The sequence below is a fragment of the Chiloscyllium plagiosum genome, unplaced genomic scaffold, assembly GCF_037043375.1.
Source record: "Chiloscyllium plagiosum isolate Xiang-an unplaced genomic scaffold, Cpla_swu_hap1 HiC_scaffold_14, whole genome shotgun sequence".
NCBI classification, from domain to species: Eukaryota; Metazoa; Chordata; class Chondrichthyes; order Orectolobiformes; family Hemiscylliidae; genus Chiloscyllium; species Chiloscyllium plagiosum.
Genome location: NW_028270152.1, coordinates 54,368,752 through 54,440,840, shown reverse-complemented (window position 1 = coordinate 54,440,840; position 72,089 = coordinate 54,368,752). Strand labels below are relative to the sequence as shown.

Genomic DNA, 72,089 nt, shown 5'->3' with positions numbered 1-72,089 from the left:
CTGGCAGTCCTCGAAATGCCAGCGACCTGGTGGGTTTCTTTCTCCGTCATCTGCAGAGATGTGGCAGTGATGTGCTCCTGACTCTGGTGTAGCTAAAATACCCCATGAGATACAGCACCTGAATAGCTGGAGGGTGCAGGAAGAGGCTTTGCTGGTGCTGCCTCTGAGGTTTCCACACCATGTTACCTGCAAGACACAGAGAGCGCATTGTGACCAAGGGTTATAAGTTGTGGCAGATAAAAACTGCATTGCCAGTGGGTGCACTGCCAGGAAGATGGTTTGTACTTGCTTGGCGATATGTGGATGTTTCTGCATCTCCTCCAGAAGTGGTCTTAGTCCTTCCAGTCATTGCCAGACTCCCATACTCAGAGGAAGTGAGGAATCGAAGGTTCAGATTGGCAGGGTCTAGTGTCATGGTCTCCTTTGGCAGACTTGGGGGAAGAAGATGCTGCACCTCTGAAATGCCCTGTCGACCAGGACATTGAGGTCTCTGTTGACAAATCACTGTGCCAATTTCCCCTTATCTGCCGTGCCCTCTGAGAATCTGTGCTGGGCAGCTTTGGAATGCCAACAGTTCTCTGGGTGTGCAAGGATGCCAGCACTGAGGATGCTGGTCTATCCCTTGATATCTGACAAGATCTTTCGTTACGGCTAGTGTTAGCATCGACGGAGAGGGGTGCCATACAAGTATAGTACTTAATCAAGTGAGTTTGAAATGATAGCACTTGGAAACTCACTAGCCTTTTCAGAGAAAAACAATCCATGAAACTCAAAGAAATGACTCTTAGCCAAAAAAAAATCGCAAGGTTCAGCCCAAGGTTACTCACTAATTTCGGTCATTAGAAAGGATTACTAGAAATGAAAATACTTTGCATTTAAAAAGTTATACAAAAGACTTTCCACATTGAAATACATTTTTCCACTTGCAAAGCAGCTAACAATGGCATCAAAATCAATTTACAGCAAAGTCTAAAATTTGGACGCCTTATTACTTAGAACGAATAGGAGATAGATTAGATTACTTACAGTGTAGAAACAGGCCCTTCGGCCCAACAAGTCCACACCGACCCTCCACTACACCTCCAATTTTGGTGTCATCTGCAAACTTACTAACTGTACCTCATATGCTTGCATCCAAATCATTTATGCAAATGACAAAAAGTAGAGGACCCAGCACCAATCCTTGTGGCACTCCACTGGTCACAGGCCTCCCGTCTGAAAAACAACCCTCCAACCCTCTGTCTTCTACCTTTGAGCCAGTTCTGTATCCAAATGGCTAGTTCTCCCTTTATTCCATGAAATCTAACCTTGCTAATCAGTCTCCCACGGGGAACCTTGTCGAACGCCTTACTGAAGTCCATACAGATCACATCTACTGCTCTGTCCTCATCAATCCTCTTTGTTACTTCTTCAAAAAACTCAATCAAATTTGTGAGACATGATTTCCCACGCACAAAGCCATGTTGATGATCCCGAATCAGTCCTTGCCCTTCCAAATACATGTACATCCTGTCCCTCAGGATTCCCTCCAACAACTTGTCCACCACTGGGGTCAGGCTCACCGGTCTATAGTTCCCTGGCTTGTCTTTACCGCCCTTCTTAAACAGTGGCACCACGTTTGCCAACCTCCAATCTTCCGGCACCTCACCTGTGACTATCGATGATACAAATATCTCTGCAAGAGTCCCAGCAATCACTTCTCTAGCTTCCCACAGATTCTAGGGTACACCTGATCAGGTCCTGGGGATTTATCCAGCTTTAACCGTTTCAAGACATCCAGTACTTCCTCCTCTGTAATCTGGACATTTTGCAAGATGTCACCATCTATTTCCCTACAGTCTATATCTTACATATCCTTTTCCACAGTACATACTGATGCAAAATATTCTTTTAGTATCTCCCTCATTTTCTGTGGCTCCACACAAAGGCTCCCTTGCTGATCTTTGAGGGGCCCTATTCTCTCCCTCGTTACCCTTTTGTCCTTAATATATTTGTAAAAACCCTTTGGATTTTCCTTAATTCTATTTGCCAAAGCTATCTCATGTCCCCGTTTTGCCCTTCTGATTTCCCTCTTAAGTATACTCCTACTTCCTTTATACTCTAAGGATTCACTCGATCTATCCTGTCTATACCTGACATATGCTTCCTTCTTTTTCTTAACCAAACCCTCAATTTCTTTAGTCATCCAGCATTCCCTATACCTACCACCCTTCCCTTTCACCCTGACAGGAATATACTTTCTCTGGATTCTTGTTATCTCATTTCTGAAGGCTTCCCATTTTCCAGCCGTCCCTTTACCTGCGAACATCTGCCTCCAATTAGCTTTCGAAAGTTCTTGCCTAATACCGTCAAAATTGGCCTTTCTCCAATTTAGAACTTCAACTTTTAGATCTGGTCTAACCTTTTCCATCATGATTTTAAAATGAATACAATTATGGTTGCTGGCCCCAAAGTGCTCTGCCACTGACACCTCAGTCACCTGCCCTGCCTTATTTCCCAAGAGTAGGTCAAGTTTTGCACCTTCTGTCGTAGGTACATTCACCTACTGAATCAGAAAATTGTCTTGTACACAATTCAGAAATTCCTCTTCATCTAAACCTTTAACACTATGGCAGTCCCAGTCGATGTTTGGAAAGAAGCTCAGCTTCTCATTTGATTTTTAACAAAACAGGAATAACCACTTTCATAGTTTCACAACCTAACTTACTATATTGTGGTTTTAAAATCAGGACAGTTTAGATTTAGAGCACACTTTTCTTGTCTTGAGACGACAAGGTCGTTCAACTTAAATTGTGTTCTGTGAAATAAGAGTCAAATATGTGAGCTATGCACACACATGCCAATCATGTGTACTTGACGTGAACAGTCAGAGTTTTGGAACCATGTTTGTACTGATGTTTATCTTCAAATGCAGTCATATGAATTTCTCATGAGACCAGGAATTCCTGTCTGCATAGCGCAGCAGCTGGAATCAATTACAACTGCAGCCAGACTTGGACGGCAGCAACACCAGGGAGAGAGAAGAATTGTTGTCCTTTAGGAGGGAAGGAGAGAAGCCAGAAGAGTATTTTGATGGGGATGTGTGGGTGTGGTGCTTGAGAGATAAAAAAGAAATAAACCAGCATTTATAATTTGGGGATAAGTGGGAATTAGTGGAAAATAGAGACCAGAATAAAAGTGCCAGCTTGAATTAAGTTGGAGGCATAGTGCCAATTTGAACAGAGGATGGAGAGAAAAGCTTTGTTATCGTTCAACTCTAGGGCAACAGCGTCACTGAAAACAGAAGGCTGTACAGCCAGAGGTGTTGTCTTTTGGGTGAATTTGTTAAATCAAGACAATTTCTGCCCTCTCAGGTAGACACAAAAGACCATATGCCACTATTTCAAAGGGTAAAGAGAAGTTCAGGAGATTTCCCCAGTGAACAGAACTTATTTAATTCCTTAATCAATGATGTGTAATAAAAATGATCTGGGCATCATCACGAGCCTGCTGTGCACAAATGACTGTTGAGCCTTCCATGTTTTAACAGTGACTACAATTCAAAATATTACATTGACAGTGAAGTCTTTTAAAAAATTCTGTAGTTGTGAAAAGTTGTATAAAAAATCATATTGTCCTTTAGCGATTTTAATAGTTTGATGTGAGGGTGGATGGGTGGGGGGATCGGGGGAGGGGGGGAGGGGTATGGGGGGTGCGCGTGGGGAGTGGGATGGGGGAGAGGGGAACGGGGAGGTGAAACAAATAGTGTACTTATGAGTTTAGACAGTTAAAGGAGTACCCAGAGTTTGAGTTAATTATATGGAGGCTTGGAAAAGATAAAGTTGTTTAGTAAATTGAAACTGAACAAGATTTTTCAAGTGAATGGCTGCCACTGACTGCACACTGACAGTGAAGGGTCTCTGAAATGCTTACTTAGGGAATTTTTCCAAACACACCCTTTTTCATCAAAGTAGTAAATTGTATTTCAAATCTAGTTAGTACCATTTCTAACACCCTCTGCACCTGCACTGCATGCATACTCATACAGTCATCTGAATGAGACTAGGCCATTCAGTGCTTCAACTGGGCAGAAGTGGGTACTGTAGATGCTGGAGATTAGAGTGGTGCTGGAAAAGCACAGCAGGTCGGGCAGCATCCAAGGAGCAGGGAAATCAGGAATGAGAACGGCTTCAAGCCCTTCAGTGCTTCACGCCTGCTCCACCATTCAGTATCCTATAGGGTTGTGGCTGAACTGATTTTAACCTCAACTCTACATTCCTGCATACCCCCAATAATTTTTAATCCTTTTTGGTAATATAGATTCTGTGCCTTCAAAATATCTTAAAATCCTGAGGAAGGGAATTCCAAAGACTCACAACTCACTGAAATAAACTTTCTTTTTTTCCCTCATCTGTCTTAAATAGGTGACCCCTTGTTTTTAAACAATGACCCCTAGTTTAGATTCCCCCACAACAGGAAACATCTTTTTCACATCTACCCAGTACAGTTCCCTCAGGCTCTTATATCTTTCAATTAAATCATCTCTGACTCTTCTAGACTCCAGAGGATTCAGATGTGGCCTGTCTAGTCTTTCCTCATAACGCGTTCCACTCTGTCCAGATCTTAATCGAGTAAACCTTCTCTGAACTGTTTCCAACATGTTCCCATCCTTCTGTGAAGATGATGACCAGGACTGGACACAGCTTGGTTTGCATCTCACAGCTCTCCAATCTCTCATCATTTTGAAAATAAGTTTGTTTGTTTTTTTCGATAATATAGACTATATCATATTTTCCCACATTATACTTCATTTGCCAGATCTTTGCCGACTTTATTAACCTATCTATATCCTTTTGTAGCTTCCTTATGTCTTATTCACAACTTACTTTTCCAACTATCGTTGTGCCATCAACAAATTTAGCTACTATACCTTCATCCAAATCACTTATTTAATTGTAAAGCGTTCGTGAGTTTTGAGAAGATTTGTAGCTCTGGTTGAAGTTCTGGATGTAGGTTTGCTCGCTGAGCTGGAAGGTTCATTTCCAGACATTTCATCACCATTCTAGGTAACATCTTCAGTGGGCCTCTGGGCAAAGCACTGTTGATAATTCCTGTTTTCCATTTATATGTTTAGGTTGTTTTGGGTTAGTGATGTCATTTATTGCTGTGACATCATTTCCTGTGGTGATGTCATGTCCTGTATTTTTCTCAGGGGAACTCTATCAACAAGCACATCAGGTTAGACCCCAACTACCACCCCTGAGAAAAAGAACATAAAATGACAACACCACAAGAAATGACATCACCAACCCAAAGAATCCCAAACATATAAATAGAAAGCAGGAATTATCAACAGTGCTTCACCTGGAGGCCCACTGCGGATGTTACTTAGTAGGGTGACGAAATGTCTGGAAATGAACTTTCCAGCTCAGCGAGTAAATCTACATCCAGAATTGTAAAGATTTGATGCCCCAGCACCATCCCCATTGGCACACTGCTTCTGACATCTAGCCAACTTGAAAAAGGATCCATTTATTCCTACTCTCTGCTTCCTGTTAGGAACCAATCTTCTATTCATGCCAATATGTTACCCCCATTGCTTTTAATACTCTCAATTTTAATTTCCACCAACAGCCTTTGATGTAGTACCTAATCAAATGCATTCTGGAAATCACATCCTGACTATCTTGAACTTATCCAAGTACCCTTTTATAATGTCTTTAATAATAGTTTCCAACATTTTTCCTGTAATAAATGTTATACTAACTGGCCTGTAGTTTTCTGCTTTCTCCCTCCTTCCCTTTCTAATAAAGAGTTACAATAGCTATTTCCCAATCTAAAGGAACCTTCCCAGAATCTAGTGAGTTTTGGTTAATTAAACCAATGCATCTACTGTCTTATTTGTTACTCCTATTAAGACCCCAGGAAAGAATCTATCAGGACTTGGGGACTTGTCAAATTGCAAATTCAATATTTACTCAAGACCACATTCCTTTGACCCACCAAAACGTGGGAAATACCTGACCTTCAACCTAAACCTATTTACCAACACTTGCCCCACAGCCTTGAATGTTATGGTGTGCCAAGTGCTTCTTCCGGTCCTTTTTAAAGGGTGTGAGGCAACTCACCTCTACCACCCTGCCAGGCAATGCATTCCAAACCATCGCCATTCTCTGGGTTTAAAAAAAACTTCCTCCTAAACCTCCTGCCCCTCAGTTTATACCCATGTTCCCTTATAATCTTGCACAGCAAAATCAGATCATTCATTCATCTTCTCTATTCCTAGGCTAAGATTTTCTGCAGGACAAACATTTCACCTGTGAAATCTCCTCTTTTTAAAAAAAATCTGAAGAAACTTTTCCTATCTGTTTTAAATTTTTGGCTAACTTTCGATTGTAATTTAACTTTTCCCTCCTTATCAATCTTTTAGTAGTTGTTTACTTTTTAAATATTATTTTCTATCTTCTGACCTGCCTCCTATCCTTGTACAATTATGACTTTTCTTTTAAATTTGATACTATCTTTGACTTGTTTAGTGAACTCCAGATGGAGGTCCATCCCTTTAGAATTTTATCTGATTTGTTGGAATGCATTTACTCTGTCCCTTCTGGAATATCACCTGTTATGTTTAGCACTACATCACTATTGAGTTCCATCAGTTGGCATATGACTATGGCAAACAAACCAGTACACTAAGTACAATTGCTTAACTGTAAACACAAGTAGAGGGCTTCAATAAAATGGAGCTCAGAAGTGTTTGCCATTGGGAGAATAGGCGCTGTGTTTTCATCACTTCATCACTTTGTTTCCTACAATCCTTTATAGCTTAGGACAGTCTAATTTATGAAATATAGAAAATGTTTAACAGTCACAAAATATCTCACTAAAATAAAAAAATTTTAGGGAGCATTTTCCACAACCTTTAAGGGAAGATTACCAATTCAAATGATAATTGTAGTGGGTTAGGAAAGGGATTACCATCTGGAAGGAATATAGACCAACTTAAATTTTCTGCTGCAGTCCTCACTGGGTGATCTATGTCAATTATATTGCACCAAGTCCCTTATTTCTTATTGGGAGATTGAAGTAAGTGCCTTCGTATTTCCCTAGGAAGGTACTAGGAGAGAGAAATGTTAAAATAAGAAGAAATATAAATTCCTTCCCACATAGTAGATCTGGAGCAACTTTTAATAGTATTGATCAACTATCAATCTTATAGTGAGAAAGATGCAATAATTATCGCTTATGTAGATTTCACAATTCTGAAAACTGAATAAGTAATTTATCAAAAATCAATTGTTTGAGGAGGGACGTTGCCTTCAATTGCTTCCAGTAAATAAAAATTTCGCCTTCAACTTGTCTATCATCTTTCAGACTTTGATATAACAACCAATTGTATTTGTTTGAACAAGATTAAAGGGATAGGTCCAGCTTCCATCACAGTGCACACAGTGTAGTTGTTTGTTTTAGCATTTTGTAGGTCTAGAGGAATGTTTTAGAGGCAGGAGAAGACTTTTTGAAGCTCTTTGCTTAGGTTTTGTTAGCTTTTATAATTTGGCCTGTATGTATTTTCATCACATAAATATATCACCATCTTTAAGTTTACCTTTTCTTACATGTGCGTAAGAAATCTGATGACATGCAAACTAAAACTATCAGAGGAGATTGTTATGCTTCTTAAGTACAAACATGTGAGGGAGAATTGTCAATTGGTATTTCTAAATATATTAACTGTTATGGTATTAATTTGTAAATCTCTAGGGTGGGAGACGTGACCAGGAATGCTTTGTATTTCAAGTGAGAACATGATATTTATTGTTTGGAAACTGAAGAATTGCAGGATAATTAAGTATGAATTTATGGTTGACCAGGAAGCCTGTATAGTCACCCTAGGTGTGACCCTCATTTCTATTCTTTAGGAAACAACAAAATGAATCACAATCATATTCCTTTACATACATCTGAAAGGAAATAAGTCCAACAACTCTGAAGTTGACACCAGTTTCAGCAGAACTCTTGTCAAGTTGTCTTGTCTCAACGATGCCTTTAAGCAACACAAACCCTTGGTTGCAACGTATAAATTGGGAGGAAGTTAATGATGAAGCAGGCTCAATTGCTCTTTGGTGTTCAAAAGATTATGTCTTTGAGATGAAAAGAGCAACACCTGGTTCTCATGCACTTTGAATGTATTGTGTGATGACTTTGTATCATTTTTGGATTTGATTTCTGTATAAATCCAAATTCCCCATGGCAGGTCTCAGATTGATAGAAAGTGGAATCCTTGATCCTCAGAAAGCTATTTCTCGATTGTGCGGAATTAACTTTTCTCAACTGGATTTGATTACATGATACAACATTGGCTTCAGTAGCCTTAAACTGTGAAAGGATAAGTCACCTGGAGTTTCCTCTCCTCAGTTTTGCCCAATTATCCCTGGTAACAAATATATACATGTGAACATCAGCTAAGGATAGCTATTTTGTTCATACTTTGTGCTTATTTGGATGTATCCTCATTTCTTCCTTGGAATCCATCTTATGAATATATAAATTAAGAGTAGAAGTAGACCATTTAAGAAGTAGCTTGCTCTGCCATTTGATAATGGCTAAATTAGATTGTGACCTCTACTTTCTTGTCTATTCCTTTACTCTTTGATTCTCTTGTCAATAGAGAATCTAACTCAACCTTAAAATATTCAGTGACCCAGTCTCCACTGCTCTATGGCAAAGAGAATTCCACAGGCTAGCAACCTTCTGAGTGGAAAGAATTCTCCTAACCTCTGTCTCAAATGAGAGAGCTTTTATTTTAAATTGTGTCCTCTAATTCTAGTTTCTCCCGCAAAATTAAATTTCCTTTCAGCTGTAAGGTGGGGCAAAAGTCCCCATCAGATACCCTGGACTAAAACCCTCTGAACTTGGGACATGATTTTGTGTGATTTACATTTGAACTAAAAGTCACTGGGCTCTCTGGCTGAGACAGACTTGGCATTATGCAAGTTTGGGAGCAGCTGTCTGGAACAGGGGCTTAGTTTGGAAAGCTGAAGTGAGATCCCCACAAACACCTCAGTTAAAGACAATGAACACCAGCCTGCAGAGTAAACAACAAAAATACAAAACCATTCAACTTTTAATCAGTTTGCTCAGACGCAGAGATACTAAACATTCTACACCACTGCACTAAATGCAAAGCTGGTTGCCTTTGAATGTGAAGGCCTTCACACTACCAGTAAAATTTCAATCTACATTCACCCAGGACAACTACTGGCCATTCAAAACTATCGGAAACCCATTCACTTTCATCAGAGAACCACTCGCACCTCATCCAGTAATCAAGAGGCTCATTCAGCCCTGAGAGGAGAAGCAACAGCTCAGTAATCAAATCCAAATTTGGCGGATGATGAGGGGAACTGACAGTCGATATAACTGGGGAGCCCCAATCTCTAAGGGAGGGGGTTCAATTCAACGAGAGGTTTGGCCAGAGTGGAGAGAATCAGCCACTGCCAGTCGCAGTGAGTCACAGTCTGGAACCATCACAGACTCAGGAAAAGAAATAGAGCAAACGATCTTCTCATCTACGCACCTCCATGTACCGACGAGAAGTGACCGAAGAGCCGAGATACCGACCAGGACAGTGCCAACGACATCCACCACAATCCAAGCCTACAGAGCAATCTACACTCGCGGTCTGCAGCAGAGCCTGGCTATGGCAAGAGACAATGGAGGAGCGCAAATCAATTGAATTGAATTGAATTTATTGTCACGTGTACCAAGGCATAGAGAAAAGCTTTAGTCTTGCAAGCAATACAGGCAGATCACAGAGATAAGTAGCATAGATAAGTAAATAATAGGTATACAGCGGCAAAAACAAAAACACAGTTGCAGGCGAATGTTAAGAGTTTGTGAGTCCATTCAGTATTCTGAATCCAAACCGTGTTTCTACTTCAGGTGTGAGCATAAGGTATTCAAGATCCTCTATCCCAGCTCAGTTAGATAGGACAGGGAGGGTGGGCTTCGGGGCTGAAGGTGCTAGGCACCTCCAGGGAAGGAAAGCAGGATTGGAGCCCAATTTCAGCGTTTTGTCTCTCTTTCTATCTTTCTCCCCTTTCCCCTGTCACCCTCTCTGTAATGTTAAATCCACAGTATCAAGTCTGGCTGCAAGGGTTCACTGGGATGCTAGTTAACTGTCAGATAAGCCTCACTTCACTTGGTCCATAACATTGGGGTTTTGAAATATTCATTTTCTTTTTTAACTATTGCACATATTTTCAGTTTTGCTTGTTTTAATAAAATCAGAGTTTTCTTTGCCTCTGCAACTTTTTCCTCCTGTGTCTTTCACCATACCAGATCTCACGACATATTCCCAGTGTCAGGAACAGGGAGCTGGTGCACAGCAAACCAACCATCATCCCCCATATAGCATGCAGCCTATTAAGTTCCCTCATGTACCTATATCTTTCAATACAATCACTTTTCATTCTTCGAAATTCCAATTGATGCAGACGCAACTTGTCCAGCCCTTCCTCATAAACCGCTTCATTGCAGGAATCAGTTGAGTAAATCTTCTGTGTATTGTTTTCAACATAGTTACATCTTTTCTTTAATAAGGAGGTCAAAACTTGATATTCCATTCCTCTTGCAACAAATACCAACATTCAACATGCTTTCCTCAACACTTGTTGAGCCTGTATACTAAGGGATTGTGATCCATGGAACAGAACGTCCAGATCTAATTTTATCGCTGAGTTCTGCAATCTCTCTCTATTTAAACAATAACCCATTCTATTAATAATAATAAATTTAAATTTTTATTCTTTCTACAAAAGTGCACAAGTTCACAATTTGCCACACTATGCACCATCTGCTACATTTTTGCTCACTGACAACTTTCCTACATCCCTTTCAGTATCCTAATGTCCTCTTTATATCTTACTGTCCTACCTATCTTTATTTCATTGACAAATTTAGCAACCATTCATGTGGTTCCTTCATCAAGTTATTTCAAACTGTTGAAGGCCATAGCACTGAGCAATGTGACAGTCCAGTCAGAAGCTCTTATCAACTTGATGTTGACCCTGTTCATCTTCATTTCTTGCCAGCCAATCCACATCTATCTATTCTACTACATTACTTGTTTCAATATGGCTCTTATTTTGTGAAGTACCATTTTGATGTGCCATTTTGTCAAATGCCTTTTTGAAATCCAGGAAGATCCCATCTGTCAGATTCACTTGCTTATTACTTCTTCAAAGATTTTAACAGGCTGGTCAAATTCAATCTCCATTTCACAAACCATATTGATTCTGCCTGATTGTATTAAGAAGCACGCTGCTATAACGTCCTTAATAATGGATTCTAAAATTTTGCCAAAGACAAACATTAAGGTAACTAGCCTATAGTTTCCTACTAATTGCCTCCGTCTGTTCCTGAACAAAGGAATATCATTCATTATTTTTCAATCTGATGCGACCTTGCCAGAATCTAAGGAATTTTGAAAAATTAAAAGGTTAATGTCACAATAACCCTTTCTTAAAGGCGCTAGGTGATTATAAATATTTTAAATCTGTCCCTCCATTTTAACTCTTGATACTTATTTCTGGGCTGTCTCTTCTGCAGTGAAGGTAGAGACAAAGGGTGGACTTTGCCCTTTCCTGCTGAGATGTGAGTATTGATGAGAAAAATGAGAACTTAGGGAGAGAATGGAAAAAGTCTAATACTCAACATTGAGAAAGTATTTCCTGATTTCACCCTCAAGCCTTAAATAGTGATTTCAAGATCTTACCATTAAATGGCAATTACCCTATTTCTATCTATTTGCATATCATTAATCCGACAACTGTTCTTATTTCTATACCACTTTCAGTTCTCTTCTCCTCCACTGAGAAACTAGATGACACTATTATGAATCCTGGTGTAGTACATCATAAATAAAACCCTGCTATTCACAGAGTCATACCAAATTTTTTTTATAGCACATACTGTACCCCAATTAACCTGATATTTAGACTGAGAGCAATAAAAAGTGCAAATCAGTACTCGGTACTAACCAAGAGTTATTATTTTGCAAATAATTAGATTATACCTACGAGTAGAAAATCAGAAATTGTTGGAGAAACTCAACAGATCAAGCAGCATCTGTGAGGAGAATGCAAAGTTAACATTTCGAGTCAGGTGGAGATGGAGCCCAAAGAGAGTGTGTGTGTGTGAGAGAGAGATAGAGAGATGAAAGGGTTGAGCAGACAGAGGGATCATTGATTGAATGCCAGGACAGAAGAGAAGCTGAATAAGTGATGATGAGGGCAAAGGATACAAGAGAATGGGTAGGCTGTGCTAAAAGCAACCCATGTCATGACAGTACCAGGGTGTGGGTAAAAAGTATGGAAGGACAAAATCCTAGAGGCTGCAGGGTCCTCAAGTGAAAGGTGAGATACTGTTCTTTAGAGATCACCTTCCAAACTTAGGATACATAACATCTCAAACCATGGCTTCCAACACCTGAATTGCAATTGTCTTGTATGACAGTGCATTCCCTTAGCATGCACATCAACCACCACGCTGCCGCAAAGACATCTGTTTTCAGAAGCTAGAGAAAAGTGTATGCTCTTAACAAGCTTTCCTAGTTTGTGGTATCATAGTTTGATTGATCTAGATGGACTATCATTGCAGGATAAGCTCAGTATTATTGTGGCAATGCAAACAAGTGAATATTAAGTAAACCAGGAACCGAAGTGTGAAGATACTTTATGGTATGAGAAATACAGGCTATTCAGCCCATCATGTCTGTACAGGGTCTCTGCAAAGAGCAGCTCAGCTCAACCTTTTCCTCTATTTGCTGTACAACTGCAGTTTTCATTCTTCAGCTGATTGTCTTGTATAGACCAACCAGATAAAGGAATATTATGGAGAATGCTGCCACGGCCCATATCCAACAGTCGAGCAACGCAAGCTGAGGATCATCAGCTCTGGAAACTAATTACAGGCACACAAGTGATCTCCTTACTTCACACTGGAAAGCAGCTTGCAACATTCCGCTGTTGCAGAAATGTAGATTCCGAGGCCTACCTACAGCATGGCCAGCGGAAGATAAACGTCACAAAGTACAAGGTGACACAATAATGATGAGCGATGAGCCTGCACCATCTAAAAATAAACCAGAAATGTACAACTTTCACACCGAATGGGAAAATGAATGTCTGTCACAGCTCTAAACGATAAGAGCATTTATATGTCAGCTGAAAATGTGTTGCTGGAAAAGCGCAGCAGGTCAGGCAGCATCCAAGGAGCAGGAGAATCAACGTTTCGGGCATGAGCCCTTCTTCGGGTATGAGCCATTCCTGAAGAAGGGCTCATGCCCGAAACGTCGATTCTCCTGCTCCTTGGATGCTGCCTGACCTGCTGCGCTTTTCCAGCAACACATTTTCAGCTCTGATCTCCAGCATCTGCAGTCCTCACTTTCTCCATTTATATGTCACCAAAGTATGTTGATAAGTAAAAATGGGAAACTGGAATGATGCTATAATAAATGGACAGTAAATCCAAAGTTAGTTTTCTCTTGGACAGCATGCTACTGGCAAAGAACTTTGAGTTGAAGGCCATCTTGAAAGCTCAACAGTAGTTTTTTTTTCCATACCAGAAAGTGAGGACTGCAGATCTGGAAATCAGAGTCAAGAGTGTGGTGCTGGAAAAGCACAGCAGGTCAGGCACCATCCGAGGAGCAGGGGAATCAATGTTTCAGGCATAAGCCCTTCATCAGGGCGTTGATTCTCCTGATTCTAGATGCTGCTTGACCTGCTATACTTTTCTAGCACCACACTCCTGACAGTAAAAGGTAATGCCTGCACTGATGCATCACTTTGCATTTGCCACCTTTTGTCAAAGACAATAAATGATTCACAGAATAGCAAAGCAATTCAAGAAGCAATGATTACTCTTTCTGAAAAGACGTTAAGAGTGAAGAAGAAATAATAACGGCAATCATGAACGTGTCACTTGATGATTCTATAGGAGCAAGACGAGTGCAATCTTTGTCCAAAGAGGTCTTTCCACAACTACAGCAGGACCTGAGGAACAGTGAATGCTTCTGACTGCATTTCAATAAATCCATAGACATGACTGACATAGTCCAGTTAATTGTTTGTGTATGCATGGTTTAAAAAGACATAACAAATAAAGAGGATCTTCTCACCCTTTTGCCCCTTAAAGTCAAAAAAGGGATAAGGATATCTACAACAAAATACATGCTGAAAGAAAACATTCTAATCAATTCACTGGTTTCTATCTCAACTGATGGTGCATCAGCTATGCTTGGCTGATATGGGTTTTGTTGCATTTTGTAAAAACGATCCTGATTTTTTCTTTTGTCAATTACTACTACATAATCTGCCAGCAAGCATTCACAAATAAGGTTATAGACATTTTTCATGTATGAAGGTTGCTATTTAGATTGTAAACTCAGTTTGAGCAAGGGGCTCTTTAGTACCAGTATTTAAAATAAATACTTGATGAATTCAATGCTGCTATTCTCCACACTCATGAGGTGTTTAAGACAAGGGAGATTTTTAGATCTTATTCCTGAAATCATGATTTTTCTTAAATCAAGGAAAGAAGTTTGCAATGAGGAGACAGTGCATATTTGCTCAACTTTTGAGTTACTTACTTGGCCTAGTGGTCTTATTGCTAGACTATTAATCCAGACAGGAGACAGTGAAGTCTGCAGATGCTGGAGATCAGAGTTGAGAGTGTGTTGCTGGAAAAGCACAGCAGGTCAGGCAGCATCCGAGGAGCAGGAAAATCGACGTTTCTGATGAAGGGCTCCAGTCGATTCAATTAATCCAGACACCCAAGTAATGTCCTGGGGACCCAGGTTCGAATCCCACCACAGCAGATGGTGAAATTTGAATTCAACAGAAGTCTCAAATTCAAAGTCTGATGATGACCATGAATCCATTGCTGATTGTCAGGAACAATCCACCTAGTTCACTAGCCTCCTTTAGGGAAAACTATCCTCACCTGGTATGCCTACATGTGACTCCACACTCTCAGCAATGTGATTGACTTTTAAACTGCTCTCTGGGTAATTAGGGATGGGTAATAAATGCTGGCCCAGCCCCCGATGGCCATGTCCTGTGAATGAATAAAAAAAACTACAAAGTATGACAATCAATCATGACCATTACATTGTGCACATTAATTGCCTTCTTGATATATCAGCTAAGCAACTATAATAAAAACAAGGCTCTTAAAAGCAGAACATTAAGTTCACATTTCACAGCCACATTCCTAACCAGCATCAGAAGACAACATTTCACAGCTGCCAGATTCACACATTGAAATGTAAGTGTGCTTTATGATGACGAAGAAAGCCTTTTCTTTGGGAAAGCTACCATATTTAGAGGGAGGGATGTGGGCAGTGCTAGTGGTAGGGATAGGGAGGAATTATCAGGGTGGTTTATTGACAGAACTCTACTCCTAATGTGGTATAAAAACTTTGATTGTGTCTCATAATTGGATACACTCTCTCTCTGTTTATTGAGTGTTAATGATGTTATAAAGCTGCACAGAGAAGGCACAGGAACAGCAAGCAGCTTTGGCAGGAGCACTTGGTAAGCTGGATCAAACAATATGGAGGTATCAATCAAAGCTTTCAATGGTGTGCTGACTCCAGCATATACGTACCTGACTATCTCCAGGGAAAGTTTCACTACTAAATGTCTGATTATCAATATCTGCCTGTTAGGCGTGTGAACCTGCAATCCATCGCTATAACTGTATATGCTCAGTGTTAACAGCAGGGCGAGAAGCAACAAGGATTTTGACCTCCTGCCAGGAACCCCTTTCTCTCAGGGAGTTAGTGTGGCTGAGCAAGTACCTGTCCCTGGTACTCCTCTGAATGTCAGAGATGGGGCATTTCATCCTGGACCAGGTATGGAGGCATGTCAGTGATGTGCTCAGCTAATGATGTTCTTGATTCTAATCTAGAAAAAGTACCCACTGAGGTGAAAATTTCAGAGCCTATGGAAGATACAGGTGAACACTTGTCGGTGTATCCTTTGAGTGTCCATTGGCTTCCTCCTCAGACATGGAGTTGACTGTCTCTTTCAGATGGGTGTCATGTGTGTCTGCCTCAGGGAAAGAGGAGGTTTGTTGGAGAAGGTGTATAAAAGATTGTGCCAATTAAGAATGAGTTAATGTTGCTTATAATGACACATCAGCACAACACAGCTCTAGGAAGCTCTCTGGGTTGGTTACCCACTGAGTTCTTTCAATTTCCAAATGAGTGGTCATGCATTTCTCTGGTCGGATCCACTGTTTCCTCCTTGTAGAGAGTGAAGAGCCAAATCTGGCTGTCAACAGTCAGTTGGGGGCCAATGGATTGAGTATGATATAAGCAGACGAAAGAACAGTCAGTGGTCTTAAAGAAGAAGCACTGGGCAGGTAACACACACATTTGCTTTCTCAGCTGCAAAGAGTCTTGTCTATCCCTTTGAATGTATTGTCTTGCCCTACTGACTGATGACCTGTACCACAGTTGACGCAACCACACTTGCTCTCCAGCATAAAGCTTCAAGAATCTCAAACCTGTTGGAAATTAAAAGGTTTGAGGCTCCTCCATGTCTACTTTCTTGATCTCCATACCTGCCTTACATACATTTACACCAAATCCAAAGACCTTGCCTTTAAGATGTCTGCTTCCTGAAGCAAAAAAGTTGTCTAGGTAAGGTATTGAAGGTCAGATCCCAGTTCATTAACTCTGACCTGAAATTCCATGAACCGTAGGCTTGCATATTTATCATGGATTACGCTGGCAACCAAGAGTTAGAGTCACAGAGTCATAGAGATGTACCGCACTGAAACAGACCCTTCGGTCCAACTTATCCATGCCGACCAGATGTCCCAAGCCGATCTAGTCCCACCTGCCAGCACTCGGCCCATATTCCTCCAAACCCTTCCTATTCATATACCCATCCAGATACTTTTTAAATATTGTAATTGTACCAGCCTCCACCACTTCCTCTGACAGCTCATTCCATACATGCACCACCCTCTGCATGAAAAAGTTGCCCCTTAGGTACCTTTTAAGCTTTTCTTGTCTCACCTTAAACCTATGCCCTCTAGTTCTGGACTCCCCTACCCAAAGGAAAATACTTTGTCTACTTATCCTTTCCATACTCCTCATGATTTTATAAACCTATGTGAGGTCACCCCTCAGCCTCCGGTGCTCCAGGGAAAACAACCCTAGCCTCTCCTTCTAGCTCAAATCCTCCAACCCTGGCAACGCACTTGTAAATCTTTTTTGAACCCTTTCAAGTTTCACAACATCATTCCGATAGTTTTGGTGTTCCCACATAACTCAGCTGAAACACAATCCCTGCTTGTCATCTTTATTTTACCAATACACTTTCTTTTGATTAATGCCTTGGGTCTTGTCTGTAATTGTATTCTTGTTATTTCAGTCAATGTTCCATTTACCCAAATTGAAATTTAGTTTAGATAAGAGAAGAAGAGAGAGAATATTCATAAGCCACTTGGTTACTTGCTTCCCTAAGGTGGCATGGCTTGAAATCTTTTCATTGGCTATGACTGGCTGCTAGGGGAAAGTGAGGACTGCAGATGCTGGAGATCAGAGCTGAAAATGTGTTGCTGGAAAAGCGCAGCAGGTCAGGCAGCATCCAAGGAGCAGGAGAATCGATGTTTCGGGCATGAGCCCTTCTTCAGGATTCCTGAAGAAGGGCTCATGCCCGAAATGTTGATTCTCCCGCTCCTTGGATGCTGCCTGACCTGCTGTGCTTTTCCGGCAACACATTTTCAGCTATGACTGGCTGCAGTGACGTTAGTGAGCCCACTTTCCTCTTCCAGCTTTATCTATCAATTGGTTGGCCAATGTGTGTTCCCTGTAAATTGTAATTTAGGTCGATGTCCCATCATTAGTTCTTTCCCACCTTTTCATAGGCATCAGTGGCACAGACAGTATTTTCTGCCCATTCCTTATTCTCTATGAATTGATTGGCTTAATAAATCGTGTCAGAGGGCAATTGGGGGTGTCAACCACATTGCAATGGGTTGTAAGTTGACATAACCAGACCAGGATGATGAATTTCCTTCCTTAAAAATCATTAGTGCAACGTGCTTTGTTTAAGTGACAATAGATGATAGTTTCATGCTCACCATTTCTGAGAATAACTTTCAATTCCAGGTTTATTAGCTAAGTTAATTTCTGTGAACTGCCATGATGGAATTTGAATCCATGTCTCAGAACCTTAGCCTGAGTGTCTGGTCTAATAGTCTTGGGAGGTTATGACTACAACACCAATGCACTGTTAAAGTTATAAGTTAAGACATTTCCAATAGTTATAATTGTACTTCTTAATAAAGTTATGCTTAGCAGGAGTTCAAAAGGGCAGAATTTGGATGCAAACATAGGAGGTGTAATTTGTAAGTTTGCAGATGACACCAAAATTGGAGGTGTAGTGGACAATGAAGAAGGTTACCTCAGATTACAACAGGATCTTGGTCAGATGGGCCAATGGGCTGAGGAGTGGTAGATGGAGTTTAATTTAGGTAAGTGTGAGGTATTGCATTTTGTAAAAGCAAATCAGAGCAGGACTTGTACAATTAATGGTAAGGTCCTTGGGAATATTGTTGAACAAAAAGACGTTGGAGTGCAGGTTCATAGTTCTTTGAAAGCAGGGTTGCAGAGAGATAGGATAGTGAAGAAGGTGTTTGGTATGCTTTCCTTTATTGGTCAGAACATTTAAGTACAGGAGTTGGTAGTCCATGTTGCAGCTGTGCAGGACATTAGTTAGGCCACTGTTGGAATATTGTGTGCAATTCTGGTTTTCTTCTTATCAGAAGCATGTTGTGAAACTTGAAAAGGTTCAGAAAGATTTGCAAGGATGTTGTCAGGGTTGTAGGTTTTGAGCTATAGGGACAGGTTGAATAGGCTGTTGCTGTTTTCCCTGGAGTGTTGGAGGCTGAGGGGTGATCTTAGAGGTTTATAAAATCATGAGGGGCATGCATAGGGTAAATAGACAAGGTCTTCTGCCTGAGATGGGGGAATCCAGAACTAGAGGGCATAGGTTTAGGATGAGCGGGGAAAGACATAAAAGGGACCTAAGGAACAACATTTTCATGCAGAGTGTGGTGCTGTATGCATGAACTGCCAGAGGAAGTGGTGGAGGCTGGTATAATTACAACATTGTAAAAGGCATTTGGATGGGTATATGAATAGGGAGGATTTAGAGGGATATGGACCAAATGCTGGCAAATGGGACTAGATTAGTTTAGGATATCTGTTTGGCATGGACAAGTTGGACCGAAGATCCTGTTTCCATGTTGTACATCTCTATGACTGTTATGAGCAAGACTAAAGACATAAAGCAATCATTTGCACCATTACAACCTGAAAAAGGTTGTTCTTAATTAGTGAAGCTAATTGCTATGTGTATTTTCAGAAATTGGAGTTAATGTGTGCTTTGTTTATTTATACTTTTCATTCAAATGGAAGGCAGGATTGAGAAGGCAATTTAAGTAAACCTTATTTCAAGCAGGACATATTCAAATTCTTTCATCTCCCTTGTCTCAGGAACAATCCCAACCCTGTATTCCAGCTCAACTCAGGATTCTGGTTCACTAGTAAATTCCAAGTCCTTGTCCATTTGGACATCAAATTATTTAGCAGGAAAGTAATTGCTACTAACCTTACTGTTAAGGTTTATATTTTCTCTGCCCTTCTTTCTTTCAAATATTCCCTTTTGTATTTGTTCTATGGATATTAGGCTACCTCCAGGCACTTTTCAGTTTGAAATACAGTTTCTGTTTTTGAAGATATTTTTGGTTCAATTGCAAAGGTGGCAGTGCTGCAGCTTGACAGGCATGCTGCGGTGGGTTGCTCTGCAGTGAGTAATGAACAGGAGATGCACTGATAATTTACCATAAACTTCTTCACAGAATCCATATTATGTGGAAACAGGTCCTTGGACCCAACAAGTCCATACCGATCTTCCAAAGAGTATCCCACCCAAAACCATTCCCCATTACTCTACATTTACCCCTGACTAATCCACCTAACCTTCACATCCCTGAAATTATGGGCAATTTAGCATGGCTAATTCACCTAACCTGCACATCTTTGGATTATGGGAAGAAACTGGAGCACCCGGAGGAAACCCACGCAGGCACTGGGAGAACTTGCAAACACCACACAGACAGTCGCCCGAGGCTGGAATTGAACTCAGGTCCCTGGCACTGTGAGTGCTAACCACTGAGCTGCCATGCTTATCATTGATGTCAGGCAAAAGTGAGGACTGGAGATTAGAGTAGAGAGTGTGCTGCTGGGAAAGCACAGCAGGGCAGGCAGGATCCGAGGAACAGAAAAATCAATGTTTCGGGCATTAACCCTTCATCAGGAATCCTGATGAAGGATTTATGCCCGAAATGTTGATTCTCCTACGGCTCGGATGCTGTCTGACCAGCTGTACTTTCCCAGCAACACACACTCGACATCATTGATTGCAGCTTGTTTAATCGAACACAGCTCAGTAAGTTTCAGAGTAAGGCTGCACTGCTGCTGGTGAATGATGTACAGCTGCTGATCTGCGTTTGCACACAGTTGCAGTGGACAGTATTGAGTCCTCTTGGACTGAAGTGAACTTTTAATCACCCTAAAATGCTCACTTTTTTTTTAAAACCACCTCTTTATAATTGCGTCTTAGTTAATCCCCACAAAACAAAATGCATTGTCATATAATAGGCTCTGTGAAAAACATGATTGATTTGGTGAATGTTTCTCTGTTGATGGGAGCAATCAGATGCCTTAAGAGTGAGATATTAGTGGCTGTGCTTTGATTCTAGAAAACATAACTAACTGTGTGCTGAATGTTTCACCATAAAAATATTTGGCTTGTTCAAGAGCATTTTCTCAGACCTCTATTTGCTACTCAACTATATCGTGTAGAAAATCCCTTGATAGTGGGATTGCTATTCATGGGTAGGTGTTACAGAGATAATGTTCCTCATTAACATAACCAGCATAAGATTGCAAAACAAAAGCTGTTTCATTGCAACAATTCCACTCTGTGATTCACCAGACACTAAAGACAATTCATGCTCTGCACATCACACTCTGTTATGCTACATTTATACTACACATGTTTGTGGGTGTGAAGAAGTCAAAGCTGCTTCATATCAATGCTAAAAATGAATAAAAATCAGGTGTTGGGGCAAAGATTGCCAACCCTGCTTGACATGTTGTTAGATTTATCATATGAGCATCTCCATTCATTGATCCACCTCACAATCTTGTCATAGTTAGAGTCATAGAAGTGTATAGCATGGAAGTGTATAGCAAGATATCAGAAATTAAACTAGTCACATTTGCCAGCACTTTGCCTAGATCCCTCTAAACGGATGCTATTCATGTACCCAGCCAGATGCCTCTTAAATGTTGTAATTGTACCAGACTCCACCACTTCCTCATTCCATACACTTTTTGTGAAAAAGTTGCCCCTTAGGTCCCTTTTAAATCTTTCCCCTTTCACCCTTTATCTTTACGCTCTAGTTCTGGACTCCCTTACCCTATGCATGGCCTTCATGATTTTATAAACTTCTATAAGGTCACTCCCTCAGCCTCTGACACTCCCGGGAAAACAGTCCCAGTCTATTCAGCCTGTCCCTATAGCTCAAACCCTTCAAACATGGCAACATCCTTTATAATTCTTTTCTGAACCCGTTTAAGTTGACTGAGATGTCTATCTCAATGAGGCTCTGCATAGCTGCATCATTGAATAGACACACGACTTGTCAATTTGATAGTATGTAGATATCAATTATAGAGTCATAGAGATGTATAGCATGGAAACAGTTAACATTTGGAACACCTATTTTATTAGTGCTGTGATTTTCCTCCTGGGATGCTTACAACAATGTAAAATCATAATGACCCTAGGACAATGCCAAAGAGTTTGTAACAAACTTGCGACTGAAGCAAAAGGAAGTGCTGCATTGAATTCAGGGCTGCACTGACAGAATTGCTGCAGTGTGGGTGTGAAGTGAAAGTGTGTTGCACTTATGCCTCAGTTACACTGTATGTGAATTTTAAATGTCACATTCTGAGTATTGAGGGGGAAATGCTTTCTCTCATCGGCATTACTCCAGTACACTAACAAACAACAAGACTATGATTGGGAAGATTATAGTGCACAATCAAACACTCAGTCTCTGGATCTAAAGAGTGCTTTGGTGGGAAGGCCCTTGGATTCAACTCTAAGTAATAGATTTAGACAGACAGCCTATTGATTATCCTGTGCAGCCCTGATATTCAAAGCTCCAGCCTATGATTTGAACAGGCAGCTAAAATCGACAAAGACTGCCCTTTGCTTATACCCCATGATTCACACACGAACAAAAAACTCTCTTCCTCAAAAACACAAAGATATTCAAAGTCTACAAACTTACAGAAAAACTGAGCTACTCAACCTATTTGGGCTGGTCTCTATTGGCATCATTTTCTGCTTCTCTGGCTGAACACACAGGTTGAATCCAGATTTGAGCAATATCACATGGATTCAAAGAGGCAGTCGTGAAATCCAAGTGGCTATCCCAGAGCTTCAAACAGATGGTCAGTGTGTTATACTGCCATCCCTGACATTTGAATAGACTGCAATGGATTTCAAACAGAGATGCCTATTGATCTGAGCAACAGGCGGCTAGTGATTTGAACAGGCAGCCTGAGGTTTAAACAGGGAATTTATGGATTACACTACACAGCCCTGACATTTAAACAGGCAGCCTGGGGATTCAAAGAGATAGCCCTGGGATTCAAAAAGGCTACCAGTGGATCACATTAAGCAGCCTTGAGCAACTCCTGGGATTCAAGCATGCGTTCCTGTCATTTAAACAGACAACTGATGAATTGCATTAGGCAGCTAACACATTTTAATGGGCAGTCCTGAGATTTGAACATGTCATCTCAGAAGTACATTTACACAGCACTGGTAACTGGATAGGTAGGCATCATAATCAAAATGCAGAACACTGATCATAGTACACACCGTTGATATCAAGTAAGTCTCACATGGCTGGTTTAATATTAAAGAGACACTTTCTAGGTTACTGAAGGTTAGACTGAGATTTGGCACTGAGATATCAAGTGTTTTCCATTAAATTTGAAGAGATAACCAATGGATCATATCCTTGAGATTTTGGAAAGAACAGAGAGTGGAGTCAAATGTAAATGGTGCATATGATTTAAAGATCATGAGGGAATTGTTAGGTGTAATATTATTGATAACATAATTTGTCATGGTTTGAAAGAATGAGATGAATTGGAAACAGTTTTTAGATGAAAGAGCTACATTTATTTTATTAAAAACACGTAGATTAAAACAAGTCATATTTTTAAAACAAATGAGTGGCTAAGGGAGACTCGGCAATTGTCCTCTCCTCATGAATGGCTGCTGCTAGGTCTGGAGCAGACAGCAATGTGGATAGACAGCTTGCAGACTATAATATACTACTTAGGGATATGATCACACATCTGTGGGATTCAGCTAGAACAGCCTTAGACTTTGATCAGACAACCTGAGATTTCAATCTGCCTCCCTAGGATTCGAACAGCCTGTGGATTAAACTAATAAGTCTACTAATAAGTCGTCTTTTGAAGAAAGTGATGTTTTTGCTTCTACTAAGTTGGTGATTTTTGCAGGGTTATATTTCCTAGTGAGAAACTCACCCACATGGCTGTTCTTTATACAGGATCAAGATAGTGAGGACATTTGATTATTTCAGGGAATTATGTGAGTCTAATTAACATCCTCACAGGTACTTTCCAACATAGCACTGATCACCAATTAGGAGCTAACTGTAGCAGCTTTAACCAAACTGAAATCTATTAAGTGAGAACAAATCATGATGTAGGATTCTTGTGGCTCTGCAGAATTGTCTCTACCACAGTCCACTTTCAAGTTCCACCTGCCATGGAAATGTGTCATAGGTCACTGTTTAACTGTCCACAAGAACATAAGAACTAGGAGCAGGTGTAGGCCATCATGGCTGATCTTTTCGTGGACTCAGACCCACTTACCCACGCTCTCATTGTATCCCTTAATTCCTTTATTGTTCAAAAAAATCTATCTTAGCTTTAAAAGCTTACTGAAGTAGTGTCAACCACTTAGGCAAGGAATTCCATAGATTTACAACCCTCTGGGTGAAGAAGTTCCTTCTTTATTCAGTCCTAAATCTGCTCCTCCTCATTTTGAGGCAATGCCTTCTTGTCCTCGTCTCACCTGCCAGTGGAAACATCCTCTCTACTTCTATCTTATCTATTCCCTTCATAATTTTTATATCTTTCTATAAGATTCCCCCCTCATTCTTCTGAACTTCAATGAATATAATCCCAGTCTACTCAGTCTTTCCTCATAAGCCAACCCTGTCAACTCCAGAATCAACCTGGTGAACCTCCTCTGCACTCCCTCCAGTGTTGGTACATCCTTTCTCAAGTAAGGAGACCAAAACTACACGCAGTACTCAAGTTATGGTTTCACCAGCTAGCTGTACTGCTGCAACATAACCTCTCTGCTTTTAAACTCAAACCCCCTTAAGAATGAAGGACAATTCCATTAGCCTTCCTAATTACTTGTTGTACCTGCAGACCAACCCTCTGATTCATGCACAAGGACACCCAGGTCCCTCTGCACAGCAGCATGCTGCAACTGTAAGTTTATGTTGAATGGGTGGAGGAAGCAGATTTATCGGTGACTTTTGAGAGGGAATTACAAATCAGATTGACAAGGAAATAACTGTAAAGCAAGGGAATTTAGTTGGATGTCTTGGATGAATTAAATATCTTTCAAAGACAAAGGTACAGAGAGTTGAAAGGCCTTCATCTGTGGTGAATGATCTTACAATTCTAACTTGTAGAAATTAGACCATCCTAATCTGGACCATCCTAACCTTTGGAATTTAAATATAGGGTTTATGATTGCAATACTGTTAAGGTATGAATTAGACACCTTTTTTATGGATGCTTATTACACTTTATCAACTCTGATTTCGCTAGCATCTGCAGTCCTCACTGTCTCATATCTTTTTATGGACTCATAAATCAAATGTGTTATCATTTATATAAAACAAGATAGCCTCTTAAAAAGTTCTCAACAACTGATTCTCTCAACCAGGACAAGACAATTAGTTTTCCCTTTCACAGATATACTGTGCCAGATTTTGAACATGGTGGTGAAGGATTGGTGCTTACCATTTATCTAATTGATGGCTTTGCAATCTTGTTATAAGACATTTCCTTCAATTTAACACATTTTCCATTCCTTGGGGAATTTGTAAAGTCTCTGAATATTGAGGTTATTCAAGAAATTAAATAAGCTCAGAGAGACACACCGTGTCCAAAGTAAGAATTTAAAGCAGGGAATACAAGTAAGTTTTAATTTGAAGATGTACTGAAACTGAAAATAAAATTGAAATATTTAGATAGAACTAAGGGGAAAAAAGATAAAATAAAGTGTACATTTTTTTTTAAAAAGATGTATGTAGTTTTGATCTCAAATTCGTTTTCTTCTAAGGGTATGAAATTTTGAACACGTAAAATTATTTTTCCGGGGCAGAGAGTTTGTTCAGGTAATAATTGTCATGCAAAATTAATTTGAGTATATCTGTCTTAATGGTTACAATTATTTTGTACTTGGCTACAGGTGTGGAGGTATATCAGGTTCATACCAGTGCAGTCATTTCAGTTTTGACACTATCATTGAGAACTACTGAAACAGTACACTTTATGGAGGTGAAGGATATCTGTAGCAGAAACTCCCAGATTTCTGTCTTTAGCTTCCCATTTGTGCACTCTAAAACTGACTGCCAGATGAGGTTTTCCTCTTATAATGGAGAACACTGAGCGTCTTACCATTCTCCTCATCTTATGTAGCATGCTGAATAATAAGTTAAAATGTAGGTGCTGTAATAACCTCCGCTTTGCCAAAAGATCTGCAGGAATCAACATCACAACTATCTAAATTTACCCACTGATTATTATTTATAACACATTAGCAATAGGTATTGCATTTTGCCTGATCTCCTGGCAGTGTACCCAGTAAATTCTGTCAATTGAAATACTTTGATCAACTTGCAGAGTAAGGCAGCCTCATACCATTGTAAAAAGTCAGATACAACATCTTCCATGCAGTAACCAAATAAATATTCCAGTTGATGAACAACATTAAGAGGGTAGCTGTGAAATAATTTGTGTCCAACCCAATTATTTCAGAAGTGACAGAAGAGAGATGAAACAGTGAGAATGAAAGAAGCAGAACTTTTACATTGTCTGTGTAAGTCTATATGGTGAATTGTTAGAAACTAGTCATTAGGGCAGCATTGTGGCTCACGGGTTAGCACAGCTGCCTCACAGCGCCAGGGACCTGGGTTTGATTCTGCCACTGGGTGACTGGCTGCATGAAGTTTGCATGTTCTTTCCATGTCAGTGTGGTTTGGCAGTTTAAAGATGTGCAGTTTAGGTGTATTCCCCATAGTTTCCAGGGATGTGTAGGCTAGATGGAAGCAGGATTACAGGGATGGGGTGGGTCTGTGTGGATGCTCTTTGGAGGGTCTGCTTCCACACTGTAAGGATTCTACATTAGAACGGCACTTATAGTACCACCCAGTTTGTTTCTTATTTAACTGATTGATTTGGTCAGAGATAAAGTTTGTAAAGTCATGTTCAGAGTTTATTCCTGATTCACATACAGGCAGGTAGGAACTTTCTGCACATACAGAAGACTGATTAGTTGTTGTTAAACATTCAAGCATAACAGTTAAACTTGCACACAATTCACTTCATTCTCTCTCTCAAAAATATACAGATATAGGCAACAGTCACTGAGTTAGTTTAATTAGCCTCCTGCTTTTAATTTCAATGGTCCCATCATTTATAATTAGATGCAAGAAGGAAAAGATAATTCAAGTATGATTAATAACTTTTTAAAAAGACCAATACTCATGTCACATCTCAACTAAACTCATTTCTTGATTGGTTCATTATAATACGAGTTGATGTTTAATAATGTTTGACAATTTTTAACCTGTATCAGAGTGAGAATGTTTTGAAGCATCTCAATCCTAAACAGCTAATGCCTTCTTCTGAAACTAGGCTCCTTAATTCTAACTCCCTGAACAAGGAAAGAGCAACAAAATAGATGACAACCATTCTTTGGTTCATTTCTCTGTGTAAAATGGCTTGACCAATCATTGACCAATTGCAAACTAATATGCAAACTCTTTTCAAATGTTTGTAAAAAGTATCTGGAATATTGGTGCTCTCAGCTAATGGAAACTGTTAAATAGCTGTCAAGCAAATGACTGCAGTGGTTTCAGGAGAACTATCAATGTGTCCATGCATTTAGATCTCCTAGTTTTAAAATATTTGAAGAAATCTGTCAGCAGTCCAAAAGGGACTGCTTGTTATTTCACTACTGTTGTTGCCAGAAACTGGAGAGCTATCTGAGGATTAGCACTGCATAACTTCACAACATTCATTATTACTTGTGGATCCACCAGGTCACAGTTGGATTGACAGGTCCAAGTGCTTGTGCACTCTTTAAATACAAGTGCCAATTTTTAGAAGAGGTTAATGGAAGTTAAATGAGGTAGCATGGTGGCTCAGTTGTTAGCATTGCTGCCTCACAGCACTAGAGACATGGGTATGATTCCATCCTTGGGTGGGTGTCTGTATGGAGTTTGCATATTCTCCCTGCATTGGGTTTGTGTGGGATGGTCTTTGGAGGGTTGGTGTGGACTTGATGGGCAGAATAGCCTGTTTTCATGCTGTGGGGATTCCATGATTCTATGAAATATAATGAATGACCTTCTATCAAAGAGGAGTGTTATAACTGGTGAATTCATCTACAAATACTTGAGAGTTTTATTTTCTCTCAGGATGGGTATTCTCAGAATGGTTCTTCCTATTGTGGATATTGGGTGAGTTGGTATTTTAGTTGCAAGGGTGAAGGATGGTAGATGGGAGGGCAAGGGTTGGCATTGCTAGCATAATGATTATAAAGGATTGAGGGGAGGCGTATGTTAAACATAGGTTGGCACAGAAGGTTTGAGGGACCATAAGGGGCAGGTAGATGCAGAGAGTATGAGGGGCTGTGGGATAAGGCAGTAGGTATGAGGTGGCATAAGATGGTGTGGGGAATGAATGGGGTATGAGGTGACATGCATGTGGCATGGCAATTGTATAGGGGGTGCTGAGGGAGTGTGAAGGATGAAATGCAGCTGGAGTGCTGTATTTTGTATGTTTTTGTATCTTTGACAAAGTGATGGTGCATTTCTTAACCCACCTCTGCCTCTGAATTTTTGGTGGGGTTAGCCACTGCAACTACAAGAAAACCTTTGCCCCCCACCCCACCAACCTCGAGTTAACGTTTGAATCTCGAGGTACTGTCTCCTGGGTCATTGTAACAGAGCTGGAAATTGTCCCAGGAGTGAAAACTCAGGCCTTCACCTTGCCACTTGCTGTGCCACTTGCGCTTTTATCATCAACAATCCTGGATACCTTTGTGTTAGATGTTATTCTCTATTGTAAATAGCTGAGGCCCTAGCACTGACTCTTGTAGTACTCCACAGCCAACTGATTTAAAAATGACCTGCTTATCCCGACTATCTGTTTTCTATCCTTTAACCAATACGCAGTTCAAAGATTACCAAACTCCTTGAGCACCTTATGAATAATTACCCTGCTTTGGTTATCACTAAAGTCTGTTGACATGGCAACAATTGTGCATTTGAATACTATTTTTGACAGATTAGACAAGGTAATATATAAATGCAAGTCAAGTCTGAGAGTCAAACTTGTACTAACACAGCCTTTGACAGTTAAGAGTGAGCTCCCAGCAGTTTAACCTTGACACAGCTTATGGGTATTTCATGATGTCTCCCATAATCTGTTTTGGTTTTTCCCAAAGTGACAGCTGCTGAGCTGGGTACCAGTTTTCTTTATAGTCAGGATATTGCAGTGGAGACAGCAATGTTGACACTGAATATATATTTTTGACAACAGTTTAGTATTTTTCTGAGCTCAGCTGACCTTTCTGGTTGAAGAATTTTTAAAATTAGATCGCGTTAATCTGTCTTAAGTCTCACAGAAAAGAAGTTAATCGACTTAGGAGTTAGGTTCCAGGTGGCAAGGCTATTTCTGGAGATTATAGATCAGTTTTGAGGGAAAAAGAATATCTAGTATCCTCCACTGACTCCAGAGCTTAGCGGCATAACATTTCCATCAGAATGCCCAATCAGTATTCCATTGTGGTCATTAACAATTATTATTCTAACAGTTTGAAGTTGTCTGAGATATAATAAGGGGCTCACTGTCTTCCAAGCAGGAATCCTCCAGTTGTAGTCATTTTTTGTGTTTTTCCCTTCCAGCAATATATGAAAAAATGGGTTTAAGAACTGAGTGCAACTTGGTCTGTGTGTGTTAATGGGTGAATATGTGCTATTAGAAGGAGGTATTCTGGTGAATTGAGACATGTGTGTACTAGCCTGGCCTTGAGTTCTAATGTGCATAATGGTCATAGTCAAAGAAGCAAACACCAGTGACTTCTGTATAACAGGGTTACGAGGACTCACTCACTCTGAGTGCTAAAAGCCAGCTTGTTAGCAAACCAATCTTAAAAACAAAGGACAAAACCAACTGAAATTGTCTGTCCAACTATCAATATCCCACTATTTACTCTTCACAAATAACCCAGAGAGACTGATCTGTATTCTTTTAACATTCATCTGTCTTCGGATACTCTTTATATTCCTAATCTGAGTATGCATGTGTATTTATGGAGGTTGCATTATTAATTTTTTTCCCCGACTTTGGAACAGATAAACTCACACTTCTGTTAACTCAAAAAACCTATCCATATACATATTTTAAAAATGCACTGGTAATGCCCTCTTGAAAAAGCCTGAAAAGTTTGCTATTGACTCTGTCTGTCCCTGAGCCAGCCAGCAAGCAACCTTGAATTGTAATGATGATGCCAGGTCAAACTTCACATGTCCCATCTGTCTCCATAGTTCTAACTTCCAACTTCATATCAGTGTCTACATTTACTTCATCATAGCTTAGTTGGTGGAACACACATTTAAACCTTTAATATCTCCAGACTTCGATTCTTCATGGCTCATTCACTGGCCTTTTTAATGAAAGAAAGTTCTGTTTCTTATTTCAATTTATGGCCTGTTAACAAGACTGTGAGAATACACATAAAACTGTTCGAATAGTGCTCTTCCTGAGAATGTATGTAATAAAAACAAGCTGTATCCAATTGTGGCACAAAGTGGACATTCTCAAAAATTACAGGGAAGCTGCAATTAATTTGACTGTATTATTAGGAAAGGTAAAGTTGCTACAATCATACCAGACCATAGGACTACTCTTCCATTACTGTGGGAAGACTTGTGCTGAATTTAACCTCAGGTGAGGGGAAAGGTTGAGAAGGAGTGTCCTTCATGGTAACCTCAGCTGATGTTGGAATTGAACCCACACTTGATAGCATTCAGTATTGCAAACCAGCTATCAGGCCATCTAAGTTGACCCCCTTACATTGGTAAAGAAATGAATAGAACATGACTAATTGGGTGAATCTAGTAGGCTGTCCAAGAGATGTTCAAGAACCTTAAGAAAAGCATAAAATCAAAAGTTCAATATTTGTTTTTGACCTCATATTTTTGGCTTTTCAAGTAGATATTTGCCCTTTATTGAATATGCAGTGGTGGCGATTGTGTACCACAATTTAGAGTTTACTGCCTATAAAAGAGGATCCTTCAATATTAATTGACAGTAGCAGAGCAGAATATATTTGCAATTATGACTAGTTTCAATTTGTAGAGCAGTCACAGATAATCATAAAAGATGGATTCTGAGAATTCATCAATAATGATAGTTGTGAATGGTGGATACAAATTTTGGACCAACAGGAAAATGAGGGAAAACACAAGTTCAGAAATGAAGAGACCGGGGAGAAACAACTTGCATGAGAAATATTGTACTGTCATTGGAAAGAAAACAAATTGAAGAAACAACTTTTCCAATATGCTTTCATATTAGGAAACAATTTTCCTTGTTAATGCTAAGCTTTTGCAGGAGCTCTGTGAGAGTAAGTTACTGTAACAACTAAATATTTGACTGTAAAAGTGGATTATCACAAGTGTCTCTCCCATTCTTGATGTTGGTTCTGAGACCATTCCGATGCTGCCAGTTCAGGTACATCTTTGGTCTTTCATCATTACCGAATCTAGATTAGAGTGGTGCTGGAAAAGCACAGCAGTTCAGGCAGCATCCGAGGAGCAGTAAAATCGACGTTTCAGGCAAAAGCCCTTCATCAGGAAGACAGGCAGAGAACCTGAAGGGTGGAGAGGTAAGTGAGAGGAGGGTGGGATGGGGAGAAAGTAGCATAGAGTACAATAGGTGAGTCGGGGAGGGGATAAAGGTGATAGGTCGGGGGGAGGATGGAGTGGATAGGTGGAAAAGAAGATAGGAAGGTAGGACAAGTCATGGGGACAGTGCTGAGCTGCAAGTTTGGAACTGGGTTGAGGTGGGGGAAGGTGAAATGAGGAAACTGTTGAAGTCCACATTGATGCCCTGGGGTTGAAGTGTTCCGAGGTGAAAGATGAGGTGTTCTTCCTCCAGGCGTCTGGTGGTGAGGGAGCGGCGGTGAAGGAGGCCCAGGACCTCCATGTCCTTGGCAGAGTGGGAGGGGGAGTTGAAATGTTGGGCCACAGGGCGGTGTGGTTGATTGGTGCGGGTGTCCTGGAGATGTTCCCTAAAGCGCTCAGCTAGGAGGCGTCCAGTCTCCCAAATATAGAGGAGATTGCATCAGGAGCAACGGATACAATAAATGATATTGGTGGATGTGCAGGTAAAACTTTGGATGTGGAAGGCTCCTTTAGGGCCTTGGATGGAGGTGAGGGAGGAGGTGTGGGTGCAGGTTTTGCAATTCCTGCGGGGGCAGGGGAAGTTGCCCGGATGAGAGTGTGGGTTGTAGGGGGGCGTGGACCTGACCAGGTAGTCACGGAGGGAACGGTCTTTGCGGAAGGTAAAAGGGGTGGGAAGGGAAATATATCCCTGGTGGTGGGGTCTGTTTGGAGGTGGCGGAAATGTCGGCCCGTGATTTGGTTTAAGCGAAGGTTGGTAGGGTGAAAGGTGAGCACCAGGGGCGTTCTGTCCTTGTTACGGTTGGAGGGCTGGGGTCTGAGGGCGGAGGTGCGGGATGTGGATGAGATGTGTTGGAGGGCATCTTTAACCACGTGGGAAGGGAAATTGCGGTCTCTAAAGAAGGTGGCCATCTGGTGTGTTCTGTATTGGAACTGGTCCTCCTGGGAGCAGTTACGGCGGAGGAATTGATGATTCCCACCGATTCCCACAACTATCTGGATTACCTCTTCCCACCCTACCTCCTGCAAAAATGCCATCCCGTATTCCCAATTCCCCCACCTCCGCTGTACCTGCTCCCAGGAGGACCAGTTCCAACACACAACACACCAGATGGCCACCTTCTTTAGAGACCGCAATTTCCCTTCCCACGTGGTTAAAGATGCCCTCCAACGCATCTCGTCCACATCCCGCACCTCCGCCCTCAGACCCCAGCCCTCCAACCGTAACAAGGACAGAACGCCCCTGGTGCTCACCTTCCACCCTACCAACCTTCACATAAACCAAATCATCCGCCGACATTTCCGCCACCTCCAAACAGACCCCACCACCAGGGATATATTTCCCTCCCCACACCTTTCCGCCTTCCACGAAGACCGTTCCCTCCGTGACTACCTGGTCAGGTCCACACCCCCTCCCTACAACCCACCCTCCCATCCTGGCACCTTCCCCTGCCACCGCAGGAATTGCAAAACCTGCACCCACACCTCCTCCCTCACCTCCATCCAAGGCCCTAAAGGAGCCTTCCACATCCATAAAAGTTTTACCTGCACATCCACTAGTATCATTTATTGTATCCGTTGCTCCTGATGTGGTCTCCTCTACATTGGGGAGACTGGACGCTTCCCAGCAGAGCGCTTTAGGGAACATCTCTGGGACACCCACACCAATCAACCACACTGCCCTGTGGCCCAACATTTCAACTCTCCCTCCCACTCTGCAGAGGACACGGAGGTCCTGGGCTTCCTTCACCTCCGCTCCTTCACCACCAGACGCCTGGAGGAAGAACGCCTCATCTTACGCCTCGGAACACTTCAACCCCAGGGCATCAGTGTGGACTTCAACAGTTTCCTCACTTTCCTCTTCCCCCACCTCACCCTAGTTCCAAACTTGCAGCTCAGCACTATCCCCATGACTTGTCCTACCTGCCTATCTTCTTTTCCACCTATCCACACCCCCCCGCCCATGACCTATCACCTTCATCCCCTCCCCCACTCACCTATTGTACTCTATGCTACTTTCTCCCCATCCCACCCTCCTCTCACTTACCTCTCCACCCTTCAGGCTCTCCTCCTGTCTTCCTGATGAAGGGCTTTTGCCTGAAACGTCGATTTTACTGCTCCTCGGATGCTGCTGAACTGCGCTTTTCCAGCACCACTCTAATCTAGACTCTGGTTTCCAGCATCTACAGTCCTTGTTTTTACCATCATTACCGAATCCACTTCTTCTACCTTTTGTAACCTAGGTGACCCCGGTTCCCATGTTTCTACTAGCTACGAGTCAACTGGTTGACTGATTAAAGAAACTTTGCTTTGAGCTGTAAGGTTCTTCTGTTCCTCACTCAGTTACTGTTGTAATTTCTATTTTGCTGCTTCAAACATTGCTATTTTATCTTTAATATTTTCTGCTTAGAATTTTATAGGTTGGATGAGGAAAGAGAACCTGCTGAGGGAATATGAGTAGCTTGGGACCAAATTAAAAAGCAGAACCAAAAAGTTTAAAAAAATTTTTTTGGATTACCACCTGAGCCATGAGTTAATTGGCATAGGGTCAACAAGATTAAAGAGGTCAATGTGTGGCTCAAAAATTGATGTGGGAGTAACAGGTTCAAATTCATGGAATATTTGCACTAATATTGGGGAAGGAGGGAGCTCTTCCAGTGGAACAGGTTCCACTTGAAACATGCTGGAACAAGAGTCTTGGTGAATTGCTATGGATAGGTCTTTAAATTAAATAGAGGGTGAGTGAGGTTAAGTTCCGAGGAAAATTAAGAAGAAAGCTAAAGGGGGTGTTGGGATGGAGAGTTCAGCAGTGGGTTTTCTATTTTACAGTTTCCAGGACAAGAAATAGGACAGAGAGTATGGAAAGTGTAAGATATATAACCTCAGGCAGAGCAGATAAGGGGGCAATTGTGAGAAGGGGGTGTAGTCAACACAGCACTGAGGATGTTGTGTTTAAATGCACACCACACATGAAACAAGGTAAAAGAGCTTGCAGTGCAGCATGAAATTGGCAGATACCATACAATATTGTAGGCATCATAGAAACATGGCTGCAAGGGATCAGGGCTGACAACTAAATATATAAGGATACATGAAAAGGATGGGCAGAGGGGGGTGGGGTTGGCTTGTTAGTAAGAAATAAAACTGATAGCAAATAAAATTGATAGCAAGAAGTGATATAGGGTCAGAAGGTGTAGAATGTGTGTGGGTAGAGTTCAGGAACTGCAGAGGATAAAGACCCTGATGGGAGTTATGTACAGGCCTCCTGGCTACAGTCAGGATGTTTTTTTTTAGATTACTTACAGTGTGGAAACAGGCCCTTCGGCCCAACAAGTCCACACCGACCCGCCGAAGCGCAACCCACCCATACCCCTACATTTACCCCTTTACCTAACACTACGGGCAATTTAGCATGGCCAATTCACCTGACTTGCACATCTTTGGAATGTGGGAGGAAACCGGAGCCCCCGGAGGAAACCCACGCAGACACGGGGAGAACGTGCAAACTCCACACAGTCAGTCGCCTGAGTCGGGAAGTGAACCCGGGTCTCTGGCGCTGCGAGGCAGCAGTGCTAACCACTGTGCCACCGTGCCGCCCACGGTGGGGAAGAAAATAAATCTGGAGGTAGAAAAGGCATACAAGGTACAATTACAATAATCATGAGGATTTCAATATGCAGGTAGACTGGGAATATCAAGTTGGTAGCAGATCCCAAGAAAAAAAAATTGTGGAATGTCTGAAATATTTTGGGGGAGCAGTTTGTGGTAGAGCCCTTTAGGGAACAGATATTTTTGGATTTGGTGATGTTTTATGAGGCAGACTTGATTAAGGACCCAAAGTGAAGGAACCCTTTTGGGGGCAGTGACCAAAATATGATAGAATTCACCATGCGGTTTGAGAGAAAGAAGCTGGAGTCAGATGTAATGGTATTACAATGGAGTAAAGATCATTACAAAGGCATGAGGGAGGAGCTTGGACAGAGTTGATTAGAAGGGGAGTCTAAGAGGGAAGATGGTGGAGCAACAATGGCAGGAGTTTGTGGGGTAATTCAGGAGGCACACCTGAAATTCATCCCAAGGAAGGAAAAAACATACTAAAAGCAGAACAAGGTAACCATGGCTGATGAGAAATCAGGGACAGCATAAAAGCAAAAGAGAAAGCATGATATGTAATGAAAATTAGTGAGAAGCTAAAAGATTGGGAAACCTTTTTAAAAAAAAAACAGAGGGTAACTATAAAAGCAATAAGGTAGGAGGGGGAGAAGATGAAATATGAGGGCAAACTCGATAGTAATATGAAAGAAGTGCAAGAGTTGTTTTGGTTTCTAAAAGTTGATGGAGGCAAGAGTGGACATTGGACCAATGGGAAATTAGGTGGGAGTAGTGATGGGAAACAAAGAAGTGATGGAGGAACTCAATAGCAACTTTGCTTCAGTTTTTATGATAGAAGACACCAGCTGTATACTAGATCTTTAAGACGGTCAGGGGGCAGAGGAAAGTTTGAACTTTTATGCTGGAACAGCACAGCAGGTCAGGCAGCATCCAGGGAACAGGAGATTCGACGTTTCGGGCACAGGCCCTTCTTCAGGAATTGAAGAAGGGCCTGTGCCCGAAACGTCGAATCTCCTGTTCCCTGGATGCTGCCTGACCTGCTGTGCTGTTCCAGCAATAAAGTTTCAACTTTGATCTCCAGCATCTGCAGACCTCACTTTCTCCGCAGAGGAAAGTTTAGTAGCTGGGGAAGCTGAAAAGTCTGAAGGTGGATAAGTCACCCAGAATGATGGACAGAATTCTGAAGGAGGTAGGTGAGCAGATTGCAGAGGCATTAGTGGTGATCTTTCATGAATGACTGGAGTGAGGGAGGATTCCAGAGGACTGGGAAATAGCTATTGTAACACCCCTGTTTATGAAGGGAAAGAAGCAGAAGACAGGAAACTATAGGTTGGTTATTCTGACTCTTTGGTTGTTAGAGTCCACTATTAAGGATGAATTTGTTGTGTACTTGGAAGTGCACGGTAAAATAGAGCTGAGTCAGCACTGCTTCAATAAGGGTAGGTCATGTCTGACAAATCTATTTGGAATCCTTGTGGAGATAATGAGCAAGTTAGAGAAAGGAGAACCAGAGGATGTGATCTACTTGGATTTCCAGAAGGCCTTTGACAAGATGCTACACATGAGGCCATTAAACAAGATAAAAGCCTGTGGTGTTAGGGGTAAGGTAGTGGCATAGATAGAGGACTGATTGGCTCGCAAAGACAGCGAGTGGAGATAAAGAGGTCTTTTTCTGGGTGGCTTCCAGTGATTAGTGGATCTCAACAAGGTTCAGTTTTGGGACTACAACTGTTTATGTTATACATTAACAATCCAGTTGAAGGACCTGAGGGCATTGGTACCAAGTTTGCAAATGACACAAAGGTAAGTGGAAGGACGGGTAGTGTTGAGGAAGCAGAGAGGCTGTAGAAGGACTTGGAGAGTGGATAGAGAAGTGGCAGATGACTTACAGCGTGAGATTTACACTTCGATAGGAAGAATCGAGGCATAGACTGACTTCTAAATGGTTAAAGACAGTGGAAATCCTCAGCACAAAAGTGGTTAGGTGTCCTATTTCTACATTCTCTTAAATTTACCACATAGGTTCAGACGCAGGTAGGAGGGCAGATGCAATGTTTGTAATAATTTCAAGAGGGCTAGAATACAAGAACATAGATGAACTTCTGAGGTTGTATAAGGCCTCTGGTCTGACTGCATTTGGAATATTGTGAACAGTTTTGGGCCCCGTATCTAAGGAAGGATGTGTTGGACTTAGTGGGGGTCCAGGGAAGGGTTACAAGAATGATCCGGGGTGAAGGGCTTGTCATCTGAGGAACAGTTGAGAATTCTGGGTTTGTACTCGATGGAGTTTAGAAGGATTAGGATGGACCTGATCAAAACTTTCAGACTATTGAAAAGCCTCGATAGAGTGGGCATGGAGAAAATGTTTCCACTTAAGAGAGACTAGGACTTGCTGGCAGAACCTTAGAGTGAAAGGGTGACTGGAGAAATTTCTTCAGCTAGATGGTTAATCTGTGGAACCCAATGCTGCAGAAGGCAGTGGAGGCCAAGTCATTGAGGGTATTTAAGTCAGAGATAGATAGGTTCTTGATTAGTAAGGGGATCAAAGGTTACAGGGAGAAGCCAGCAGAATGGGGTTGAGATACATATCAGCCATGATTGAATGGCAGAGCAGACCTGATGGCCTAATTCTGCTCCTATATCGTATGGTCTTACCCTTGCAATTGCCCTCAATGTGCAACAAAATTCTTAGAATAGATAACAGAAAGATACAATGAGTATGGGTTGACAATCTCTTTCATATGAAACAACTTCTTCCATCTGACAAACATTAGTTGTTTCATTTGGCAGGGAAGGTCGAAGATGATGAGATCAGAGATTGAAAAGATGCTTGGTACATGCTATATTCATCATAAATTCTGTTTTTTGCAATATATTATACCTATTTACACTGTGCACATTGTCAAAGCAATAGATAAGTGTGCTTTTGAACTGATAACATCCCATCTGTTCCCTTTACAGAACCAGGGGATCATAGCGATTGATCATAAACTCCTAAAGAGTGGCACATGTGGGCACCAGCTTGACTTGCAATAGGTTTCAGCAAAAATGCAGAAAAAAGAATGATAGAACATGGTTAGATATAAAGCACTGCTGAAGAAGAAAGACCTGTGGCAGTGTATGAATGATGGCCATTTATTACAAGGTAGATATTCAATATGCCAAATTGCATGAGAATTTAGGGCATAGTGGATCTACTATTGGAACATGGGATTTAAGTCGAACAGTCATTTGCCTCCATGACAGCAGAAGATAGTATGGTTAAATTGGATTGTCCTCATCGTCAAAAGGTGTTGTGCTGGAAAAGCATAGCTGGTCAGGCCACATCTGAGTAGAAGGACAGTCAATGTTTCAAGCATAAACTCTTCATCAGGAATGTTAGGGTAGGAGCAAGGGTGCTGAGAGATAAATGGGAGGAAGGGGTTGGAGCTGGGGTTACGGTAGCTGGGAATTCAATAGGTAGATGAAGTTGGGGCTAATGGCGATAGGTCAGAGTGGAGGGTCAAGCGGATAGGTGGGAAGGAAGATCGACAGGTAGGACAGTTCGAGGGTGGTGCGGAGTTGGAGGGTTGGATCTGGGATAAGGTGGAGGGGGAAGATGAGGAACCTGATGAAATCAACTTTGATTCTGTGTGGTTGGAGCGTTCCAAGGTGGAAGATGAGGTGCTCTTCCTCCAGTCGTCAGGTGGTTAGGATTTGGCAGTGGAGGAGGCCAAGGACTTGCATGTCCTTGGCAGGCTGGGAGGGGGAGTTGAAGTGTTCGGCCACAGGTTGGTGGGGCTGTTTGGTGTATGTCTCCTGGAGATTTTCTCTGAAAAGTTCCGCAAGTTGGCACCCTGCCTCCCCAGTGTAGAGGAGATCACATCAAGAGCAATGGACACAGTAGATAAGATGTTTGGATATGCAGGAAAATCTCTGCTGAATGCAAAGGATCCTTTTGGGGCCTTGGATGGAGGTTAGGGGGCAGATGTCAGCATAGGTTTTACACCTCTTGTGGTGGCAAGGGAAGATGCTGGGAGTGGAGGGTGGGTTGGTGGGCATGTGGACATAATGCGGGACATGTGGAGGGAATGGTCTCTGTAGAATGCTGATAGGTGTGAGGAGGGAGGTGGTAGGGTCTGACTGTAGGTGGTGGAAATGGCGGAGGATGATGTATTGTATCAAGTGTTTGGTGGGTGGAAGTGAAGACCAGAGGGGGTTCGATCCTTGTTGTGGTTGGAGGGGTGGAGTTCAAGGGCGGAGATGCAGGAAGTGGAGGAGATGCGCTGGAGTCATCATGTCCTCATTGTGCATATGGAAATGGCACTGGTGGCTAACTGAGATCGATGTCATACAGGCATAAGTACTGTACACACTTCTCCCACAGGTGTTATAGTGCCTTTGAGGTTCAACTCCAGTTTGTAGTTACAGCTGACTTGCACTTGCTTGTGAAACAGGTACTAGTAATTAATGAGGCATGACTGGGGAGGTACATTGTGCAAACTCACAGGGCCTCACAATGAAAACTTTTCAAAGAGCTTAACAGACCTTGGACTCAGCCAAACAAAGAGAGATTCAGCCCAGTGACTGTCATACCAACATAAGTGTCCAGCAACTTACAAAGAGTTAACCGTTGTAAAGTTTTACAAGCTCTGTCGATATGCAAAGAATCTCTTTTTTGGGGCTAACAGAATGATAAGCAGTCCAGGAAAGGCTTAGTTGTATCACAGTCCAACTAAAAAATACATAACCAAATTAAATTGGTTATATTTGCATTTTGTACATGGAAACATAATATTATTTCATTTAATTCTTTTTTATTAATTCTTAATTCAATTTTCTTAATTTAAATCTTAATTTATTTTACTTTTTATTCACTCATGCGATGTGAGCATCACTGGCTGGGTCAGCATTTATTGTCTATCCCTAGTTGTTATTGAGGAGATAGTGATGAGCTACCTCTTGAAACATTGTCATCCATTTGGTGTAGGTAGGCTCTCAGTGCCACGAGTGAATGAGTTCCAGGATTTTTCTCTCGTGACGTTGAAGGAATAGCAATTATTTCCTAGTCAGGATGGTGAGTGGCTTAGAGAGAAACTTGCAGGCAGTCGTTCCCATTTTACCCAGACATGGCAGATGGTGGGGAAATATTGATGCTCTCTTTTGCATAGAAGGAGCTGGATGTCTTATTGGACCAAGTGATGCTGACACATGATTTCCTCCACCCCTTGTCCTTCTAGATGGTAGTAATTGTGGGTTTGCTGCTTAAGAAGCCTCAGTGAATTTCTGCAGTGCATCTTGTAGATGCCACTATTGAGCATCAGTGGTAGAGGGAATGGATGCTTGTGGATGGGGAGCCAGTCAAGTGGGCTGCTTTGTCCTAGATGGTGTCAAGCTTCTTGAACTTTATTGGAGATGTAACATCCAGACAAGTAGAGAATATTCCATCACACTCTTGACTTGTGGCTTGTAGGTGGTGGACTGCTTTGGCGAGTCAGAAGTGAGCTATTCACTGCAGTATTCCTAGCCTCTGTCCAACTCTTGAAATCACAGTAAAATCATAGAATCCCTACATGTGGAAACTGGCCCTTCAGCCCAACAAGTCCACACCAACCCTCTAAAGAGTAACCCACCCAGACCAATTCCCCATAAACTATATTTACCCTTGACTAATGCATCTAGCCTACACATTCCTGGACACTATTGGCAATTTAGCATGGACAATTCACTTAACCTGCCCAGCTTTGGATTGTGGGAGGAAACCAGAGCACCCTGGAGTAAACCCACACAGACACAGAGAATGTGCAAACTCCAAACACAGACAGTCGCCCGAGATTGGAATTGAATTCAGTTCCCTGATGTTATGAAGCAGCAGTGCTAACCACTGAGCCACAGTGCCACCCAAACAGCTAACCCAGTATTGTAAGCCAGTATTGGTCAATAGTAATCTCCACGATATTGATAGCAATATTAAAAATTGGTGTTACTTTCTTGAAGTGTATATTCCATTTTCATAAGTTCTAAAGTTCAAGGCTTATTGTAATCTCAAATGTTTACTTTCTGCGCGACAATGGTCTCATCCACTGTTCCTAAGGATACAGGTCATTATCTCATGAAACCAGCACTGGTACCAGGGTTGTCTCGAGCTGCTTTTATGTGGAAATGATTTTGCAACATCCAAACATTAAATGGGGATTTATGAGGCCCTTGTGCTCACTCCACCTTACAGATATAAAATTTCCAAAGCTCCTACAGCTAATAGTTTTCCTCATAGTGCTCAAGTGTACTGCATCGCAAGGAAATATTTATCATGTGACTGATAGGGATTGTGAGAGAGGTGGATGGGTTTCAGAAATTACTTCTTTGAAAATGCTTTTTTCTCCTCTTCGGGGATGGTTATGCACCAACTGAAGCAATGGGGACTCAGGAGTTAGTGTCATTGGGAAGGTGGGGGAGTTTATGGAAAGCAGAAAATGATAACTTCTCTAAAAATGCTCCTAATTTAAATTTTGGTAGAGCAGAAGTATAAGTAATAATCTTGAAATAAGAACTAAAACTATACATGAACTGGATTGCAAGGCTTTGTGTTCACCACTGGAAAGCTTGTATTGAATGGAATCATGTTCATTAAATAAGCACATATGTAACCCGAATGCTGCATGTTGTTCATGTACAATTGTATTGTTTTCACTGGGAATTTTTAAAATGTTTTCCTTAGATTGTTACTGAATAAAGTTTAAAATCTTCAGCATTTCTTTCAGGGCCCTTTAGGTATTTTTTTCTCAGTGTATGAAGTCATTTAAATAAGGTTAGTTCACAGCAGCTATAAAGAAGAAATCCAGTGCTAAAAGCAAAGGGCTTTTACTTCTGACATTACCAGACGAACCTCCTTGGTACTGAACAGTAATAAAGGGACTTTCAAGATGTACTCATTAATATCTCTGGATGACAGACTGTGTCTTCTGAACTATTTATACGATCAGCCTCACAGGAACCATACAAAGGTCAAGGCAGATTGACCCAAGATGAATGTAACTCTCCCCTAGGGTTTGCACTGAGGACTTTGTGCCCCAGAAGATATTAAATTGCACATGCTGACATTGCTCTTCGGTTGATCCTGTGGTAGATTCACATCAGGGCAAATGTGAAATTTCCACTTCATGGCTTTAATCTGGAGATGGAGGCACTATAGCTTTTACTCCAGTATGCAATCAGAGTAAACTGTATGACATTTACAATTCAGCCTTTGAAGTGAATGAAAGAATGATGAATTTGCAACATTTTACTGCACTTGTACCTGTATCTGAGATCCGGTGTATTTTATTGAAGATTGAATAATGGATATTGACAGCACCACTTATTCTTTCCTTATATTACTTTCCAAAATGGGTTGGATTAGTATAATTCAAAGCTGATGTTAGTGCAAGTTCAAAAAAACATCAGCAAAATTTACTTACTAAATATTCATCACAATTACAAAAGGATTTATAAGCAGCAATGCAATAAGTTTATAACTATCTTTATGTCCAGGAATTTTTAAACTAATATTAATCAGCATCTATAGTAATTCTTAAGGATGCATTAATGAAGTAATTAAGACTATGAAAGTGGATAAAAATCCTGTGGTTACTTCAAACTGTTCAGATGGTATTTTACTTACATAACTCATTACCAAAGGATGTCATATCTGTTAGTTTTTGAGTTTGATTAACAATCTTGATAAATCTTCAGTCTCCAGCCTTTGGTTGCACTTTGCTGATTTTAGTTGAGCTAAAAGAGTGATACTCCTTAGTGGGTTGTCCTTTAGAGACCGCTGAACCATCTCCCATTAAAACTGCAAATTTGAGTTCATCCACAGAATAGGGTTACATTTAGGTGGCTGACTGGCTGATGGCTCTGCCCATCTGACATGCCACCCCAGAAGCAAAGATGTTACTGAAATGTTGAGGCTCCAGTGGGTAACTGTGTAGATAATAGACAACGGTCAGGAAACAGCTGGTGATCATTAAGAGGAATGTTGGTTGACTGTAGCCGAGGTGTGAGGCGGGCATTGGGCACACTTGGGCAAGATAAGGTTAGTCTGGGTAATAATCGGCTGGAGTAGCTCACTACATATTGTAGAACTCATAAGATGTTCATTCCATTGACAATATTGGCAACAAAATGGTGGCTGATGCTTGTTAAACAAAGTAATGGTTCTGCAGGGAATAATATTTATATTACATTGTGATGACTCATTCTTCTGACATCACAGATTTTGGGTGGAGAGGGTTGGAGAGATAAATGGGAGAGGGGTGGGGCTGGGGGGGAAGATAGCTGATAGTGTGATAGGTGGATGGAGGTGGGGGTAATGGTGATTGGTCGGAGAGGAGGGTGGAGTGGATAGGTGGGAAGGAAGATGGACACGTAGGACAGGTCATGAGGGCAGTGTTGAGTTGGAAGGTTGAATCTGGGATAAGGTGGGGAAATGAGGAAACTGGTGAAATCCACGTTGGTGCCATGGAGTTGGAGAGTCCCGAGGCGGAAGATGAGGCCGCCTTCCTCTAGGCATCGGGTGGTTAGGAAGTGGTGATGGAGGAGGCCCAGGACCTGCATGTCCTTGGCAGAGTGAGAAGGGAGTTGAAGTGTTCAGCCACAGGGCAGTGGGGTTGGTTGGTGTGGATGTCCTGGAGCACTCTGCGAATAGGCATTCCTGTCTCCCCAGTGTCTCCAATGCTTCAGAGAACATCTCTGGGACACCCGCACCAATAAATCAACCCCACCGCGTTGTGGCTGAACAATTCAACTCCCCCTCTCCCCCCCCCCCCCCCCCTCCCCCCCCCCCCCCCCCCTTTGCCAAGGACATGCAGGTCCTGGACTCCTCCATCGCCACTCCCTAACCACCCAACACCTGGAGGAAGAAGGCTTCATCTACCACCTCAGGACTGTCCGATCCCACAGCGTCAATGTGGATTTCACCAGTTTCTTCTTTTCCTCTCCCCCCACCTTATTCTGGATCCAACCATCCTCATGACCTGTCCTACCTGTCCATCTTCCTTCCCACCTATCCACTCCACCCTCCTGTCCAACCTATCACCATTACCCTCATCACCATCTATCTATTGCATTCACAAGTACCTCCCCACTAGCCCCCCCCCTCCCCCCCCAAACGGATTTATCTCACCACCCTCTCGGCTCATTGCATCATTCATGATGAAGGGCTTTTGCCCGAAACATCTATTCTCCTGCTCTTTGGATGCTACCTGACCTGCTGTGCTTTCCAGCACCACACTCTTGACTCTGATATCCAGCATCTGCAGGCTTCACTTGTGTATGGAGTCCTATGCTAGCTTTTGGTGGGAACAGATCTATCTGTACTAGCTCCCTAAGGTCCTAGTCATTAAGCCTGACCAAATTTAATTGTTCCTACTGCTATTTTTTTTCAGAACAATGCATCTTCTATAAATACTCTAAGGTAGTGCATCCTTTTACCATAAATCAATAGATAGGGCTGAGGCAAAACAAATAAAAAGGAGGATTAATGCCAGCAGACTATCTCAAATTAACCTGACCCAGTACCACTTACTGATAGAGGTGGCAAATGCCACAAGATTCCAGTCATTGGTTATTTGGGAAAATACCATAATTCTCTCCTTGGTTGGTGGCTCAGGCTGGAATGTGAAAAATGACCCCCAATGAAGAGCGGTGAGTGTGAAAATAAAGAGGTGAGAAAGAGAAGAGAAAACAATGAGTTGAATGATATATAATAACATCAAAACCAAAAGTGTGCAGCAGTCTTTAAGCATTTAGTGTTTTTTTTTAAATTGGACTTTGATCTTATGCAGTTATTTAATTAGGTAACAGTTTCCTTTTAAAACCATTTAACCTTTTGCTGGTTCAGGAACTGAAGGCTTACCCTGAAACCTGATATGGTCTCGATTTTAAAATGATTACAGATATCTGTCTTCAAATGTTAGACTTCACACTTTGAAATTAAGATTGTCAGTGTAAGAAAAGCAATGATTTGCTCGAATAAGGGAAGATATCCTGTTAGTTACATTTATCTGGAGTAATTGTTTGAGCTGAATTCATGATCGGATGCGCAGATTTTGATTTTATTCACATTACCTTAGCGCTAATAAATGTTTACTGTGGTAGAGCTGAAGACTGGATCTCTACAATTTCCCAGTTTTATTTAAAAAAAAATTAATGGCACCGGTTAGCAGCATGTTCTGAATATGAATGAGGTGCTAAGTAATCCACCATGAGTACTGTGGTAAGATCATATGGAAATAGTCAAGTTTTGAATGTAATTCAGAGCAGAGGTTTGAGACTATTCCCTAGAGTCAAGGGTCTGGGTTATGAGGAAAAGCTGGGAAAGCTTTGAATTTTCAGTCTTGAAAAATGGAAAGGTGAGCTCATGTAGCTACAAAGTATAACACATAGTGAAGTAGGGTTGATCTGACAGACAATATCCAAACATCTCCAAACTGAAGACATATTTAAGGGTGATATCTGTCAAAATGTAGATAGCAATGTTGTGAAGGATACTGGAACTTACACTCATATGAACTTTTATAGAGTCATAGAATTATACAGCATAGAAACAAACCCTTCAGTCCAACCAGTCCATTCTGAACAGTATCCCAGACTAAACTAGTCCCACCTGCCTGCTGCTGGCCCATATCCCTCCAAACCTTTCTTATTCATGTACTTATCCAAAAGCCCTTTAAACGTTCTAATTGTACCCACATCCACCACTTCCTCAGGAAGTTCATTCCACACTTGAACCACCATCCTCCTGTGTAAAAAAAAAAAAAAAAAAAAAGTTTGCCCCCATGTCTTTAAAATCTCTCTTCTCTCACCTTAAAAAATATGCCTGGTAGCCTTGAAATCCCCCATCCTAGGGAAAAGACAACTATCATTAATCCGATCTATACCCCTCATTATTTTATAAACTTCTATAAGATTGCCTCTCAGCCTCCCATGCTCCTGGGGGAAAAAAACCCCAGCCTGTCGACGAAAAGTAATTTTGTAAGGGTTTGAGAATCTTGCAGTGACTTTGTGATAATGTCACAGATCATCTTGTCATTCAGCAGAAGTATTATTGTTAATGGACTTAGAACATGTGCTATGCTAGACCAAACTAGACCAGGCTACTGTACTAGAGGTCTCATTTGAGCACATGGACATAAACACACCAGGAAGAGAATTTAATCCTTAATGATTCAGCCACTACAAGTCAGACTGGAATATCTATGAATACCATGAATCGTAGTATTTAGTGTTAATGCAGAATAAATATTATTACTTTTGAAGTCTATGAAGGCATTTTTTTTAACTTTACTTTCTCCTTGACCAGTCTATCTTGAACCCAATCTCATAGTGTGGCATCAAACCATAATGATAAAAGATTGTGACAGCAATGGGATTCACTGCCTAGAATATTATGTTAAAAATCACAAACGCCAGGTTATATATTTGGAAGCACTAGCTTTTGGAGCACTACTCTTTAATCATAGTTGTCAATCATCTGATGAAGGAGCAGCGCTCAAAGCTAATACTTCCAAATAAACCTGTTGGACTATAACCTGGTGTTGTGTGATTTTTAATTTTGTACACCCCAGTCCAACACCGCCACCTCCAAATCTAGAATACTATGGCAACTGTGAAGATCAAGAAACAATTGGAGATCATCTGATGAAGAAAATAATCCAGAAAACCACCTTTTTAAGCAACCAGAAACAAAGAAAAAGGTTGCTGGAAAAACTCAGCAGGTCTGGCAGCAGTTATGGAGAACAAACAGAGTTAACATTTTGGATCCAGTCATCCCCTTCTGCATTCTTCCAGCAATTTCTATTCTTGTTTCTGATTTTCAGCACCCACATTTATTTGGCGTTTTCTTTTCAAGCAATCATTGGTTTAGCTTTAAGATGAGCTAACAACAACAAGAGCCACAGTGCTGAACAACTAAAGTGATGGAAAACCCTCTGATTAGGAAACCTCTCCAGAGAAATTGTCAGAACACTAAGTCTCAAAAATGCCTTTTACAGGCAGTAAGAAAGCAGTGAGAGCAGCAAAAGCCTACTTGCAGCTCACAGGAGAAATCTGAGTTGAGTGCAAATTGCAAAGAAGCCAATTATTGGACACCAAAGTAGATTTGATAGCTTGAGACAAGGTACCAATGGTTTCATTTCCACCCAATAAACTATACTGAGTTAAGACTTTTAACGGAGAGTTAACAAATTTTATAGCATAACTACGGTGTGGAAGCAGGCTGTGTGACCCCATCAAGTCCACACTGACACTCGGAAGAGCATCCCACCCAGACTCGCTCCCTACCCTATCCTTATAACCCTGCATTTCCCACAGCTAATCCACCTAGTCTACACATCGCTGGACACTATGGGCAATTTAGCATAGCCAATCCACCCAACCTTCCCATCTTTGTAATATGGGAGGAAACCCATACAGACATGGGGAGAATGTACACATTTTACATAGACAGTTGCCTGAGCTGGAATCAAACTAGGGTCCCTGATGCTGTGAGGCAGCAATGCTAACCACTGAGCCAACATGGCACCCCAAATATTTATTTAATGACAAAGTTAAATGAAGTCTTCAAGCACAAGCTTAAAGAAAATTATTTGAAATTATTGAGTGAAGCCATTTTAAGAAAGCTTAACTCTCAAATCCTTTGGAAATCTTCCAGCTATCCTTTAAAAGGACCATGTTCATTCAGTTCTTTGAAGGTGTTATGTTGGTAAAGAAAAATTGTACTTTACATTAGGAAAAAAACATTTAAAAGAGCAGAAACATTAACAGCTTTTTGTTAGTACTTCGATAACAATGTTTACAAGAGCAAAGATTTAGCAATATCTTTAATCAACTACCACTACCACAAAACCACAAAATAGATTTAGTACAAGGAGATTAAAATCTTGACAATATTCTTCCAAACAAAATAAGCATTAACTTCAAATGCCTATCAGCAATCAAACAATGCACCAATATTCTGTGGTATCAATCTTTCCACCAGAAAAAAATTTAAGCTATCTACTTTTTCATGCAGAGGGTGGTGCGTGTATGAAATGAGCTGCCAAAGGAAGCGGTGGAAGCTGGAACAATTACAATATTTAAAAGGCATCTGGATGGATATATGACTCGGAAGGGTTTAAAGGGATGTGGGCCAAACACTGGCAAATGGAACAAAATTAATTTAGGATATCTGGTCGGAATGAACGAGTTGGACTGAAGGATCTATTTCCATACTAGACATCTCTCTGACTCTATGACTCTGTGATTCACTTGTTATTATTTGCATATTGACAGCTGTCAAAAGCATCGTTTCCACGATTTCAAACAGCTTCTGGTTTAGACACCAAATTGAATACAGAACAGTTTAGCACATTTTTCTACTACGTTGAAAGAACAAGATATCATGTGTTACACAGACACAAGATCAGTGAGAAATAAACTTTGTTTGACAACCTCCCAACAGCTTTTGATCAATATTCCACTTCCTCTCCAAATATGTTACAGGTGAGATCACGATTCAATAGTAAATTTCAGGAGAGTCTGTAGATAACTTCATAGTGCATACTGATCATTATCAAAACTTACAAGAACTCATTGCGACAGAATTTGTCATTGGTTTCTTCGATAAATCCATTACTAAACTTCTTCAATCAAAAGAGGATTTAACTCTAGAATGAGCACTCCAAATAGCAGTGGATGCAGAGTCTAGAAAATTGTCCTGGAAAACATTGTACAGCAAAAGGTTCCATTGATGTAGAACATTCAAGAAAGTGTTAACTACGTAAAGCACAATCGACCATCTGAGCAGAGGAGACCGACTTTTCATTTGAACGTTTTACCACATGAGACAACATCAACACAAAATCCTAAGCAATCTAATACTCCAGAATCTTGTTGCAGATGTGGTTCCAAAACACCACATCAGTGAAGATAAAACTGTCCAGACTTACACCAACAATGTACTCACGGTAACAAAAGGACTCACCTCTTGAAGATGTCCTGAAAAAACATATCAATCAAAAAACCAAATCATCCCCAACCTAATATGAATATTCATGCCTTGGAATATATCCTTGAAGAACAATCAATATTGGAAGGCAACAAGCTGCCTCATATGAAGAACAGTAATACATTGGTAGACTACCTAATTTCTTCCTTGGGGAGCTAATAATGTTATCTGATGGTAATAATGGAGCAGAAGAAGCATAAGCCTCTCATAATTCTGAGAATTAATTATAATTACATCACTCACTGCAAGTTCCTTCAACCAAATTGAATCTCTGATCTAATGGAAACCAGCCGAGGAAATACAAAATCACGAATCTTACCTCAAGTGTTTCAATACCTGGTCATAGACTTTCCTGACCTATCTATTGAAATAGATGAATCAAGTCAAAGACTTGGGGAGAACCAGGAGAGATAAGGAAAACTAACGTACAATAAATGTTGTAAAAAGAAGTAACCTATGTAACTCATTTCAGTATGCAAATAGTTGTTAATCAATATGTACGACAGGAGAAAGATGTTTAGGAAGAGTTGTTGTGTCAGAGCTTCAGGACCATGCAGCAACCTTGAGTAGTTTCAAAGCATAATTAGCAGAGTGTGGGTAGATCTAGAACAGACATACTATAGCAGACTAAATTAGACAGAAAACATTATTTTCTGGAAGACTCGCATGAAAGCCTACACATGAACACAGAAAGATAAGTTTACTCTTTAATAATGTCACAATAAGTCAAAGCCTGGCATGTCTATGCTTACCATGTATAGAGGTGTTTAATATAAATGATGTTACTTTGAAATCTAATCCTGAAGACAGTCCTTGATTTTACTTTCCTCTCGATTCATAGGATGGAGGAGCTGAAGTAGGTCATTCAACTAATTGAGTCCACCTCACAATCCAATGCAATCATGACTGATCTGACAATCCTCAATTTCACTTTGCTGTCTTTAACTCACAACCCTTGATTTCTTTACTGATTAAACATCTATCTATTTCAGCCTTAAACACTACTATTATGGGACAAGCCAGACAGAGAACAGCCAGGGAATTCCGAGAGGCATGGCACTCATCCACTGATTCAATCAACCCAATACACCGGCCACTGCAGTAGACAGCTGGAACTGACAACCGGAAGCGTCAGATACAAATCACTATAAATGCTGGAGGAAACATCACAGAAGCGCTTAACAGGAAGCTCCCAAGTACTGAGGATGTCACCTAGACAGGGGACGAAACGTCTGCAACACAAATTCCCAGCTCGGCGAACAGAACCACAACAATGAGCACCCGAGCTACAAATCTTCTCCCAAACTTTGAACACCTACGGGCGAGAGACACTAAGACAATCCAGGAAATGGGAATCTTGTGCCAACCACCTGAGCGCCACATACGAACAACTCCGGTTCCTGCATGAATGCCGAAAGAATCGAATCCTTCCACAATGTGTCAGATACAGACCGCCAGTCAACAACCCACAAGCCAGGGACACAGCCAGACAGAACGGATTCAGGATGATCCAGGTAATGATTACAGACGCACACAACAGACTACACAAATACAGACAAGAAATTGCGCGCCAAAAATCATTAATTTCAAAAATCACCAATCAGGAATGAACCCGGACCATAGAACAGGCCATCACCCTAGTACAGAACAGGACCACACACTGCAAAAAAACGGCACTAAAAGAAAAAATGGCCAAACTAACACACAACAGAGAGGACACCACAACACACTTGTGGGTTAGAAACCTCTCCCACAGACAGCTCACAGACACAAAAAGAACAATACTGGCCAAGGGACTCAACTACAACCACAGGGTCGCCAAAACAGCAGACTTCCTAGCAGCACAAGAATGCACACTCAGGAACAATGGACTGACAGAAGAGACACAACAAACAGTGAGACAAAGTATCGTACCTCTGAGAACAAGGAAAAGACAAACACATAACCTCAACACCAAGGAGAGGGAAGCATTAAAAGCACTAAGAAACGATAAGAACATAATCATACTACCAGCAGACAAAGGCAGAATGACGGTCATCCTGGATAAAGCAGAGTACATCCAAAAAGCGCAACAACTACTGGCAGATACCAACACCTACTAAAAGAAGGACTTTGACCCCACCCCACAGCTCACCAATAGCATAAACAACACACTGAGGAACCTACAAAAAAACGGACAGATAACCAGGTTGGACCTACAGAGAATAAAATCTGAAAGCAACAACACCCTCAGATTCTATGGACTACCGAACGTGCACAAACCAGACATCCCACCAAGACCCGTAGTATCATTACCAGGGACACCATCACACAAACTGGCTAAAGAACTACAGCAGAAACTGAAACACCTGATCAGTGGATCCAGACACTCTATACAATCAACACAGGAATTCTTGGACATCATCAGAAATATACACATAGACAAGGAAGAAACTATGGTCTCATTCGATTTAACGGCACTGTTCACCTCTATCGACAAAACCCTAGCCAGAGAAACAATAGCCAACCTGCTGGACATACAGAACAGACAACAAGACGGGGAACCTAGCAACAAAAACTGCATACTGAAACTACTGGACCTGTGCCTCACAACACACTTCACATTCAACAACCAAATATATGAACAAATCAACGGCACACCCATGGGCTCACCCATCTCTGGACTCATAGCAGAAGCGGTAATGCAAAGGTTAGAACAAACAGTCTTACCGCAAATTCAACCCAAACTCTGGGTCAGATATGTAGATGATACCTTTGTAATCATTAAAAACATAGAAATAGAGAACACATACCGGATCATCAACGCCACACTCACAGGAATCCGATTCACTAGAGAGGAAGAAAAGGACAACCAACTCCCATTCCTAGATGTGATGGTACAGAGAACACCGAACGGAGAATTCACCACAAAGGTATACAGGAAAGCCACACACACAGACCAAGTCCTAAACTACGAAAGCAACCATCCCAACACACATAAAATAAGTTGCATCAAGACACTGTTCAAAACGGCCACAACACACTGCAGTACACCAGAACTGCAAAAAGAGGAAGAAGAACACCTATACAACATATTTGCCAAAAACGGATACCCCCACAATTTTATCAACAGATGCCTAAGGGAAAGACAACGGAATGAGGACATGCCACAACCCAAAGGACTAGCCACACTACCATACATCAAAAGCATTTCTGAACTGACAGCCAGACTACTGCGACCACTAGGACTTATAACAGCACACAAACCAACTGCCACTCTCAGACAACAACTCACCAGAACGAAGGACCCGATACCCAGACTAAGCAGAACCAATGTAGTGTACAAAATCCCATGCAAGGACTGCACAAGACACTACATGGGAAAACAGGAAGACAGCTAACGATCCGCAAACATGAACACCAACTAGCCACGAAACAACATGACCAGCTATCCTTAGTAGCCACACACTCAGATGACAAGCAACATGAGTTCGACTGGGACAACACTCCTATTATAGGACAAACCAAACAGAGAATAGCCAAGGAATTCCTAGAGGCATGGCACTCATCCACAGATTCAATTAATAAGCACATCGACCTGGACCCAAGATACCGGCCATTGCAGCAGACAGCTGGAACTGACAACCGGAAGTGACAGATACAAATCACTATAAATGCTGGAGGAAACATCACAGAAGCGCTTCACAGGAGGCTCCCAAGCACTGAGGATGTCACCTAGACAGGGGACGAAATGTTTGCAACACAAATTCCCAGCTCGGCGAACAGAACCTCAACAACGAGCACCTGAGCTACAAATCTTCTCCCAAACTTTGAGCCTTAAATGTACTTAACAAGCTAACCTCTGCAGCCGCCTGTAATAAAGAATTTCACAGACTCATTACCCTTTGAGGGAAGACAGTTCCTTTTGTCTCTGTCTTAAATGTGCAACCCCTTATTTTTAGATTATGCACTCTAGTCTTAGAGTCTCCAGCAAGGGTAAGCAGCCTTTCTGCATCGGCCCTGGCAAATCTGTTAAGATTTTTGTATGTTTCAAGAAGGTCGTCTCTCATTCTTCTAAGTTCAAAGGAACAGAGGCCTAGCCTATTCAATGTCTCTTCGTGAGATGGTCTCTTCAGACCAAGGATCAGATAAGTGAGACTTCCTTGGCTGCGTCCAATGCCAGTATATCTTTCCTTAGATAAGGACCCAATATTGTTCAGTCTTCCAGCTGTGGTCAGACTAGTGCCTTGTACAGTTTTATTAAGAATCTACCTATTTTTATACTCCATATCCTTTGAAGTACAGGCCAACATTCCATTCGCCTTCCCTACCACCCATTGATTTTGGGTGCTAGCTTTTTGTGATTTGTGCATGAGGGCTCCCAAATCCCTCCGTACTGTGGCTTTCTGCAGTCATCCTCCGTTTAAATAACATTTGCTCTTCTGTTCTTCATTCCAAAGTGCATAACCTCATACTTTCCCATATTATATTCCATCTGCTAAGTTATTTTTCCCCCTTGCTTAATCTGTTTCTACCCCTCAACAGACTCTTTGTGTCAGCATCACCACTTGCCTTCCCAACTATTTTTATGTCACCCACAAACATGGTATTTTGAATCCTAATTCAGATTGTAGCATCAAACAACATGATAGGAGAAAAGAAACATTTCATACCAAGTATACTTAATGAAAAAGAAAAACTCCTCTCCTATATATGAGGTGAGGTTCCAGTTAATACCAATACCTGAATATTATTAACAGCCTGAATATTACTAATATATAACAGGATGAGAAATTTGTTGTAAATATCCAAATGTTAGGAGAGGAAGCAAAGATCCTAGATTCACTTCAGTGACAGAGGGACACTGTGTAATGATGGGACTTTGCTGGATGCTGCTGGGCAGCTGGGCTTTTTCATTTGCAAAAACCTCATGATTGAACACACAACTTGATAGTGACTTTGAACTAAACATTTGCAGGCAACAGCAAATAAGATTAGCAACAATTGTATCTATCCAAAATGTTGGTTAGAGTCCACTTAGCTGCATCCTAAAGGTCATTGTTAGGTCAGTTTTGTGAATGCACACTAGTCTAACAATCGTATTTTTAAAATAAAAAATGATTTGTTGAACATTTCTACTGTGTGCTTATCTGCCACTGAATTCATGCATACAAATGAGAATTTAATGTAATATAAGTTGGAAATATGACATCAAAAGCTATTTTGCTCTATATGAGACAGCCAGGATTTTCACATAAACTTCATTTAATTGAGAAAAATTTTGCTGAGAGGTAATTGCTTACCAGGTGAACAGTTTATTTGATGGTTTATTGAGTTATTCAGAATGTCACCTTTAAAAGCAGTTGGTACCTACTGCACATCCAGTGACAAATAATAAATTAATGACTGTCCTTTATGATGGAGAGAAGAAAGTTGGTTACCTTTAGGGTCTGGCTCACATCTGTTGCCAGAGATGAGCATAGCGGCGCTAAATTAGACAGCATCAAAAAATTGGATTGCATTGTGCAATTAATCCATGCTGTTGCTTCTGATAGAGGACAAAGGCCTTTGCTGCCTGATAATTTGCAGGACAGTAGCAACCAGGCAGCATTAAACATGCAGTAGGATGGTTGAACTGATCAATAGAGAACAGAGTTTGAATGAGGCTAGTATCACTTAAAGATAGACTGTACTACTTAAAGAGACAGCACATTCAGCTGCGACTGGGAGTATTTGTAGATGGATTTCTGAGCAGAAAGACCTAATTATAGTGAAACAGAAAGAGTGTGGGCTCCCAGGTTCCTCGATGCTACAATGGACATTCTGGGAGGTGCAGTGGAGGAGTGATGCAGTCTAATGACATGGAGACAAGAGGTTGCCCAAACAAACTTTATAAAGGCAACAGAAACAGAAAGCCGTGACAGTGAAGTCCCAGCCTACTAGAAACAATGCCGGAAAGTAATTCAATTTCATCACTAATAATGGGAGGCAACCGCCTAGTGAGATTATGATTAGACTATTAATCCAGAAGAACAAGGGCAGCAGATTCATGGAAACAGCACCACCTGCCAGTTCCCTCCAAGCCACTCACCATCCTGACTTGGAAATCACTGTCACTGGGTCAATATCCTGGAATTCCCTTCTTAATGGCATTGTGGGTCAATATACAGCACGTGAATTGCAGCGGTTCAAGAAGGCAGCTCACGAAAACCTTCTCCGGGACAACTAGGGATGGGCAATAAATGCTGGCCACCCAGTGATGTCCATGTCCCATGAAAGAATAAAAAAAAACACAAGTGGGAAAGGCCATTTATTGCATTTTCAAATCGCCAACTGCAAGACTGTCTTTCATATTGCTCAATGCAGCATATTCCCATCAACCATCTACCAACCATCTCCACCATAACTACTCATCCCAAACATTTAGACCTTTGCCTCTGTTTTCATACTGGAAGATACTGAAGCCATCTCGATAATAACAGCTAATACAGAGATTGTAGAAAAGATAGAAGTTAAAACAATCTCCATCTTTAGGGTAAAAATACTAAGCAACCTACTGCAATTGAAGGCAGAGAAGTCCCCAGAGCCTGATGGCCTTTATCCCAGGGTCTTAAAGGAAGTGGCAGCAGAGTTACTTGATGCATTGTCACAGAGTCATAGAGATGTACAGCACGGAAACAGATGCTTTGGTCCAACTCATCCATGCCAACCAGATATCCCAACCCGATCTAATCCCACCTGCAGCACCCGGCTCATATCCCTCCAAACCTTTCCTATTCATATACCCATCCAAATGCCTCTTAAATGTTGCAATTGTACCAGCCTCCACCACTTCCTCTGGCAGCTCATTCCAGACACGTACTACCCTCTGTGTGAAAAAGTTGCCCCGTAGGTCTCTTTTATATCTTTCCCCTCTCACCCTAAACCTATGCCCTCTAGTTCTGGACTCCCCCACCTTAGGAAAGAGTCTGTCTATTTATCCTATCCATGCCCCTCATGATTTCATAAACCTCTATAAGGTCACCTCTTAGCCTCCGATGCTCCAGGGAAAACAACACCAGCCTATTCAACCTCTCCTTATAGCTCAAATCCTCCAATCCTGGCAACATCCTTGTAAATCTTTTCTAATCCCTTTCAAGTTTCACAACTTCCTTCAGTTAGGAAGGAGACCAGAATTGCACACAATATTCCAAAAGTGGCCTAACCAATGTCCTTACAGCCAAAACATGACCTCCCAACTCCTGTACTCAATACTCTGACCAATAAAGGAAAGTATTGGATACAATATTCCAAAATTTCCTGGATTCTTGGAAGAATGTTAATGTAACCCACCCCCCCCCTCCCCAGCTCAAAAGAGAAGGGAGGCAAAAAGAAGAAACTGTAGACCAGTTGGTTTTTATATTTGTGCTTAAGAAATTGTTGGAATCCATGATTAAGGAAATAGCAAATGGGATATTTGGAAAGTCAGAATGGAATCCATCAGAATCAATACGTTTTTATGAAATCATGTTTGACAAATCTGCTAGAGCTCTTCAAAGATGAAATCAGCAAAGTGGATAATGGGGCTCCTGTAGATGCAGTATGTCTGGACTTACATCAATATTAATAGCTCAGATACCGGGATAAAATGTACAGTTGCCAAATTTGCAAATGACACTAAAATCAAGGGAAAATAAGTTGCAATGAGAAAATAAGAAATTTATGGATATAGATAGGTTAGGTGAATGAACCAAGACTTAATACATGGAATTTAACATGGATAAGTGTGAGGTAATTCATTTTGGTTGGAAAAAAAAAGGCAGATTATTATCTAAATGGAGAGAAGCTTCAAAATGCTTTGGTGCAGACAGATTTAACTGTCCTTCCGCATAAATTGCAGGAAGTTAGTATGCAATGGAATATAAAAGTAGGAAAATGTTGTTGCAGCTGTACAAAGCATACGTGAGGCTACATCTGGAGCACTGTGTACAGTTTTGGTCATCTTACTTGAAGAAGGATGCCAGACTAATGACATTTACAAGTTCGCTGATGACACCACCATAGTCATTCAAACCTCAGATGGGGACGAAACAGACTACAGACGGGAGGTGGAAGACTTGGAAAAATGGTGCACTTAGAACAACCTAGCATTCAATGCTGGCAACACCAAGGAATTCACTATTGACTTTCGGGGGATGTTACTCATGGCCACCTACACATTAACAGCAAACAGGTGGAATGAGTGGAGAGTGTCAAGCTCCTGGGATTGGTCATCCACAACAAGCTTCCTTGGAGTCTTCATGTGGATGCACTGGTTACATGATGGCGAATACCATTGCCAACTTTCATCCGTGCGCCATTGAGAGTGTTCTGTCTGGATGTATCACTACTTGGTATGGCAACTGTACCATTCAAGATTGGAGATAGTTACAAAGAGTGGTGAACTCCGCCCAGACAATCACAGAGGCCAACCTCCCATTTACAGAATCCATCTACCAGGCCCGCTATCAAGGAAAGGCCGCCAGCATTCTTAAAGATCCATCCCACCCCGGCAATGTTTTCTATATCTGCTACCATCGGAGAGAAGGTACAGAAGCCTGAACACACGCAACAGCCAGTTTTGCAACAGTTTCTACCTAACTGTTGTTAGAATACTGAATAGACTCACAGACCCTTAACATTCACCTGTACATGTGTTTTTATTTTTGCTGCTGTTTACCTATTATTTACTATCTATGCTACTTAACTATGTGATCTGCCTGTATTGCTCACAAGACAAAGCTTTTCAGTGTGCCGTAATACACGTGACAATAAATTCATAAAAGTATAAAAGCAAATTACTGCTGATGCTGGAATCTGAAACCAAAAGAAAAAATGCTGGAAAATCTCTGCACGTCTGGCAGCATCTGTAAGGAGAGAAAAGAACTGACGTTTCGAGGCTAACTGATCTTTGTCAAATTCAATTCATTTCAATTCAGAAAGATGTAATTACATTAAAGGTCATTGAGAGAGGTCCAGAGATTAAAGGTTTGTTTTATGATGATAGTTTGAGCAGTTTAGGCCTATACAGAGGGACCTCAATTATCCGAATATCAATTATCTGAATATTGGATTATCCGAAGGACGTCTTGAGGTCCCGATAGAAACATTACATCAAAGATGTATTTGCAACAGTGATCACGTCTTTTGTTTACAGTGATTAAACAGGCACTGTCTCCAAATGACTGACCTCCCCCCCTCTCTCCCCCCACACTTTCCCTGAAGTTCGACACAGCTGTGTTCCCTAAACCCCCCTTCCACAGATAATCGCTCCAACATTGTCCTGTACGGGGTAAAAGTGGAACCTGTCAAATCGTTGCAGTAAAAAGTTGTGTGTGTGTGTATGTGCTTGTGTGAGAGAGAGTGCGCATGCGAGAGTGTGTGCTATTTGGAGACTTACCCCACAAAAGGCAGCAGCAGCAGTCTTGTTGGTGTACAGTCCGGCTGCCCCGGAGAGGGGGTGGGGGTGGGCGGGGAGTGCATGGGGCGGGGGAAGGTTTTGGACGGGGTTGGGGGGCGGTGTTGGACTGGGGGGGGGGTGGGGTCTCATGCGCTGTGCTGTTGCCTCGTCTCCTGAATGGGGAGCAGACTTAAAAAACTCCGAGCCCCAGAGGAAAGGCAGTTAATCGATTAACCGAATAATCGATTATCCAAACAAAATTGTGCCCACCCGTCACATTTGGATAATCAAGGTTCCTCTGTATTCAGTAGACTTTAGAAGGATGGGAGGAGATCTAATTGAAGAATGGAAAATGCTAAAAGGGATTGACGAAGTCGATGTGGAGCAGATTACCTCATGTGGGGCAATCTAGAATGAGAGGTCATAGTTTTAGGCTAAGGGATGGCAGATTTAGAACAGAGAAGAGGAGGAATTATTTTTCTGAAAGGATGGATCTGTGGAATTTGCTACCCCAGACATGGATGCCGAAAAATGAACAAACATCAGGAGAGGTTAGATAGATTTTCAGTTAATAATGGGTTAAAGGGTTATTGGAAGTGGGCAAGAAAGTGGAATAAAAACTGGGATGAGATCAGCCGCATAGCAGGCTTGAGGGGCTGAATTGCCTACTCCTGCTCCTTGTTCTTCTGTATGTATGCACCCCACACCTTATCATAGCCCAGCTCTTGTGCCTTTCCCCATTCAGATAGCCAAAAATTATAACCTGGTCTAGTAGGAGTGGAAGCTGGGAATATGTTGATGAAGCTGAAACCCTGTCACTCAGTCTCATGTGCGCAGCAACCAGTTCAGATACTGATACAGTTTATCCTCATTTGGGGGACAGCATAGAGGGCTGCTGGTGTATGCCATGGGACTCCCTTCATTTGGTGTGGTTCATAGGAACATGGAAGTCTGTGCTGCAGAGACTGATAGATCTATTTGGGCAGCTTACTTTGAATTTACCGGCAAGTTTACTTGTTTCGTCGTCAGTCATAAATTCTGGACCATGGTTGAGATTCGAGGTAAGCAATGGCTGGATCTTCAGTCTGTAATTTTTGATTTTACAACATTCTATGGCCCAATGGAGCCAACATTTTAACAATGTAATTAAGGAATCTGAACAGGTCTTTGAGTCTGCAGTTACAGCCACTGGCTCTGACTTAGAATAGTCTAAAAATAGATTAGACATGCATCACCACATACCTTTTCCTTAAGGTACTTATATACTGCACAGTCCAGTGTATGGAAGAGATGGAGACGTATGTGTCCAAGTGTCTACATGTGGTGCTAATTTACATGTGAACAAAAACTGGATTCCTAATAAATTTGTGAAAGTAATTTCAAAATGTAGGTTTGTCCATATGTGAAATAAAGATATCAAGATGTCCGCAATCTCGAAAGCTTCATGTAATGATTTCAGGCAACAGACACATTGAATGCAACTCCTTGCAAGTAGCAGCTAGTCTGAAGGGTCAGGAAATTTGGGATTGTCGAATATTGAGAGTTAGCTGCACCAACATGATCTAAATCATCTTAAATTCTCGCAAAACCACTCAGATTGTTACATTATTTCCTTTAACAACTACAATTTTTGTGATTTTATTTGATTATCAAGTTCAATTACTTGTTTACAAATGTGAATTATCAGCATTTCAGATAGATATTCTAATTAGCATGTTCAGAGATGTTATTACACACTTCTGGAGCAGGTGAGACTTGAACTCAGGCATCCTGGTTCAGAGGTAGTACACTACTACTGTGCCACTAAAAGTCCTCAGCTTAGATAAATATTTTATATAAAAAAGGAAGAGTTGCCACAGCCCTGTGATCTGATTAGAGAGACACAATGAGTGGTAGTTTAACTTGAGAGTCACCACACCTTAGGCACAGGGATAGACTGAGCAGGAAACTCTTTCATGGCAACCGTAACCACTGCAGAAACTGACCCCAAACTGTTGGTATTACACTGCATCAGAAACCAGCCATCCAGCCAACTCAGCTGACACATGGCTAACAATTACATCCAATCTGGAATCACTGCCAACTTTCATGATCAAGATAGTGAAGGCAGAAAATAATCCTTATTCATTCACCCTCAGGATGTGGATAGTGTTGTCAAGGCCAACAATTACTGTCATCCTTAATAGCCCAATGATGGTAGCCTTCTTCCCGGACTGCAGCAGTTTAATGTACTAAAAGTACTAGCTGTGTTGTTTGGTAGGAAGTCTGAAATTTGAGCCCATTGATGATGCAGGAATTGTGGTAAACATTCAAATCAGGATAACACTTCACTTGGAGGGAACCTGACGGGGACACCTTCCTACACTTAACTAGCCCTCGTCTTTCTGAGTGGTGAAGATTTTGGATTTGGGTGATCTGATGAAAAAGCCTTGGAAAGTTGTTGCTATATAATTGTAGCTGACGAATACTGCACCCATAGTGGATGGAGTGAGTGCTTGTGTTGCTGCACTGCTGGAGTGCTGCTTAAGGACATTGCTTTCCTTTAGATGGTGTCAGGCTTCTTTAACATTGTTGAACCTGTACCAAATTAATATACGAACAAGGAGCAGGAGTAGGCTATTTGGTCCCTGGAACCTGATACCCCATTTCATAAGATCATGGCTGATCAGGTTGTAACTTCAACTCCACATTCCAGCATGTCCCTGATTGTTGTTTATCCTCTTCCTTACCAAAATTTATCCACATCTGTCTTTAAAAACAAATCAATCTCTGTTTTCAACATCTTTTTAAGAAGCGTTCCAAAGACACACAAGAGAAAAAAACATCCTCTTAATCTCTGTCTTAGATGGGTGACAACTTATGTTTAAATGGTTACGAGGAGAAAGTGAGGACAGCAGATGCTGGAGATCAGAGTCGAAGAGTATGGTGCTGGTAAAGCACAATCGGTCAGGCTGCTTCCGGGGAGCAGGAGAGTTGACATTTCATGCATTCCTGAAGAAGAGCTTATGCCCGAAACGTCGATTTTCCAGCTCCTCAAATGCTGCCTGACCAGCTGTGCTTTTCCAGCAACACATTCTTCGACTTTTAAATGGTTACAAGGTTAAAACAATGACTGCAGATGCTGGAAACCAGATTCTGGATTAGTGGTGCTGGGAGAGCACAGCAGTTCAGGCAGCATCCAAGGAGCTTTGAAATCGAGGTTTCGGGCAAAAGCTCTTCATCAGGAATAAAGGCAGTCACACACACTCTCTGATGTACACTGTCTCTCTCACTCACTCACACACTCTTTCTGATGTACGCAATCTCTCAGTCTCTCTCGCTCACTCACACACTCTCTCGCACTTACTACACACTCCAACCTACACTCTTTCTCTCTCACTGCCATCCCGTATTCCCAATTCCCCCGCCTCCACCGGATCTGCTCCCAGGAGGACCAGTTCCACCACAGAACACACCAGATGGCCTCCTTCTTTAGAGACCGCAATTTCCCTTCCCACGTGGTTAAAGATGCCCTCCAACACATCTCGTCCACATCCCGCACCTCCGCCCTCAGACCCCACCCCTCCAACCGTAACAAGGACAGAAAGCCCCAGGTGCACACCTTCCACCCTACCAACCTCCGCATAAACCAAATCATCTGCCGACATTTCCGCCACCTCCAAACAGACCCCACTACCAGGGATATATTTCCCTCCCCACCCCTTTCTGCCTTCCGCAAAGACCGTTCCCTCTGTGACTACCTGGTCAGGTCCACGCCCCCCTACAACCCACCCTCCCATCCTGGCACTTACCCTGCCACCGCAGGAACTGTAAAACCTGCGCCCACACCTCCTCCCTCACCTCCATCCAAGGCCCTAAAGGAGCCTTCCACATCCATCAAAGTTTTACCTGCACATCCACTAATATCATTTATTGTATCCGTTGCTCCCGATGCGGTCTCCTCTACATTGGGGAGACTGGGCGCCTCCTAGCAGAGCGCTTTAGGGAACATCTCCGGGACACCCGCACCAATCAACCACACTGCTCTGTGGCCCAACATTTCAACTCCCCCTCCCACTCTGCCGAGGACATGGAGGTCCTGGGCCTCCTTTACCGCCGCTCCCTCACCACCTGACGCCTGGAGAAAGAACGCCTCATCTTCCGCCTCGGAACACTTCAACCCCAGAGCATCAATGTGGACTTCAACAGTTTCCTCATTTCCCCTTCCCCCACCTCACCCTAATTCTAAACTTCCAGCTCAGCACTGTGCCCATGACTTGTGGGGACTTGTTCTACCTGCCTATCTCCTTTTCCACCTATCCACTCCACCCTCTCCTCCCTGACCTATCACCTTCATCCCCTCCCCCACTCACCCATTGTACTCTATGCTTCTTTCTCCCCACCCCCACCCTCCTCTAGCTTATCTCTCCACGCTTCAGGATCACTGCCTTTATTCCTGATGAAGGGCTTTTGCCCGAAACGTCGATTTCGAAGCTCCTTGGATGCTGCCTGAACTGCTGTGCTTTTCCAGCACCACTAATCCAAAATTTAAATGGTTACCACTCGTCCTAAAATTTCTCAGAAAAAGAAGCACCTACCTCTCAGAATATTATATGTCTCAATCTTCTAAACTCCAGCAGATACAAGTCTAGCCAGTCTAACCGTTTTTCAGAAGGCAACTGGTCCATTCCAGTTATTAGCTGAAAATGTGATGCTGGAAAAGCGCAGCAGGTCAGGCAGCATCCAAGGAGCAGGAGAATCGATGTTTTGGGCATGAGCCCTTCTTCAGGTTCATGCCCGAAACGTCGATTCTCCTGTTCCTTGGATGCTAGCTGACCTGCTGTGCTTTTCCAGCATCACATTTTCAGCTCTGATCTCCAGCATCTGCAGTCCTCACTTTCTCCTCATTCCAGTTATTAGTCTAGTAAACCTTCTCTGAACTGCTTCCAATATATATATATATACAATACATCCTTATATAAGGAGACCAATACTATCAGCAGTACTTCAAGTGTGCTCTCACTAATGCTCTGAAGCACAACTTCCATAACTTTATATTCTATTCCTCTCCTAATAACAGTTGTAATGTTTCATATAATGTTATAATGGTTTATACTGGCATCCAAACTCTCTACTCAGCGAGTCGTGAGTTCATGGAATGCCCTGCCAGTAGCAGTGGTGGACTCTCCCTCATTATGGGCATTTAAGCGGGCATTGGATAGGCATATGGAGGATAGTGGGCTAGCGTAGGTTAGGTGGGCTTGGATCGGCGCAACATCGAGGGCCGAAGGGCCTGTATTGCGCTGTATTCTTCTATGTTCTATGTTCTATGATTATGCATTCGGGCATTTAGATCCCTCTATGTCTTAGAAGGCTGCAGTCACTCACCGTTCTGCTAATACACTTCTTTACTCACTTTTCTGCCAAGATATAACTCTGCCACATTAGGGAGATATAAATAATCCTTGGATAAGCACATGGATGATGATGGGATAATGTAGGGGGATGGGCTTAGATTAGTTCACAGGTCAGTGCAACGTCAAGGGCCGAAGGGCCTGTTCTGCACTGTATTGTTCTATGGTCTATGTTCCATGGACAATTTCACTTTTCCCACATAATACTTGAACCGCCGGATTTCAACTCACTTACTTAATAGATTTATATCCCTTTGCTGCCTCTTTATTCTGCAACATACTTTTCTATTTATTTTTTTGTCACCAGCAAATTTAGTGAACAGGGAGGGAATATTCTCTGATTTGTCCCCTGTAGATTTCTGGAAAGACTTTGGGGAGACCGGAGGTGCACTGGTCCAATATAGTCTCTGCTCAATGCTGGGCTAGTTATAAACAATTCAACATTGCAGTTGTGCAGTGGATTGAAAGGAAATGTAATAGCTTCAAGTTAAAGTCTCTTTTTAGAAACCAAAATTATTGAAGAAGTTATAACAGAATTCTGTCAAAGAAATAAGGTTCTTATTGCAAAATAATGCACTGGATTTCTGCCAGGTCCGAGCAGGTTTTTTTCATTAAGGCCAGGATCTCACCTGCAGAGTTTGAGATGTATTATTGGAGAACCATAATTGACACCAGACATTCAGATCTCCCACAGTTGCAGCATTCCTAAATATAAAATAATCGGCATTATTGCAGAGAGACAATAATGTGTGTCTGAAAATCTGGGCCTTTTGTGTAACGCAGGGCAGGGTGACAGTTTCAAATACCTGTGTTCCTTGCAATCAGGACTGTGTAGGAGCTCAGTGGCCACCTGGGACCATGACTGTGCACAAACGTAAATAACACTCCAGAGTTAGATGCAAAAAAACAAACTCTTTAAACCACCAGGATGATGTCTGTTTCCTTCCAGGATTTGCATATTAGAGGTGTGTCGCTGCCCGTTGAGTCCTGGTCAATAGTTATCCCTCAAACAACATCCACTGCTAAAACGTGTTTATCTGGTCATTATCCCATTGCTGTTTGCAGGAACTGGCTGTGTGTTTTCTGTATTATAGCAGTGATGCACTTCAAGTTGTTCCTAATTGACTGCAAAAGTGCTCTGGGACACACTGAGGTTGTGAAAATTGGCATATAAATGCAAGCCATATTTTCTTCATTAGTGTTAATTAAATAAATTATTTAGGCAGAATCTTGTGTCCCTTTGTCTAAGTAAGAGTTGTATGGAGATTTTTGGAGAGTTTCTTGCTACAAGGAAGTGCGACTTTTCTCACCATGTCTTACCAAGCTTTCCTTGTTAATTACTACCCTTCCCTATGGCATCCCTCTAATCACATCTTACCATGCCATGTTCCTGGAAAAATGCCCCACATATATGATATCTGCTAAAGACTGGCATCCCTTCCACCCATGCCACCTTTAAAAGGTGATCAATCAGGTCCTGTTGGGCATGCAGTGCTCGAGATAGCTGAGCTCTGTCATGGGCATTGTCAGTGTCCTCCTCCACAATGTTCTCATCTTCCTCTTTAGAAGTCTGTTCCCATTTCCCCCAGTATCTCAGCATCCAGCAACATTACCACCAATTTTGCAGAGCACAACAGACCATGATCATGTGGCACACTCTGTTTGGTTGATGCTGGAGGCACTGTTCCCTTTTGAAGATTCCAGCTCAGCACCATCCTCATGACGTGTCCTACCTGCCAATCTTCCTTCACACTCCACCCTCCTCTCTGACCTATCACCTTCATCCCCACCCACGTCCATCTATTGTATTCGTGGCTACCTTCTCCCCAGCCCCACCCCGCTCCCATTTATTTCTCCACCTCGCACCTCGGAGGCTCCCTGCCTTTATCCCTGATGAAGGGCTTCTGCCCAAAGCGTCGATTTTCCTGCTCCTCGGATGCTGCCTGACCTGCTGTGCTTTTCCAGCACCCACTCTAATCCAGACCCTTTTGAAGATCGTCCAAGCAGGAGAGCTGCATCTTCAGCAATTCGATTGGCAAATCCACGGTCCTGGCTAAGAATGGGGTGCTTTAAATCTGTGTTCCAAATCACTCAAAGGATTATCTAATGGTCATGAGCCATGGTCGCAGTGGGTAGCCCTTGTCCTCAATAACCAGCCTTGTAAGGCACCTGGACCCTCAAATGTACCAGGTACACGAAAGGGATTCAGGACATAGAAGGCAGGGCAGCTGCCAGAGTAGTGGGTACATACCTCCAGTCAGTGGTAACAGTGATCATAGTTGCATGCTAATGGAGTGTCCCTTCCTGATCTCACAGCATTGTGATAAGACCCTCTGAGTACCACATTTACGCAGACAATGGCACCCTATAACTAGGTAAAGACAGCTCTGTTCCTGAATCCTACTGCCAGGGCTGCATGGGAAAACAACATAAAATGGTGTGATCTTGTACGGTTAGTATCAGTCAATACCCTGAAGTATTTGAGGGTGCACTACTGAGAGATCTAATATCAGTCACATGTCATTCCCTGGAAGGAGTCAGTTGCATGGACTTACCTTCACAACCACTGGGAGAGTACAGCCTCCCACTCCTACAGGTCTCAGGTCCCTCTCTTGCATCCAGCACGGCTCCATCACCATGTCCTGGTACATACAGACCTGCATCCACATTGCGCCTTGCTCACCCCCAGGAAATGGAGTCGGCACTGAGAAACCCTGATCCTCCAGTGGAGCCCAAGCATCTGAAGGGATCCTGTGGCAGTGATCTCTTCCAGTCTCTCAGGCCCCGATAAGTTTCTGTCCATTATTTCATCAGGTAAAGCATACACCTGGGTGTTGACTGTTGTGGTTATTTTTCCTCTGCTTTTCTCTGCTCAATCCTTTACTGTGAAGGCTTCAACTCAAACTTGGGTGCCCATTTGTCACCACAAATTATCCAAATGATCAATTTCCACGTGTGAATCTCTGCATTCAGTGTCTGGTATTAAAGAATATTTGGAAGGGATGACCGAAAGCCACATATGTTCCCACTCAGAGGAAACTATCGAATATGGTGTAGGCTAGGGGCCTTAGCTACTTCTTCCACTCACCAATTTCAAGGTAATGAAGCCAGTGATACACTTTACCTCTGCTCTGGGTTAGCAGACAAGGGAGGCGCGGTAGTAGTTTGGCGCACCGACCTCTACACCGCTGAGGCCAAACGCCAGCTCGCAGATACCTCCTCCTACTGCCCCCTTGACCATGACCCCACCCCCCACCACCAAACCATCATCTCCCAGACCGTCCATAACCTCATCACCTCGGGGGATCTCCCATCCACCGCCTCCAACCTCATAGTCCCACAACCCCGCACCGCCCGCTTCTACCTCCTGCCCAAAATCCACAAACCTGACTGCCCCGGCCGACCCATTGTCTCCGCCTGCTCCTGCCCCACCGAACTCATCTCCGCATACCTTGACACTGTCCTGTCCCCCTTAGTCCAAGAACTTCCCACCTACGTTCGGGACACCATCCATGCCCTCCACCTGCTCCATGATTTTCGCTTCCCCGGTCCCCAACGCCTTATTTTCACCATGGACATCCAGTCCCTGTACACCTCCATCCCCCATCACGAAGGACTCAAAGCCCTCCGCTTCTTTCTTTCCCGCCGTACCGACCAGTACCCTTCCACTGACACCCTCCTTCGACTGACTGAACTGGTCCTCACCCTGAACAACTTCTCTTTCCAATCCTCCCACTTCCTCCAAACGAAAGGAGTAGCCATGGGCACCCGCATGGGCCCCAGCTATGCCTGCCTCTTCGTAGGATATGTGGAACAATCCATCTTCCGCAACTACACTGGCCCCACCCCCCACCTTTTCCTCCGCTACATCGACGACTGTATCGGCGCCGCCTCGTGCTCCCACGAGGAGGTTGAACAGTTCATCCACTTCACCAACACCTTCCACCCCGACCTCAAATTCACCTGGACAGTCTCAGATTCCTCCCTCCCCTTCCTCGACCTTTCTATTTCTATCTCAGGCGACCGAATCAACATGGACATCTACTACAAACCGACCGACTCCCACAGCTACCTGGACTACACCTCCTCCCACCATGCCCCCTGTAAAAACGCCATCCCATTCTCCCAATTCCTTCGACTCCGCCGCATCTGCTCCCAGGAGGACCAGTTCCAAAAACGCACAACCCAGATGGCCTCCTTCTTCAAGGACCGCAATTTCCCCCCCGACGTGGTCGACGATGCCCTCCACCGCATCACTTCCACTTCCCGCTCCTCCGCCCTTGAGCCCCGCCCCTCCAACCGCCACCAGGACAGAACCACACTGGTCCTCACCTACCACCCCACCAATCTCCATGTACAGCGCATCATCCGCCGTCATTTCCGCTACCTCCAAACGGACCCCACCACCAAGGATATATTTCCCTCCCCTCCCCTATCAGCATTCCGTAAAGACCACTCCCTCCGTGACTCCCTCGTCAGATCCACACCTCCCACCAACCTAACCTCCACTCCCGGCACCTTCCCCTGCAACCGCAGGAGGTGCAAGACTTGCGCCCACACCTCCCCCCTCACCTCCCTCCAAGGCCCCAAAGGAAACTTCCATATCCGTCACAGATTCACCTGCACCTCCACACACATCATCTATTGCATCCTCTGCACCCGATGTGGCCTCCTCTATATTGGGGAGACAGGCCGGCTACTTGCGGAGCGTTTCAGAGAACACCTCTGGGACACCCGGACCAACCAACCCAACCACCCTGTAGCTCAGCATTTCAATTCCCCCTCCCACTCCACCAAGGATATGCAGGTCTTTGGACTCCTCCATCGTCAGACCACAACAAAACGACGGTTGGAGGAAGAACGCCTCATCTTCCGGCTAGGAACCCTCCAACCACAAGGGATGAACTTAGATTTCACCAGTTTCCTCATTTCCCCTCCCCCCACCCTGTCTCAGTCAAATCCATCGAATTCAGCACCGCCTTCCTAACCTGCAATCTTCTTCCCGACCTCTCCGCCCCCACCCCAGTCTGACCTATCACCCTTACCTTGACCTCTTTCCACCTATCACATTTCCGACGCCCCTTCCCCAAGTCCCCCCCCCACCTTTTATCTTAGCCTGCTGGACAAACTTTCCTCATTCCTGAAGAAGGGCTTATGCCCGAAACGTCGATTCTCCTGTTCCCTGGATGCTGCCTGACCTGCTGCGCTTTTCCAGCAACACATTTCCAGCTTAGGATTGCTAAATCACTGCAGAACAGGCACTGAGTTTGACTCAGTATTTCAAAGTGTGATATTTCTTCTCACTAAGCAGTGAGGGGTGTGTATACCAAATTGATAAAATTTAAAATTATTTCTCAGTTTAAATTTTGAAGTGAGATCCACCTAATTATTGAGCACAGAATGAGATCATTTGGCCCAAAGTGTTTGTGTCGGTTCTTTGAAAATTTTATCCGATTACTCCCGCATCACAGCTTTTCTCCATAGCCGTGCAACTTTCGTTTTTTTTCCCTTTTAAGTACACATCACTTCTCTATTGAAAGTTACTGTTGAATTTCCTTCCAGCACCCTTTCAAGCAACTAGTTAATATTTCATTCTGGCAGCACGTGCTAAACAATATTTTTGAAACAACTAAAGCTTTGAATGACGAGAGCCAACACTTTGTCTACAATAACATATCTGAGTGACGACAGACATCCACAAATAAACATTGCTGGTGCTTCTTTGATCTTTTAACTTGTCGCCATGGAGGGGGACAATTTGGACCCTATTCAGAAGAAGAATTCCATAGCACGCTGAGGTAAAAAGCAAAAAGGTGAAATCTGGGTTAGTTTGGCTGCGAGCCCAAGGCTTTGGGTATCACTGGAATAATAAATCACAAGGTGTTCCTGGAAAAAACCCACAAAGAAGCCTTTGAAATTCCATTTTTCTCAGTGGGAGTTTACAGCAATTGGGCTGTTCTAGACTGGAATGAGTTAAGAGGCTTTAATTAGCTAAATGCTGGTAAATCCCCAGTTACACTCGCAATCTGTGCTTTCCTGGCCAGGTTACTTTATATACTCTTCAAGTCATTTAATAGCTTTCCCCTGAGGCCTTTACCTATTTTTCAGCCTGTCTGCTTTCTGCTACACTTAGAGATGTACGGGTGAAGAGGGAAATAATATACTCTACACTGCCTCATAATGCACTGCATTTTTCTTGGTTTGGAGAGTTCTGTATCTTGTATGGTTTGCTGCCATTACTTATCTCCAGTCCCAAGGCTGTGTGTCTCTTGTGTTGAAGACAACAGGGTACCAGCTACTTCCATGCCATCAGAGCTGCTTTTGGCTGTCTTCCAGAAAGAGAATGCTATTAACCAGGAGCACATTTGCCATTGAATTTCACTTTCCCTTGTGGAGAAAATGAATGGCCTCCCTTGACATCTCTTCATAGGAATGTCAGAACTCCTTGGGGTGGGAGATTAAACTTGAAATAAAGATAAATATTGCAGATTCTAGAGAACTGGAATAAACTCAAAATGCTCAGAAAAACTCAGTAGGTCTAGCAGTATCTGTGGCCACTGAAACAGAGTTAAATATTTTGAGTGCAAGGTAGAGTCTTAGAGACATAGATTTGTACAGCATGGAAAAAGACCCTTCGGTCCAACTCGTGCATGCCGACCAGATATTCTAAATTAATCTAGTCACATTTGCTAGCATTTAGCCCATATTCTTCTAAATACTTCTTAATCATATACTCATCCATATGCCTTTTGTACCAGTCTTCGCTACCTCCTCTGGCAGCTTGTTGCATATATGCATCACCGTCTGCATGGAAAAAGTTGCTGCGTAGGAACCTTTTAAATCTTTCCTCTCAGACCTTAAACGTCTAGTTTGGACTCCACAACCCCAAGGAAAAAGACCTTGGTTATTCACATTATCCATGCCCCACATGATTTTATAAACCACTATGAGGTCACCCCTTAGCCTCCAATGCTCCAGGAAAAATAGTCCCAACGTATTCAGCATCTCCCTATAGCTCAAACCCTCCAACCCTGGCACCATCCATATAAATCTTTTCTAACCATTTCAAGTTTTACTACACCTTTTCTTATAGCAGGCAGACCAGAATTGAATGTCAGTATTCCAAAAGTGGCCTATCCAATGTCCTGTACAACTACAACATGACCTCCCAATTCCTGTACTCAATGCACTGACCAATAAAAGCAAGCATACTAAACATCTTCTTTGATACCCTGTCTACCTGCGACTCCACTTTCAAGGAACTATTAATGTGTACCCCAAGGTCTCTTCATTCAGCTACACTTCTCAGGATTCTACCATTAACTGTATAAGTCCTGCCCTGATTTGCCTTACCAAAATATAACACCTCACATTTATCAAATCAATATTAATCTCCATCTGCCTCTCCTCGGCCCAACAGCCCAACAGCCCATCTGATCCATGTCCCATTGTACTCTGACGTAACCTTCACTGTCCACTACACCACCAATTTTGATGTCATTTGCAAACTTACTAACCATACCTCCTATCTTCACGTCCATATCATTTATATAAGTGACAAAAAGCAGTGGAGCCTTGCAGTACAACACTGGTCACAGGCTTCCAGTCTGAAAAACAACTCTCCATTAACACCCTCTGTCTTCTACCTTCAAGCTAATTTTGTATCCAACTGGCTAGCTCTCCCTGGATTCCATGTGATCTAACCTTGTTAATCAGACTACTGCAGAACTTTGTCAAACACCTTACTGAAGTCCATATAGATCACATCCACTGTTCTGCCTTCATCAATCTTCTTTGTAACTTCTTCAAAAAACTTAATCAAGTTTGTGAGACACAATTTGCCACGCACAAAGCCATGTTGACTTTCCCTAATCAAGGAGGAGAAAGTGAGGGCTGCAGATGCTGGAGATCAGAGCTGAAAATGTGTTGCTGGAAAAGCACAGCAGGTCAGGCAGCATCCAAGGAACAGGAGAATTGACGTTTCGGGCATAAGCCCTTCTTCAGGAATGAGGAAAGTGTGTCCAGCAGGCTAAGATAAAAGGTAGGGAGGAGGGACTTGGGGGAGGGGCTTTGGAAATGCGATAGGTGGAGGGAGGTCAAGGTGAGGGTGATAGGCCGGAGTGGGGTGGGGGCAGAGAGGTCAGGAAGAAGATTGCAGGTTAGGAAGGCGGTGCTGAGTTCGAGGGATTTGACTGAGACAAGGTGGGGGGAGGGGAAATGAGGAAACTGGAGAAATCTGAGTTCATCCCTTGTGGTTGGAGGGCTCCCAGGCAGAAGATGAGGC

At 42.3% G+C, this 72,089-nt stretch overlaps 1 protein-coding gene across 1 annotated transcript; it reads left to right on the top strand.

Annotated features, from left to right (window-relative positions):
- The first annotated feature begins 15,530 nt into the window (after positions 1-15,530).
- LOC148147970 (uncharacterized) lies at positions 15,531-53,953 on the top strand. Its single transcript, XM_087993979.1, has 2 exons — positions 15,531-15,575; positions 50,008-53,953. The coding sequence occupies exon 2, from the start codon at positions 51,451-51,453 to the stop codon at positions 52,393-52,395; it is 945 nt and encodes a 314-aa protein (XP_087850105.1). The 5' UTR covers positions 15,531-15,575; positions 50,008-51,450; the 3' UTR covers positions 52,396-53,953.
- The last annotated feature ends 18,136 nt before the right edge of the window (positions 53,954-72,089 follow it).

Excerpts from the sequence above, each read along its gene's own strand:
- LOC148147970 (XM_087993979.1), top strand. The coding sequence starts at position 51,451 with ATGGTCTCATTCGATTTAACGGCACTGTTCACCTCTATCGACAAAACC.